Source organism: Meleagris gallopavo, chromosome 2, assembly GCF_905368555.1.
Source record: "Meleagris gallopavo chromosome 2, MGAL_WU_HG_1.1, whole genome shotgun sequence".
NCBI lineage: Eukaryota > Metazoa > Chordata > Aves > Galliformes > Phasianidae > Meleagris > Meleagris gallopavo.
In genome coordinates this window covers 76,717,380-76,789,298 of record NC_139405.1, presented here as the reverse complement: position 1 = coordinate 76,789,298, position 71,919 = coordinate 76,717,380, and the positions used below count along the sequence as shown (strand labels likewise).

The 71,919-nt window shown below is 39.0% G+C and overlaps 2 protein-coding genes and 1 long non-coding RNA gene across 4 annotated transcripts; 2 read left to right on the top strand and 1 right to left on the bottom strand.

Moving 5' to 3' along the window:
• The first annotated feature begins 41,598 nt into the window (after positions 1–41,598).
• RIPPLY2 (ripply transcriptional repressor 2) lies at positions 41,599–43,631 on the top strand. Its single transcript, XM_010707662.4, has 3 exons — positions 41,599–41,766; positions 41,845–41,909; positions 43,338–43,631. Exons 1-3 carry the CDS (start codon positions 41,599–41,601, stop codon positions 43,501–43,503), a joined length of 399 nt encoding a protein of 132 aa, XP_010705964.1. The 3' UTR covers positions 43,504–43,631.
• LOC146545043 (uncharacterized) lies at positions 41,761–44,034 on the bottom strand. The gene is made up of 3 exons (XR_014881495.1): positions 43,774–44,034; positions 43,372–43,467; positions 41,761–42,170 (listed from the first exon to the last, which is right to left on the bottom strand). It is a non-coding gene; the product is annotated as an uncharacterized LOC146545043 (long non-coding RNA).
• On the top strand, positions 44,009–71,556 carry CYB5R4 (cytochrome b5 reductase 4). Of its 2 annotated transcripts, none has more exons than XM_085217697.1 (16): positions 44,009–44,162; positions 44,596–44,749; positions 46,259–46,359; positions 48,413–48,497; positions 52,072–52,113; positions 56,509–56,563; positions 58,104–58,161; positions 58,261–58,354; positions 58,951–58,983; positions 59,641–59,763; positions 63,006–63,146; positions 63,276–63,428; positions 63,883–64,033; positions 68,565–68,651; positions 70,037–70,201; positions 70,940–71,556. In XM_085217697.1, the coding sequence occupies exons 1-16, from the start codon at positions 44,088–44,090 to the stop codon at positions 70,992–70,994; spliced, it is 1,572 nt and encodes a 523-aa protein (XP_085073823.1). In that variant the 5' UTR covers positions 44,009–44,087; the 3' UTR covers positions 70,995–71,556. The 2 variants fall into 2 exon arrangements, with proteins under 2 accessions (XP_085073823.1, XP_085073824.1); XM_085217698.1 differs by lacking the exon at positions 44,009–44,162 and adding an exon at positions 47,467–47,581 and having other exon boundaries at positions 44,601–44,749.
• Positions 71,557–71,919: the final 363 nt, after the last annotated feature.

The window sequence follows — 71,919 nt, the reverse complement described above, 5'->3', positions numbered from 1 at the left end:
GTGTATTTACAGCATGTTTTTATTTTACTTGTTGTCCAGTATCTGTAGCAGCTGATGGACAGAAAGTGATTCTTTAGTCAAGGAACTACTAAGGAGGTAACTGCAAGCTCTGCTGGGTAATGTGCACTGTCTTTGGGAGCTTTTATGCACCATAGGAGCAGGTCTTAACCAGTAAGAACCAGACGTACTATAGAAAGAACCACAAGAAGACTTTGCTGAGGTTCAGCAAAACACATTTTTGTTGCGGACAGTGGTCATGTAGTAACATCTGAACCTCAGGACTAAGCTTTAGACCACATGCTGTGTACCCCATCTGCTGCTGCTCTGTATACACACAGCTGTAAGTGCAACAACAGTGAAGTACTGTCAGTCTGCTGATAAATTTTTCAAGTTGTAATTTCAGTGACACATTAATTCAGCAGAGGTTCAATAGATGCCAGACTTGTCATATAAAAGTAACATTTTCAACCCAGAGGGTAGAATAAATTTTAAGGAAAAAAAAAAAAAGCACATATTAGATTAAAAGTTGTAATACTTTTTGACCAAACTCTACCTCCGTTCACTCAAAAAAAGAAAAAAAAGGAAAAAAAAAAAGGAAAAAAATAAAAGCCAAGGTAGGCAAATAGACATTTGAATGTATGATAAAATGTATATGTACAGATATGTACTTTATAGTAAATTTCTCATGCCTTTCTAACAATACTTAATCTTTTAGAATTTTTAATGCATATGGTTTTCAGCACACATAGTTTAAAGCTCAGTAAGACCAAACTCCTCACCTACTCTTCTGATATGGTAGCACGTCTGGTCTTCCAAGCCTGAGGTTGTTTTTTAACCTTATCACCATAGGAGCCTCCATAGGAGGACACTTTCGATGGTATTGGCCTCTGGTGGCAACCCGAGGAACATTTTTGTAGTGGGATGTGATCAGTCGGCTCCTCCTGGACTTCATGCTGTGTACAGCTAATGGTCTTGCACAGTGTTGACTGCATCACAATCATATAAAAGACTAAGCCCTTCTGATTTTGGATTGCACAGTAAACTGGGATTGTTACCAACACTTTAATACAGTCAAGTGCATATATCTAGAAGCAAATCCTGTAAGATTACTTGTTGGAAAGCTTTTACTCTGAAAGGGATTAGAGGTCATAGCAGGCAAGCAACATATTTGAACTTCCAGTGTGATGCCATGTGGATAGACCTGATGAGATGTATGGTTTTATAATCAGATCCACCAACAGCAGCAGGGTGTGATTTTCATCTGTTTGTATGGCATGGATGACACCAGTAATACAAGACTGCTTAAATTCTTATTTCCATATTCTCTGAAATTATTTTTCGTAAAATGTACTAGAGTGTTAGTAGGCTCTTGCTGTCCTCTTCACCTGACTCCTCATGATAGACATTGTCCAGGGCTACAAGCTTCTCCATAAATTGAAATTATATAAGCCATTTGTCAAAAAGGGAAGTAGAAAAAAACAAACCATGTCTTTCGTCAGGAGCATTTGTAAAAGGTAGAGGTTATTTACTGGTATTCTTTTCTGCCTCAGTGTAGATATGTGCAATCCTACCACTGTATATCCTACCTCAGGGTTTTGCAATCTCCAGCCCTGTAATGAGCAGTGACAAATATTAAGTTCACTTGCCCATTCCTTAGTTCACTGTGCACTCTGATAATGACCTCTTACTTGGAAAAACTTCATATTCCTGTGCAGAAGGAGAAAAGACCACTCTTGTCTGCACAAACATCATGCTGGTAATTACTGGGCATGAGTGTTGCCCAGTGTAGCCCTGATGGTTTTCCTCCAGCAGTTCACACTATGGAGCCATGCTTGCTTGCTTTCAAGGTATTCCCCATTTCTTTTCTGATTATGGAGTGATTTTCTTGTTTCATCAAAACCGCTTGTCCTTAGAAATCCAGAAAACCATTTCTTAACTTCTTGAAAATCAGGACTATGAAAACAGTCATGGATTTGACACTGAGTAGACAGGTGAATGCCTTTTATTCTTAATGGTAGGAGCATTTCCTCATAGTCTATACTGTTAGGCTATCACAAGAAAGCATAATTGCCACAGTACATGCAGGTTCGGGCTATAGTTAATAAAATAAAATATTATTTAAAGAAAATACATCAAAGTTAATTTCTCCTTGAGTTTAGCTGGGCTAAGCACAATTTTGACAGCTCAAAATATACAAAAATATACAGGATATATCAGCGAGTGCTTAAACGTCATCCTTAACTAAGAAAAGAGGTGTTTATCCTGCTACTGTAGAGTACTCTAGGAGCACTTACAAAAATGCCATTAAATAATGATCCAAGGAATGAGATGACTGGCTGAGAGCTGGAGTTGTTCAGCCTGGAGAACAGAAGGCTCCAGAGAGACTTGAGAGTGACCTATCAGTATCTAAATCTAATGCTGTAAGAAAGAAGGGGGAAGACTCTATAGCATGGTCTGTTGTGGTAGGACAAGGAAAAATGATTTCAAACTAAAACACAGGAGATTTAGATTAGATAGAATGAAATTTTTTTCAATAAAGGTGATGAGACACTGAAACAGATTACCTAGAGAGGTTGTGGAAGCCCCATTACTGGAAACATTCAAGTTCAGGCTGGACGGGACCTGATCACTCTGATCTAGCTGTAGGTGTTTTTTTGCAGGGCAGTTGGACTAGATGGCCTTTAACTGTTCCTTTAAGGGTCTGTTCCAACTCAAGAAGTTCTATGATGATTCTGTCATTCTATGAAAACAATTAATTGTTAATTACTTTGTGCTTAGAAAAAAAAAGCCAAACACTTCCTGATGCCATGTTGAGTTCAACCTATGAGAAGAAAGAAGCAAACTTCACTGATATTTTTCAATCTCTGTTTAGCTAACTGATGAGATGGACTATCATCTAGAAGTACTGAGTGCCAGATGTTTTCTTGAAAGTGATGGTACTCAAGTATTTTGCAGCCTTGAGAAGTGTGTTTTTCATTTTTTTATTTTTAAGGTCAAAAGGTTGACAGGAGCAAGTTATTGACATTGCCTCATGTTGGAAATGATATATGTGAGAGTTAATATCGAGCAAAGTTTGGAGTGAAGCAGGGAATTTGAGACAAGAACCAGAAAATGTGATGCTCTTAAGCGTGTACATTTATAAATAGTATGTGTGGTTTCATCAATAAATTCTGCTTCCAATGGGTAGAATGGCAAAAATGATCTTTAGGAGGATCCCTCTAGTGATGGGAAATGTCTTGATTATCATATACTACCAGAATGAGGCTTTGTGAAAGATGTTATACTTGGGCCTGTAGGAGGAAAGGGGTAAAAACTGTTAGAAATATTTTCTTGAAGAAGAGGAGCAGCTCCTAGAGACAAACATGGATCAAGACCAAAATGTAATCACATAATATTGCCTGAATGACCACATTGACTGGCCAATTACTTGTATCTCTGGGTAGATACTTAATTGAGTGCCTATGTGGAAGACTTCAGTCTAAAATAATCCAGATCTAGCCTGAGTCTCATTTTCATGTGTTGCTAATAGGAAAATTATGGCCATTATGGAATAATATCAACTGTTGATATTTCTGCTTCACAATGTCCTTTGCTTTTGCCTTCATTTCCATTGTGTCCTCCATTCAAAGAACTCCGAGTATTTTACAAATGCTAATTTAACCTCCCAACTGCACTGCATGGAAGGTAAGCATTATTAGCCCCAGGGACTGCCTTCTCTTTATGCCGAGGAAGTGCTTACCACATTGCTTGCACTATTAGAGACCTCACATAATAAGGTGTTTGTGAAGCTACAGACCCAAGGACCTAAGCCAATAAAAGGTTATCTTTTTTCAATGTGAAACAATTCTGCCAGCTTAAAAACAGGAAGGAAAATGCAGATTTATTTATTTATTTATTTGTTTATTTTAAGTAAAAAGCAGAAAGGATGTCGTTGAGAAATCATATGTAACATTATGCTCCTTTCTTGTGTGTGTGTGAGGTGTGCAAACGTGGTTAATAAGCATATGAACAGCTGTGTGTGGCTTTCAGCCATGTAAATAGCAGTTAAGAAGTCTTACTGCTGTAAATTGCAGTAGAGAATGTGGAATTTTATCCTTTTGCATCTTTTTTCACTTTACAGTGTCAGACTTGGCAGATCAGGGCAAAGCACACAATATTTGTGGATGTTTCATCTGGCTGAATTTGAGAGGGACTGCTGTAGAAGGAATCTAACCCACTGCATTATGCTAACAAATTCATGTTTATATGTCCTTTAAATAATTAATGATATGCATTTATGTCTCTTTAATAAGTATTCTTAGGAATAAACAGCCTTTTCCATATAGTATGCAGACCTGCAGGCTTTGCTTTTTAATTACACTGAATTTCACTGGGATTATAAACCTATCTAATAAATGCTCATCAAAAGGACGGAATGTAGTAGGTGCACATACTGCTTCCCGGTGACTATTCTTCTATGCCTCAACATGCTTAGTAAAGGGCATCCCTGACTTTTTTGAGTTTGTTGGAAGCAGCACACAAAAGGAAAGAAAAGAGAACTTGTTGATGGGGATATACAGTAGATATTAGCTGCTTGTTTGCTGTAAGCTAAAGGAATATGTATCGGGAATAAGTGCCCTGAGTTTGTTATCGTTAGGAATGGAGATTGACTCTACCTCTGCAATAGCAACATACTTTAATATTCTTGATTAATGGTGGCCTTAATGGCGTCACAAATGATAGAAACCCAGCCTGATTAACTTAGTCTTCTGAGCTTTCTTTTCTACTAGGAAAAAAACATTTTTCAGTAAAGAAAACACCCCATTTTCTTAAACCTGGAATGTATGCATTTTTTAATACGTTACTAGTATTATCATCATTAAATAAATTAAATTTTTGCTAGGGGTGAAGTGCTCTTTATCTCTCAGGACTGACATTGGAGAGTTCACTGAATCCATCATGAAAGTTTGATATCCAGAATGTTTGGTAGTTATTCTGATCTCTGATAATGACTTTGGAATAGATGTAATGAAGTGGAATAGCTCATTTAGATTTCATCTTGTCAACATCATTATTAATTTAGAACACCCATTTTTGAAGATTAAAAGTAGCTGTTCATGATCTGCATTGGCAAACAAAGAACTAAGCAGAACAGTGGGGCTGGATTTCCTGTCTGCTGCCTCCCTCTTATGCCACTCCTGTCACATAAAGAATCTGGAAACATACCAAGATCAACCCACAACTATTTCGATTGGCACAAAAAGCAATACAGGTTTGACACACTGTCTCTTGATGGCCTTTGGGTAGGAAGGATGGCTGATGTCAACCATGAATGGCGCTAATGGGGACACTGCAGCTCCTCATCATGGTTTTTCTAATCTGTATTAGGCGTGAAAAATAATTTAGTGATCATTGCAATGCATCATATAGCCCACAGCTCAGCAGTATTGCTGAAGCTAGGCCTAAATTATGTGGTAAGCCTTTATTTAAAATGCCAGAGCAGTCTGCTGAGTTAATTCGAACTGTTAGAGTCTACCATAGTGCTTAAACTGTTTTGATGATCATATGGGACAACATAAGAATGCCCCTGCGTGCTCTGGTTTTTAGTGTGTTTGTTATTCATTGCAGTCAGACATGCTTGAAATGTTATTAAACTACTTTAAAAAAAAAAAAAATCTCTGAAGGAAAAAAAAAAAGAAATTTGTTGCTGTATCACTATGCCTTTCAAAACCCAGAACCAGAACTCTTCAAGCATAACTTTCTACTTTGCACTGGCGCACAAGACTGTGGGGGTTGTTGCTGTTTATGCAAGTAAATCAGACTCGGGGTTTTGTCTGTGTACTACTTGCATACTTACAATTCTCTGCAGTAGTTCCTGGGAGGGGTAATGTCTGATCACCTTTTCTTATGGTTCAGCTATGTTTTGGTCCAGTATTCCTACAAAGAGTTTTCATAGAGATACTTCATGAGAGCATGGAAAGTAAGAAGAAGATATATAAAAGCATGGAACATAAAATGTTTGGCAGATTTTCTGTGTGTATTTGATGCAGGTTTAAAATAAAACTCAAGATCGTGCAAACTTCCTTTTTAATCAGAGATCTGAATGACAGGAAGTCTAAAACCCAGTACAAAGTTCATAAAAATGCCTTGATCCTTCTGAGATCGGGTGGGGTTAAGGAAGACAAAAATCTTCATGAGATCTCATGGCGCATTCTCTTTATGATGCCAAATGCCATAAAAATGCAGGAATCCAAAGAACCCAGATACAAAGATGTTTTTATTATAGTTATGTCATTCACGTTGCTGCAGAGGTTTATCTGAATACTGAGAACTTTCTCTTTTCACAAGTGTGGAAGTCAGGACTAATAACAAACTCTATCAAACTCAACACTTAAAACTATGACAAAATAAAAATTATCTCTGACATTCCCAGAGCTGCCTTTAAGTTTTGCACTGAAGTTTGCTGACTTAGGGCAATTGGATGAGGTGGATTCCTTACCACTGATGACCACTTTTTGTCTATATACTTGATTTTGGCTCATGTTCAATCCACAGCATCAAGGAACTTCTTTTGGCATCTTAGGGGAAAGTTAAATAGCTGAGATAACAATTCAAGTGCATACAAAACTTCTCTTTTTTTCTTTTTTTTTTTTTTTAAGCAAATATAGCTAAGCATTTCTTCTCCATGTAACACCCACAGCAAGTAAAAAATCAGATAATATAGTCAGACAATATTTTTGGGTGGCTTAGGCCATTATATCACTCTTCTCCCAGAAGGGCAGTACTAAATTACAAAAAGAGAAAATCAAACAGAATGTTCATAAAGCAGCAATAAAAACTTGCGCCGAACCTGCTTCAAGCACCTGCTCAAAAGACAAATAAAAAAACCCAGCTACTTTTTATGAAGTGATCTCAAAAAGGTACAGTGACTCATACTCAGCTTGAAATTTGTTGAGGATACTTTAGGGATAGTTTCCTGAGAGGAGGTTACATCAACAAGGAAACTCTCATATTGTTTTTAGCAGCGTCTAACTTGTAATATGTCCTTAGAAAAGAATGTGACATATTCTTGGAAGAATAATCACTGGGGGAAAATGGGTAAAAGATTAAAAGAAGTTAGACACCTGTAACTAGGGAAACATAAGATCATTGCAGATTCCATCATCAAATGAGTGATGTCTTTCCCTTGGGCTGTTTCTACGTTTTATAAACTTCTTCAAAGTTTACAGGTCTATAAATTAAATTCAGAGATCTATCTGAGCTATTTATCTACTTGTTAGCCAAGAAGTGGCACTTCTGAGGTACGATTCATCTTACTGTAAAACAGATATCTTTATAAAGATCAGATGATCCTGTTTATTCCTCTCCCTTGACAATAGAGGAAAACCAGTTGCTGAGCTCTCGCAGTTATCTGTGGTGAGGACGTCTAAATTGACCTAAGATGACGCTTGGTCCTGGTTTCATCAGTGTAATTAAATCCTCATGTCCTTTACTTCCCCACTGACACCACTGTTAGCTTGGAATGAGTGATGCTCACAGAGGTGGTGGAATAGGGTCTGTGCAGCCCTGAACAGAGAGCTTTTGGGGTACTTTAGTGTTATCAGCTCTAAAAAGATCATAACAGATGGGAAAACTTGCAGTGTCTCTGTGCACTTCCACCAGGGATTGCAAGAGCGTAACCAGTTCCTAATAGCTCACTGTTTCAGAGGCTGCTGAAGTGCAAGATTGACACCTGGTTTTCAGCAGTAACAAAGGCCTTGGGCTGTAGCAGAAGTCACAGAGCAAGGCAATGGCTCACCTGCTGAAAATACTTGAGACCATTCTCTTCCCAGTCCTTTTTTAAAAGGAAAAGAGATTTTAGAGGTGGTGGAGGAATTAAAGCTCTCCACAAATCCCAAGTAAGTGGGCTTTAATATTCACTCTTGAAAGTGAGTGGGAGAGGGGGGAAGGAGAAGTAGAAGGACATTCCCTATTTTGCAGAAGCAGATGGAGGAGGATCAGTACATCTGCTCCTGCAGCGGGCTGCAGTAGTGGCCACTTCCCTGGAATAGACCATCAGGAATAGGTTTCTGACCTATTTGTGCCATGTCCTTTTATCTCCCGCTACTTGCATGACCCAGTAATAGCAGAGCAGAGGGAATTGCTGTGATTTACTCAGCTGCCTGCATACATGTTTGGGGGCATCCTCTCACTGCTCAAGCATCCCATACTACTGCATGAGACTGGTGAATAATTTCACCTTTATGATACCATCCTGTTCTCTAAGGAAGGAGTCTACAGTATTACATGTTTCACTAGGAAGACAGCACTGAGTTCTTCATCCAGTGTAAGTCACCACAACACTATGGAGGTTTATTTTGCCCAAGGAGAAGAAGCTGCCAATAACATTTAAACCAATTTTATGCCGATGTCCCAGCTCAGTGATATTTAGCCCCAGTGGCAGCTCTTGGTGCCTTTTAGCTGCTGGGGATGTCAGAAGAGAATCTAGTGACAGACTGTGTGTCTGTCTGTGTGTATTAAACAGTCTCCACCAAGGGCTGCCCCACTGGTTTGCATCAATCTGAACACCACATGAGAGGTACATGGAAGGAGTATATGGGAATTATGTGACAGTGGCTGCACAGTAGCCCTCAGTGCTTTTGCTAAGCTCCTGCAAATTTGCAAAAAAAAAAGAAAAAAGAAAAAAAAAAACAATAAAACCCTTCTGTGAAGAAGGATAAAATTTAATTTGCCTGTATATAATCACCAGAGAAGATGCAGGTGTTGATGTGTCTGCAGTGAAGTCTCTCATTGTGGAGGGAGACCCACTGCCTGGGTGAGCAAAGAGAACAAGCTGCTCCTCGATGTGAAGAAAAGATTTAGAATTTGAACCACAAGTCCCCTGAATGTCCTTAGATTCCCTTTTCCCAGTTTCTGAACTTATAAGAAGGTGGAAGACGTAGATCATTGCAATATATGCTGCTCAAATATCTTGCATCAGATAACTAATGTGTAATCTTTCAGAACTGAAGACAAACTTCATTTCATTTAATGATTCTCTTTACAACTCAGTGCCTTCTATGACTTCAAGATGCATTTGATTGTTGACTGATACATTTTTTTAGTTAGTTCTTTTAATTTATAAAAGTAATACTTTCACTTCTGGGAAGTAAAATTTGATAATTATTCTAGCTTCTGACACATACATATATATATTTTTTACCTATTGGCAGATGGGTATGTACTTCATTCCAGATTGCTGTGTCATATTTTGGTAAGAAGAAAAACTGATATTTGATCACCAGCTAGCCAGTACTCTTGCCGTAGGATTTGAAGTCACATTTAGATTTTATACTAATTCTATTACCAAGAAAACAATAATGGAAAAATTCACCACTGCAAACCCTGAACTCAGCCCAATTTGTGCACACACTGGAGATGCTCATCTTTCTTTCTTTCTTTCTTTTTAATTAAATTCCGTAAGACCAAGAAACAGAGTTACACATGATGTTGGTTTTGTGTTTTTTTCTTGCTCGGTTGTGATGGCGTTGCTCAGCACTTACCAAGCAATGCTTGTTTGGTAAGTTCTACATAGTTGTCCCTCCAGGTTTGTTCCTTTAAAATCCAACCCATTCTGCCATTGTTAGGACTGAAGATTGAAAATGTTAATAAATCAATGCAGTTTTTGAATTAAGGGTATACCTATTTAAAGATATTAAAATAAACATAATTAAATTCAGCGGGCTAGCAGTCAGTAAAGGCTAAGTCCAATTTGCCTTACTTATGCAAGCTATTACATTGCAATGAGATTAGTCACCTACCATCAGTAGGAGTTGGTTCTGTAACAAATCTTCAAACATGCACACAAAAAAAATGAGTTAATACTGAAATAATAATTTTAGCTTGCTCTTGTTCCTTTTTAACATTACAGAGGTTTTCTAGTAGTGACAGTTTTGACCTTGCCTCTCTCGCTATATGAGAGATGAAGTCAGACGGAATGTTTTTCTCAGAACTTAATATTCTCATCAGTTTTACTTGAAGCCAGGGTGAGAACAAAAACAAAAACAAAAACAAAACAAAACAAAAAGATAAAAAAACAATAAATTTGAGGAAAGATGGTAAAAGAAAGCACTGCATTGAATCCGGATGGCTCCCAGCTGTCTTAATTGAACAAAGGGAAAGTATCCAAATACACCTTCTGTATTGGCTGGCTGCCTTCAAAGTTCTCTCAAGCTAGAAAAAAAAAGTCCTTCCTCTCAAAATTAAAACACATACTTAAAACAACAATAACAAATATTAAAATCTGTTGTATGAAGTTAGACCAGAAATGTTATAAAACATGTTATTTCACTCCAAGCCAACATCATAGTTAAGCTATACTATGTGCCTGTTTTGGTGTTGGAATAGATAGTAATGTTCCAGTTTTCATCATCACATAATTTCTCATAGGGATAAGAGGCTGATTTTTTAAAGCAAAAAATCCTGTTCTTGTCAGTTAAATCAGCAAAAGTACTGGAGCGATTCCTGGTGACGTGGAAGTCAGTCTGCAAAGTCTGGCCCCAAGTGAGAAGCGAGGCTGTGGGAACCTGGAAGCAATCACAGAGAGCCAACTGACAGCGTCAGAAGGATTGACTGCAGTTCGCATTGTTTTACCATCCAGAGAGAAGGTCAGATGGAAATACAACACTCCACCAAGACACACCATTGCCTCGAAACGCGGCCCCGTGGTCTGTCACGGCTTCAGCTCTGCTCTGCCTGCTTTCCCAGCAGCAGTGTGAGGGAGATGCCGCAAGGAACAGCTGTTAGTAATACAATTCCCACATTGGCACTGCCAGCTGCTGTCATCTCTGGGAGAAGGATGGGGTTTCTGCATCCCTATACTTTTGGGGAATTGTCCCTGGTGATGGGGAGAGCCTTCAGGTAAGGTAAACAGTAGCATTCAGGATTTAGTAAGCAGAAGTCAGTAGTAAAAGAATGCTAATGTTTTTAGACAGCAGTTCAACGTCTTAGAGATTAGGGAGTGCCAAAATTAGCAGAATAACGTGCATGCAGCTCAGCTGGGAGTGCAGTTGGTGATGCCACGCCTGATGGCACAGCCACGTCTCCGCAGCACTCCTACCCACTTTGCCTGGAGGACAGGCAGGCTTCGCCTCACAGCAAGCTCATCACATATTCCATGTTCAGTACTCTCAAGCCTTACACATTATTAGTACAGTTATTCAAATCCTCTATTGAATTATTAATCTCCTCATGAGATTTACTGTGATGATCTCTTTGCAATATTGTCACTGCTTACCAACATCAATTACTGTATCCCTACAGCTCTGTTTTGAGGTTACTATTCCATCAATTTTATACACAGGGACCTGAGACAGAGAGAACTGAAGAAGAGTGGTTAAACCAAGAACTAAGTATTGCCTGAATAGGATGCCCAATTTTAGATGCTTAGAGCCTGACCTTTTTTTCATATGTTCAAATTGCAGCAATTTTAAGAGCAGCTGTGAATGCTCAGCCCTGTTCTAATTTAGACCTAGATGTCTCCCGTTGGGCCACAAGAAAATGAAAAATGACAGAGGCAGGGACAGACTCAGTCTCTCCAGGGCAGCATTCAATTGCCTGCGGTCCCCTGCCTCATTCACTACACATTTTGTAACTTCTGGAGTGAAGCTGGAGTCACACTGACAATAGCTCCACTGGCTACATGACACTGAAACACACCAATTACATGACCACATGTTTCGTTTTTCCACAGTTAGTTATTTCCACTTGTTCAGTGCGCAAAAAGAAGTACTTCTATAAAAACATCATATTACATAGAAACCTTCATTCTAACATTTCCTTCTATCTTCTTCACTGTCTTCTACCACATGCTGCCTGAGCCCCCTCTAGTGCATTGATGCACTACGACCCCAGGGACGCCTCCGGGCACAATAATGAATATTTCTTAATAAGATGCGTGATCTTTTTTTTTTTTTTTTAAGTTATGTTCTAGAGAAGAACAGTGTTCTGGTGAGAGCCCAAGGCAAAGAAATAGGACTTTTTTTTTCTAGAATTGGTTCTGCCATAGACCTTAGTGACCTCGGGCACTCTCTATCCTTTCTGTCATTCCTTTTCATCATCTCAAGTCTGGGACTAGTACAACATCTGCTTCAGGGCATCTTTGTGGAGCTCGACTCATTGAGCTCCGTAGAGTGTCAGAACCTCAGGTGGAATGTGGTATGAAAGTGTGAAGTATTATGCAATCCTCTGTCTAAACAAGGGAGGTATGTTCGAGGAAGGAGGAAAGGACTGCAGCAGATGAGAAACTAAGCATGAGAACAGTAACCAACGTGGTATGCTTGGATGGAGTTGTAACAAGTGTGGGAAGGTAAGGCTGAAGGTGAATCTGATGAGATGATATTGAAATATCACTCATAGACCCTTGTAAAGAGATCTAGATGACATAGGAGAATAAAATATATATATATAAAACAGCATATTAAAGACAGAAATGATAATTTATGGCAAAAGGACAAAAATTGTAATAGTTGCTTGGGGTAGTTAAAGTACTGGATTTAAAAAAAAAAATTATTGGAGTGAATCAACACCTTCCCGGAGAAATATGATAAGTCTTTTTAATATGGGAAGGAAAAATTATATCAAAAATCGGAGCCTGGAATTTCAAACTGGGCAAGATTAATAGGATAAAAGATAGAATTTTTTTTTTAGTGGGATGGTAAATGATCATGGGAACATATTGCTGCCAAGGATATTGGTGGGTTTTCTCTCCCTTTGCATTCACAGCCATCTGGAGGAGAGGCAGTAGTCTAACATAGCACCAGTGTCAGCAATACACAGGACTATCTAATGATCCCTTTGGGGCTGACACTTAAGGAACTAAAGTTCAGGGGTGATCTGCCATTGATTTCAATGAAGGCAGGATTTTATCTTCTATTCCCAAGGCTTTAATAATGGAAAAGATATTAATTACCTATGCTCAAAGGAATGGAAGCAGAGTAATATGCAATCCATGAAGTAAAGCTGCCAAAGAAAGCAGCAATGAAGTAAATTGAAAACATTTCTCTTTTTAGTATGAGTGTTCTCTGCATTTCAGCTGCACAGTCTCTTAAAGCACATCTGCGTGGTCAGTTCTAATATTAGAGCACTTCTGGGACGTAACCCCGGGTACAGCCTGAACCAGGGCTGCACCTCAGGCTTCGGAATGCAGCAGATGAGAAGGGAAATCCTAATGATCCAAATTTTTTCTGAAATAAATGATGCAATTGTGGTAACCGAAGGTGGGTGAAGTCATCAGAGATGGGGCAAATTGAAGGTCATTTGTGTTCCCAGTGAAGGGAAGCACGATTAGCAGCAGTGGATAATTCTGGGCTTCAGAGATGACTGCATCTCTGTCAATGAGCCAAGTAAAAAGATAGATTCTTCTGCTTCAGCGGGGTTGTCTATTGCTTCAACTTCAGAAACTGGCTTGTTTGTAAAGCTGCATTTGGATGCCTTGCCAGAAGTGAAGCTGTTGGCTATGTGCTAGTTTCTTTTAATAAAGACATATTCAAATGTACAAATCTGTGAATGTTCCTTTCCTACAGTACATTCTGCACACAAAAGACTGATGAGTTATTTATCTCATCCGTGTTAAAGAAAAGTTCAAACGTTTGCTATGATAGTTAATATTCTGGGTTTAAAAGTCAAGTGCAGTAAATCCTCTGATTAAACTACAGTTACTGAAAGAATACTTTTCATTTTCTTGTTTTCATTTATGTTTGCATTTTGAGGCAACTGATCATGAAATGCGATCAGTCCAGCCAAGGCACAAACATGGTGCAAAAAAACAAACTGAAATCAGTGTGCACCCACAAGCAAAACCACAGATATACATTTGATCAGAAAATCCATGAAGTAAAGCATTCTCTAACGGTATTTTAACATCAAGTATTTCCAATCTTTTTGATAGCAAATAGGTGCAATAAAGCCATTAGAATAATAACAATAACAATTTTATGTTTTGGTTGTATGAAAACAACAAGTTTTCCTGTAAGTATGGAGATAAAAAACACATATGCATGACTAGGTTCCAGATTATTCAACTCTGTGTGGCATATGCTATTCTTATTCAGAAAATCCCTTACATCCCAAAGTGAGTTTGTAACAGATCCCAGAACAAATGGGAGTACCCCTCTATCTTAATACAGAGTTTGGACCCAATGATCTTTATAGGGAGACAGAAGCTTCTACGGGATGGTCTATCATCTAAGTTTGGCTTCTGTTCAGGGGTCTGTCTAATGCAGCTGAGCAGAGTGAGAGCTTAAGACAAGACAGACATTTGAAAAGCTTTCTTTCCTCCTTCTATAACTCTCTTGTGAGAAAAAGGCCAAAATAAGTGTAGGCTTCATTAAAAGCAATACTGTGAAAGTGCTGAAGTTATTATACTACTGTACGGCCTACTGAGTCTATATGGCGGTACAGATCCCAAGTTGGACATCTTCATTCAAAACAGACAGGCAAATTGTTAACTCTTTTAGACTATTTCTGCCATGAATTCTGATCTAAAGGATTCACTTAGTCTCAATGTCTCCTCATCTCCTTATTCAGAACAAAAACAATTTTCCATCCCATTGAAATAATTGTACATTTCAGTGCACACAATTAGAGTCCTGTCATCTGGAGCAGACGAAACCCATCGTTTCAGGATCCAAGTTTATGAGGTTGACCATGATGTTTACTGCCCTTAAAGTAATTGTGCTTGTGAAGCTTCAAACATTATTTCTTTGACTATCACTGATTAGCTTGATTTTCTAAAATCAGAGGCATCTTAAACAGTTTTTATAGATCATAATCAAACCAAAGACAATGCCAGTTACACTGTACCAACACAATCTCTTCAGAAAAAAATACAGTTTGCTCTTTGCTTTTTCTTTTCCCTCTTTTTTTTTTTTTTTCTTTTTTTTTTTCTTTTCTGTCAGGTTGGAAGAAATTGAGAGCATAATAGAGAGGTCTGTCTAGCCCACCTTTACTTCTGCCTCCAGCTTAAACTGGGAAATAAGAGTAAAAGCTCTCGTTGGAAATTGCTATGATTATTGAAGTAATAGGAGATAGTTTTACTTCCACTGACAAAAGTCAGACAAACTTGAAAGTGTCATATTCAGTCCTGTTCCCTGTACTTTCTATATTACAGAAGATACCAAAATTCTGAATGACTGTAATGTTTCATCTACTCATCCTGAGAAGAAAAGGCCCCAGTAGCACAATATTTTTGTCATTTGACAGCTCAATCACATTAAACACTCTTTTTCAGTGATCTTGTTCTCATTTTTAATATATTCACAGTCAGCTTTATTTCCTGTTAAATATTCTTTTAAATTTTGTATGCTGAAGATACAAATCTCTCCTTTTTTTTTTTTTTTTTTTTTACTCCCCATGTTCATACATTGCTTTCTATTATTTATATGTCTCAAATAGCTTAGACAATAGGCACTGATCCATTACATTTGGTTCCTACAGATGCTGGAATTCTTGGTAGCAGTGTCTTTCTAGATACTATTGCTATTTTCTAAACTCCAACAAAGTAATATATAGCCAACTAGTTAAGTAAATGTCACAAATAATGAATGGATTCCAAATTCTGAGCCTCCAAATTCCTATCATTAAAATTATAACTCTTATAATATGTCTATGGCAATGTTATTGTCAGTGTGAGATAGCTGATCCTAGTCAAATTATGGGAATGCACTTATGCACACCTTCATCACTTTAGTATTGCACAAGAAATCTCCCTGAAGTTGTCAGGAGATGCACAGCATGAGTAAACATCGGATGACTGGGACTAAAGATATGGATCTCTAGGCATTTTTATTGTTTGTTCAGATATCCACTTAGAATATCTTTAAAATATTCCTTTAAACTTAAAAAACACAACTTAAATTGACTACCTGGCATTGCAACTGCTCATAATGTCAGCAGAAATGTTCAGCAGAGTATTATGACTACTTGGAGGAAATTCTGAAGTCTGTTTTACACAGAGACCACACCAGATGGCTTCGTGCTGTCAGTAGCTCTGAAAAGATAACAATACAGTCAGTGGGATTCAGGTCCAGATCAGCACATGGGAATGCGAGAGTCTACCATTGCCCAAGTGCTGGCATGTAAAGCCTTTTGTACATCTATAATATCCAAATATCTAAAGCGCAGATGTCAAGAGGGTGGAGCCAAGCTCTTTTCAGTGTGGTTCAGTGACAGAACAAGGGGCAGTGGGCACAAACTGGAACATGGGATTTTCCTCTGAACACAAGGAAAACCTTCTTTACTGTGAGGGTGAAGGAGCACAGAACGGGCTGCCCAGAGAGGGTGTGGAGTCTCCTTCTCTGGAAATATTTGAAACCCATGTGGATGCTTACCTGTGTAACAATGTTGGGAATCTGCTTTTGCAGGGGATTGGACTAGCTGATCCACAGAAGTCCTTCCAGCTCAGTGACTATGATTTTCAGTGACTTCTTGCATATCCAGTCAGGTCTCCAGCTCCTGCTGCAGAAAGGTTTGGGTCTCCTGCAAATCCTGCATGTGAGGATGTGTCAGACACAAGAGGATGTCTCTAACGGCACACAGTGCCTACTGGTGGACTCTGCATCCCAATTCTGCTGTCTCTCCATGGATTCTCAAATGTAGACCTAGACATGCAGACACCTACATGCAGGTGTTTGCATCCTTCCCCATATGACATCTAGGAGATCCTCATCTCAAGAGGCTCGTTATCCAAAATTGGTCCTAGCCCTGACATGCCGTAAGTTTCTCCAGCAATATTTTCTGAGACTTCACAGCTGTCCACAGACATGGGATCAGACGCTGAGAGTAAGCTGGAAAGGGGGAGAGGGAAGACATAGAGGTCTACCTCATAAAGCTCTACTTCAGGACCAGAGGTTCTCCAGGCTGAGATGAGTTTGTGTGCATGCCCATGCCACCTTCTGCAGATGAGCATCTATATCATTCATGTAGAAAAACAAATGATGCATTTTCACCCTTCAGCACCACATTTCCTTTTCTCTGTTAAAGTTTCCTAATTCCACACCCCAATTTAATAATTACTGTGCTTTGGCTATGAAAGCAAATTTGAAAAACTACTGATAGCTGCTAGGAGCTCACTCGCAGTGTCCAAGTGCTGGAAAAGATATAGGTGATTATCACAGATGCAGAGATTATATATAGATAGATGGATATAGACATAGATAGAGATATAGAGATAGGTGATTATCACAGATACATTTATAAATATATCGAATATCAGCGTAGATGCTGATTTCATTAAAAGGCACTGCATGTTTGCTTCCCTCAAATGATCCTAGTACATGTGAATGAGTTTCAGTGTCTGGCCATAGATGGCACCAAACAACCACGAGCAGAGATTCCTGCTACTAGAGCTGTCTGCCTGAGGATGCTGACTAGCAGCTCCAGCAAACCCGCCATCAAGTGCTAGAAATGTTACAGACCCTTCCAAGATATGATTCTGCATATCTCCAAAAAATCAGTCTTTCTGACCTTCACAACTATTTTTTAACTCCTCACAATCAATAATTACTGATTATTTCTATTATTACCACTAATGTAATAATAATGATAGCAATAATAATAATAATATAGTTCTGAAAATAATAATCATATGGAAGCAGAAAGAAAAGCCCTGCTGTGGTCACGAATGTACTATGTTGATACTTTGAAAGAGCACTGGAAGGGACCATGGCTGCTCTGAAGAACTAGCACTCTAAATAGATTGTTGCATGGGACTGATTTGGAATTCACAGTGCCTAATTTTTGCTTTTACAAGCCATTATGTAAAGCCATCCATTCATAAACCTATGAAGCTCCATCTTAAATTCTAATCAGTGTTTTTTATTCCCACAGCAGCTGTTGGATTGGTGTTTTACTCCTATGCCTCTCTGAAGATTAGAAAGATTTTAATTTCCAGCCTAGACTCACCCGTAGATGTACATTCCCCTACAAATACTCTCCCTGCCTGTTATTTCATGCTCAACAGGCCCATTAGACTTTTGAGGAACAGTGTGTGCTCTTTCAGCCTTCATCTCCCTGGAGATGTGCCCAGAGCTGCTCCCCTCTTGGCCCCCCATACTATGCCCAGCTGCCCTCAGGTCTGAAACGTCATTGCCTGGGCAAATGGAGACAGCAGCTCACCATCACCACACCTTATAGTTCCTTTTGGAGGGCTTATTAAGTTCTTTGCAAAAGTCCAGTCAGACCTCTCTCCTATCTGAAAGAAGTCGTATAATCTGAAAATAGGAAGCTGAGATCAAGCAAGATGAAATAACAACCTGTTGTAGTTACACTGTAGGTTTGTTTGCAGTTCACACTCAGAGTTGCACGATTTGTCCCCATCAGAACTTCTAATGTTCAGTCCAACTTTATTACTCTTTTTGTACACTTAAATACACACATTGAAGTGAAAACCTGTGTATCTTGGGTTAAGGACAGGGGTTGGCAAGTTGGCATATTTCTAATTTTATAATTTCCATCTCTCAGGTGCAGCATTTTATCTGAGAGGACTCCTTTTAATACATTTCATTTCCATTTCATTTCCCTCAATGAATACTGAGTGATACTAAGTGAGTGATTGCCTCTCTAATAAGGAAGGGAAAAGTACCACATGGATATAGAAATAAAATTAATTTTGTAAACACAAATTCATACTCTTAAGACCTTCTTCATTGCAAGTATCTCATTAAACATAGATTATAAGCTCCCAAAATAGAATATTGTCTTGTGTATTCTGTACCACACTTTAGCTATGAAATTAGTAGTAATTATATAGAGACTTTTGCCTTAGAAGAGATTGAACACAGAAAATGCAGAATTAGAATATAAGAACAGCTCAGTCAGCTCAATCCAATAATTAATAAAGGATCTTCATCATATGAAAAAGTAGAGGGACAGGGGAGATATAAATGGTTACTTTACATATGCAGCTTCTACTTCATGTTGTTTTATTCTGCTTCTCTCGACACCACAGTAAGCTGCACTTTGAAATGTCGTGTCTTGTTAAATAGGGCAGTGTTGATATCTCGTAGTGCTTAGACATTTCAGATCCTTGACATCAGTTTCCTTTTGATTGTGCAGTCGTGGCAACACGAATGTAGTCCCAGGCCTTCTGACTAACACTGGCATTTATTTAAGCAGATGCATAAGTTATATGTAAGATAGATAAACTGATATGCAAGTTCAGATATCACAGTTTCCTCTTTCACTTAGCACAAAGTAAAAAGTCCTGGGCATCCCTCTTCCGGTGCCTTTGCTACTGTTATAAATGGTTACTGCAATGTATTACTGCAAATGCCAGCATATATACTACTATTTTCTCCTTAAAAGTACATTTCCCCATTACTGTTAGCTATTTTCAACCAACCACAGGAAAACAGAGAGGAGAGACATGAAAAATAGACTGGCCACTACTCTTACCCACATCTGTTGGAATTAAATAGCCTTTTAATAGCTGCTTGATATTAGGAAGAAATTCTTTACTGTGAGGGTGGTGAGACACTGGAACCGGTTGCCCTGTGAGGTTGCAGATGCCCCCTTCCTGGAAGCATTTAAGGAGCTGGGTGGGACTTTGAGCAATCTGGTCTAGAGGGAGGTGTCCGTGCCTATAGCAGGGGGTTGGAACTGTGTGATCTTCAAGGTCCCTTCCCACCCAAACCATTTTATGATTCTATGATTTGCGTTCCTTCTTTCTTTGTTTAATAATGCAGTAGCAATTTTATTTTATAGCTCTCTCAGCTTCATCTGTTCTTCCATTCCTTTTAGCCATTCAATTATTTGGTCTGTTTTAAAAAAAAAAAATATTTTATTGCATTAACAATGGAATTTATTTTCTGCCTTCTTCTGAGGAATGGAACCCAAACCAGAGCATGGATAAATTCATCTGCCTTCCTGCAGATCTCAGCATATCAAATATAAATCTGATGCTTTTTAGTTAAACAAATGATACCAGTTTTCCAAAACAGCACCACTGGGGGTGGGCTCATATGAATATATACATATCCAAGTAGAAAGTTCCCAAGGTCCCCAGCTGCCTGGACTCATTGAAGATGAACCCATTCAGTACCAGAGGGATTTGGAGCATGTACTAGTGGTGGCATGAAGGGTGTTACATTTTTCCTGACCTTGAAGCTTTCAAGCATGAGATTTGATTATAATCATTGTCCTATTGCAGAGTTGCATAATTTATGAGCATTAAGAACACAGCAGTGAGGTTTTTTTTTTTTTCTGTATAGGAGGCTCCAGCGTATGTGGAGGGAGGGCCCCAGATTTCAAACATGCACACACACATATGCATGCACACTGAGATTGCCATGCTGTACCCACAGGTGAGATGGGGACATAACTCAAATGAACAGCCTCTACTTCTTTCCTGGGTAAAGGATCATCTTCCTCCTCTTGTTTCCCTTTCCCATTTCCTTCTTTTCTTCCTTTCCAACATTTTTGATCACACTGGAAATGAACAGAACTAACCCTTTCCCTCCTTAGTAACTAAATGTTTCATCTGTAGATGTTAGAACCATTTCTTTGTTCTAACATTGTGACCATGTACATAACTGACACAGAGCATACCAATTCTTCGCATGTTTTATTGATTCAATCTTCTGAGATTCAAAATTTCTCTGGCAAATACTCTATGAATCATTCTGTGAATCATCCACATAAACAGTGAATAGCCTGGGACCAGAAAAGTGCACTGAAGCAGAAGCAGCCCAGCTGAGAAAACCCACCCAAGCAGGCACCCCACTGGGGACTTCTGTCCTTATCTACCTCAGGAGCTGTTGGTCAGTGCCTGCATTTCCCACCCACCTTCTTTATTTCACCAGTTAAAAGCTTTCAGATATCAATAGCACAGATACACATTCACTGTGCAAGCCCAAGTAGACTTCACTGACACATTTTGTCCACTGCCCAAATCATCACTGAGTCAAAGACAATGAAATAAGACCTCATAAGACCTCACTTGTATGGAACCAATGGTGAGGAGAAACGTCAAGAGGAGGGTCAGGTTGGGTATTGAGAAAATCTTCTTCAACACAGGGCAGTGAGCGTGGAACAGGCTCTGCAGGGCAGTGTGCATGGCCCCAAGCTGTTGGAGCTCAAAAAGTGTCTGGACAACACTCTCAGATAGAGGGTCTGGTTTTTGGGTAGTCATTTTTGGGAGCCAGAGTTGGACTTGATCCTTGTGGGTCCCTGCCAACATGGGATATTCTATGAACTGTGACATTTATTAACAATTTTTTAACCTCTACCTCTTTGCTGTTATGGTGTTATAGAAACCATTCCAATGTTTTGCCTATTGGGCTACCTTTCATATATATCATAGAATCACAGAATCACCAAGGTTGGATAAGACCTACAAGTTCATCCAGTCCAACCGTCCACATATCACCAATATTTCCCATTAAACCATGTGCCTCAACACAATGTCTAAATATTTCTTGAACACCTCCAGGGCCAGTGACTCTACCAGCTCCCTGGGCAGCCTATTTCAGAGCCTGACCACTCTCGCAGAGAAGTAATATTTCCTAATGTCCAACCTGAATCTCCCCTGGTGCAACTTGAGATCATTCCCTCTAGTCCTATCACTAGTTACACAAGAATTTATATACGTGATATATATATGTGTATGTATGTATGTATGCATGTATGTGTGTATTCCCCTCTTAACATTAATTTGAATTATTTTAATGTATTGAAATAGCAATGTAAGTAATTACAAGATCTTTTGACATATCTCATTTCTATCCTTCAGTGTGAAACCTCCAGACTCATATACTTGAAACAGTCTAATTAGTCAATACCACTTTTCATTCTCTTGCATTACTTTTACGAAAAAAAAAGAAAAAAAAAAAGAAGTTTTATGTCAGCTGAAAATTTGTTGTCATTTGTTTTTTATATGTCTTCTTTTTTTCTTACCTTGTGGAACTTGTGCTTCTGTATCTTCTAAGCTTTTTGCTTTGCATCCTGATCAGATGCAGTATGATTCACCTGCTTCCTGAACAGATGCAGGTGATTTTCTAAGCACCGAGAGCTGGGGAGGAAGCAGCTCTGCTATTTTAATGCTGTAGCCACTGTTTAACAACACACTGTGCCTTTCTTTCTTCTCTTCTCTGCAGCATTCTGCTCCCCAGTGCTTCATTCCGATCATTAGGGTGTATTTAAGCCCTACAAAATTTAGAAGATTGCAGAACATTTACTGTGTGTCTGAGCAGTGATTGCATTACTGGCCTCATTTTCTCCCACAGCTATTACTTATGATACCTACACCAGGCTATCCCCAAGAGATCCAAATTGGTATCGATGTTATTAATGGCTGTGGTTGAAAACTCTGCCTCTCTGTTGTGGAGAAGTGTTCTGCTCACAGACTGCACCAAATATTAATTATCATTTTTAATGTATAGAATCTAAAACTGCATAAAAGAAAGGATTATTTAAATGATTTGCCTTCAGCACGTAGCACACTTCCTACAGCAAGCTGCAGTCCAGCACTGGAGTGGATTTTGGGGAGAAATCTCCCATGGCCACACAGTAAGGGTGCTGCCCTGCACTGCTCATTGTCCATGTTCCCTTCGGTGAAGGCAACGTCACAATCTGCTGTCCGTTCTTATGTACCATGTGCAGGAACCTAAGCAATAGGTGCTTTAGCTGAAATATTAAATTCTAAGAGCTTTCTGCTGTCAGTTGGTTTTGTGAAACACATCTGATGCTTTAGCCGAGTTGACCCCAGCAGCTAAGCAGGCAAGTATGATCATGTCCAGCCAAAAGAAACTGATACGCTTGCAGATATTTAGATACTACGTTATATTATTGGATTTAAATTACTTTTTAACTTAACATGCTTTTGTGTGAGTTTACTTCATTTTTACACCATGTTACAGTATTCACCTGTAATATTTTCATCCTGCTAAGTGATTTCACATTGTGAAGGAAGTTAGATAATACTAATAGGAAGTATTAAACATGAACCCCTCCCACTTTTATAATAGTGGATGAAGAGCAATATAATCACAAACACATAAGTAGGGTGAATTCTTTTTCCTGAAGCACCATCTCAGCCCTTCAAGGAACTGCCAGACCTGGGGAGCCTCATTTCATACACTAAGAGCAGCTCCTACTTCTCCCTATTGCTTCTCCTCCAGCTGTGCATCACTTTATCAGAGTATCAATGACAAATGATATCAAAACAAGCAAATGACACAACTGAGCTTCACTCTGTTTTTCATACGTGGTAATTACAGGTTTCTTAAGCAAGCAGTGATTCCGCAAATGCAACGCATATCTGGGAAGGTATTTGCTTTGTGTGGGAACTCATCCACTCGTCATGTGAGGGGACAATGAAAATGCCAAATGAAATATCTTGCTTTCTGAGAAGAGAAGGGGTATTTTCCCAGCTTCTGTTAAGAATCATAAAATAACTAAGGTTGGAAAAGACCTCTATGATCATCTAGTCCATCCACCCATCATCACCATGCCCACTAACCACATCCCTCAGTGCCACATCCACACGGTTCTTGAGCACCTCCAGGGACAATGACTCTACCACCTCCCTGGGCATTCTGTGCCACTGCCACACCACTCTTTCTGAGAATAAATTTTTCCTAATATCCAACCTGAATCTTCTCTGGTGCAACATAAGGACACTACCTCTCAATGTAAATGCAATTAGCTTTCGAAACCGCCACTTCCTTTCTTCAGTGGGCAGCGTGGAGAATGTTGACACTTATTGTGATCAAATAGAGTCACAGAAGATAGCAAGTGACAGGGAGGTTTTGCTGTCAGATCCCTCCAACAGCACATGAGATACCCACAGCCTGTTCTGGAACCCCCAGTGGACATAAATTGGAACCCCTGAAGATGCCTGGGATGGGGTGTCAGCAACATCTGAAATGGAAGGATGCTGCTTTCTTTGGGCTGATGGGAACATGGCAAGACTGATATCTTTTTAATGATTTTTTCCCATGTGGGAATTATAGCTCTAATGTGGTATAGCTAATTTAAAGGACTGGGTTTTACTTAAAAGATACAAGACTATAACTCAGAAGTTATGTCTTCAGTGATGGCTGGTTCTGAATGAATGATTTGGTGGGAAGTAATTCAAAAAAGAAAAAAGAAAGAAGGAAAGGAAAAAAGAAGTGAATCTCTAAGGTAACTAAGGTAGTAAAGCAGGAAAAGAGAAGAAACATTAAAAAACAGAGCATGCTAAACTGAAATATTATTCCTAAAAAAATTTTTAATCAAGTACCATCTGCATGAGAACATGCTGCGGAGGTATTTTGGTGGCTTTCTGCATGACTGAGAAGTTAAAAAGATGGCTCTGATTTGCAACATTACAGAGCCACAGCTTTTGTTTTGTTGGACCCTGAGAGTTATGGTCCCAACCAATGTTAACTGAGGGAGGTTTCACCACAGCTACATTCTTTTCTTCCACCATAATGTTAGTTACAGGGTTTTGATTTTTCAGACTCCTTACGTCTCCTACTTCATATCGTAATGTAGATCCATAACGCATCCAATTGTACTTGTACAGCCAGCAAAAAAGAACACTGATACTTTAGTGCCTGTGACAAAAATAAGGTGATTGAACACCTTGGGATAAATGCCTGTCAGGGACATCCCAAATCACATTTCTCAGGGTATTGCTTTCTTTATTTTGTGCTCTTAGATCTAGCTGAAAGAAAACAGCCTTTGTTTCTTAAGACTTTGTTTCCTTCCACTATTTCTTTCCCCTGCTAAGCCACAGATTGTAATCCTGTTTGTCATCACAAGCTGTGTGGGAATTATGATATGATGCTGTTCTCACTGATGGCCAAACTCGTTTTGATGTAGGAACACAGGCAACCACATTGTGCAATCTCTTTCCTCAGTTTATGTGATACGGAGTTGACCCTAAGGTATCAAATGGGATAGAGTAAAACACTCAGTTTTCAAATACAGAAAAGAAAGAAAACACAATGTTCTAGATGTAAGAAATATAATCTTAAATTGGTCTGCTTCTGTCAGAGACTTTCAGAAAGTGTCAGCATCCATTACTTACTGAAAAACCCTTTATTCACAGGGCTTATGGTGTTTGAATGTTTTCTGCTCTCCAGACTTGGGGAAAGTTGGAGACTGCAAATCAAAATTTGGTCCCGGGCTTCTTCCTGCATAAAGATGTGTACACTGTCCTGTGGAAGGAGATGGTCCAAGGTGGAACGGGAGATGTGCTGGCACTGCTCATCCCAGTGTGGCTCATGGCAGTGCAAGGGAACCTGGAATCTCAGGGGTGCCCAGGGGTAGCCTTGGTATAATCTCCTCTCATGTCAGATTAACTCTGGTTTTGATATTCCTTCATCATGAAGAATTCTTGATAATATTCAGTCCCAACCACTGTTTCCTTCTACTGCTCTTTTGTCTGATCAGTATTAGCAAAGGCAGTGAAATTGGGCTCCTGAATGTTCGCATCTAATCTTGATCCATTAAAGATTTGGAAAGAAAGTGTCGTGGTTTTTTGTGGTCTGTCATCAGTATTCCACATCATAATGTAACTACTGAATTTTTCTTATAGATACAGAACATCTCTATCACAAAGGAGAGGTTTTAAGAGAAAAAAAAATTGCAGGGTACCATCAGGTGCAATAAAGTGATTGGCAGATTCCCCACTATGTTTTTATGCACCTAGAACAAGGAATTTACTTTCAATCTATTTTTATTTTATATTACGGAAATACACAACCTAAAAATAACACTATACAAAATCTCCATGTCTTATGAGAGAGCATGAAGCTCATCCTCTAAAAGACCCTCACCTTAGGGCTCCCCACGGATGCTGCCTAATACAAAGGCTGGCAGTCACTGTACCAGCAAGTAATCCTGCCTGAAACTTTGTTTACTTCTGTGCAGATGAATACAGCCAGCTCTGCTCAGCGAATTGCAAAGGTTATCAAAAACTTTGAGAAGTTTATAGCAAAGAACAGAAAATGAAAGATTTCATGCTAGCAACAGAGATACTGGGGGGAGAGATATAGGCAGCACATTCTCATCTTCTTTTCCATTCTGATCTCTGGAGAAAAGACAGGTCATCTTGTTATTAGATAAATGCCATCAGTCAGAGCTTGAAATTGGGCAGAAAGAAACAGAATATGTGGAAGGTGAGGGAGCAGGAAAATTAGGTAGAATCAGTGCTGAAAGCTACCTCATGGCAGAGTTGGCAAGGGAAGTTCTCAAGGAGGAAAAAGGAAAGCATTGGAAATACTTCTGTGGAAGGAAGTCTTTGAGGCAAAGAGAAAAGAGGCATATATACAAACTACAAAGTACATTTCAACCAAATTCGTGGATGAGGTCCTTGAGAATAGCATGCCTTTCTTCCTCTCAGGATAGCCACACCAGTCAACATAAATCACACTCGCCTCCTGACGAGGACAACAGGCGGAGGTCCTGTGTGAACAGGCAGTGGATGCCTTCTGACCATGTCCTCTCCTGCCAGCCCTTCACCTCTACTCCTTCTCTGGCCACACCTCCCCAGGTTTTTCTTTTCCTTACACCCTTTCCCCATCTGGTGTAGCTGATGCTGATGAGAGGGTTTGCAGTCCCACCACCCTCTTGTTTACCTCTGCGGATTTGGAAGATGGGGAGATGCTTTTCTCTATCTTACGGACAGTGAGTACTGAAATGCTATCCTGAATAGCAGAAGGTCTGTTCTTAATTAGAGACCTTCCTCTTCCTCAGCACGACAGCCTGATGCTTCCCAATTAGTCTATATGCTGGGAAGACTGAAGGCATAAGTTTCAATTCTTCTAGCTCAAGATAACAGCCTGATAGATACCTCCTGGGCCAGAGTTCAGCTGAGATCTCTCAGCTGCTTTCTAAGCAACCCCTTCTACCTGACAAAAAAAAAATTCAGATAAAAGGGACTGGTCTCATGGCAGTATATGGTCCACTGTACAAAATCTCTAAAGTTAGCCCTCCAAACAAAGTACTTTATTTTTGTGCTCAGCTCAATGCACACAACTCCACAAACATAAATAGGAAGTTCCTGTGCATATTACATCTGAAGCATTTCTGACTGTAGTATAGTTTTGGCTTTTAGGAAGGCTGGAAGGGCGTGAAAATGTGAAAGGAACTGATCCTGATCATAGTGATAAGGACAACCAAGTAACAAAGGCGTGTTTGGTGTTTAGCTCAGGTTCCCTGAGACAACAGCCTGATGATGGAAAAGAACAAAAGAAAAGTGATGGATGAGAGTAGGACTCATAAGAGGAAACAAAACATAGCTGCAAACAAAGAAATGAAGTAATAGCAAGCTTACAAAGCATGCAGTGCCTTCCTGAAGAACCTACATGGCATACTGTTCACATAGATGAAGAAGGCTTGTTGGTGTATATAGGTATATTTGTAAACGAGATGCAGTCTGCAATCAGTGAAAGGGTAAGGACTAAATGAACTTGACTAAAAGAATCATTAATTGGGCCAACGAATCTTTGGGCACACAAAGAACTTCAAATATTTATTTAAACAATATCTCTATGCTATATTTCAAAGGGTAAATAGTCATGGGTGCAAGCATTTCCCTGTTTTCAGATTTTGCAACACAAAAAAATGTCTTTTAACATTAACATTAACATTTAAGCCTTTAATAAAAGCCTTTTAACAAACAACAAGCATAAAAACTCAATGACTGGAACTATCTTTGTCCTTGTTGCATTCAGTTTGAATGAAATAGAAATAATAAAGAGTATCAAGGCAAGTAACCAAGCTTAGGCTTCATGTTTTCCAGTGCAAATGAATAAAGATGCTTTGGTTTCCTCTTACAGACAATTTAGAAACCTCTTCAGATTTCTCTTTCTACATCATAATAAAAAGCTATTAATAAACAAGTAAATATAGTCATAAAACAAATATATATATAAAGATTTTTATTTTTTATTCATTATATTCTTTCTCTGCCAAGTTTAACTATGGTTTTATTCAAAAGTGAAATAAGATTAAAACAGAACTACTGGCAGAACTACTGCTTGCCCCAAACACAGATAATCACATAGCACTTCTATACTGTCACGGACACTTCATGATGGTTCTTCTGTGCTCCCACCTGCCAACATCAAATAACATTCAGCAATGAAAAACAAACCAAACAAACAATCCAATAACAACAAGTAGAAAATGAATTCTGAGTATAGCGTTATGTGGCCCTTTGGATAGGTAGAAAGGTCTATGGGGAGAAAGTAACGAAGGGATTTGCCTGGTACAGAGATGTGCCCTTACAGCTAGCTGAAACTTCTGGGAAACACCAGAATGCCAGTGTTGGCTCTTACTGATCCACACACAAGCCCATGTGTAACCATGCACAAGCTTCTGCAAATGTTCCTTTTAGCTATTTGCATAAAATATAGGTGCAAAGTTGGACAAAAGTATCTCTGGCCAATCCGGACTGTGTAGGGTGATGCTGTTGAAACTATCTGATCTACCCCACGTCACTGAAGAATACCCACAGATTTAATTTATAGTTACTTTTAGGGGGGGAAGAATTCTAGAATGATGATTTAGAGGCTTCCCAGCGCATTTCCTTCCCTTCCTCATACCAAATAAATCACTTTACGTATCCATGCAAAAGACTCCACTGGTAGGAAGCAGAACAGCAGAGCAAAATTATCTTCCCAAGTGAGAAGTGTGATTAACACTTGTTAGAAAACCTTTCAGGACCATTTGCAGAAATAGCTTAGGTTGCGTTGTTTGTGTTAGCGCTCTGAACCATTCCCAGCCTGAGACCAGATCTCCGTGTTTGCTCAAGCATGAGGGGAAGTGTTAATGTTTACTGAGCCAGAATGCTGTTGCTTAAGGAGCTTAATTAAGTTTATCATTCCTGGCTTATGGTGCCCCAGGACGAGGCACAGAATGCACTGAGCCAGCGGAAGAAGGCAGATAAGCACTGTCATGTTTTCTGAGTAATGACTGTGAAAAGAGAAAGCATTTGTCAGACAACTTTTGCTGTTTATGTTTTTCTTACCAAATTCTTACTGTAACGGAAGAATGTAAAAGTGGAAATAATGGACTTGTGCACTGAAAGGCATATATTGCATCTGAGTTAAAGACAGGGAACTGCTGTTCTTCATGCAATTAAGAATCACTTGATATTCATGTTGTCTTCCACTTACAAATCAATGCCCCTAGGATACGATAACTTAGCTGGAACTGTTCATCCTGGAATTAACACTTCCACAATCCAGTTTGATAATCAAAGGTTAGTAACTGATTGGTAGCACTAGAGAAAATCACCTCCTGGTTTTCCTTCCAGCTCCTTTGTGCCTTTGGTCAGAACATGAGGGCAGAGCCAAGCAGGCCAAGGCACCAGACCAGCCCTCTGTGGGCTCAGAGAAGGGCTCCTGGCAGCAGAGAAAGCACCACTCCTCGCTCTGATTTCCCCAGTCAGACAAATACCCAAGTGATCCTTTTTAATACTCTCTGACATATCTGCCTTATCTCTGTCTGATCCTTTCAAATATCTCTATGCTTTGGTCTCTATGGCACCCTGTGGCAGTGAATTTCTCAGTTTAATTATATCTTGTATGGAAAAGCATCTTCTGTTAATTTTAAATCTGCCTTGTGGCAATTTTATACGATGTTCCTAGAGATCAAATTATGAGAAATAGTTGTTTATTCTCTGTATCACTAACAATTTACAGATACCTAGTAGAATTATAGAATTCTGTATGTCACTCTTTCTTCTAAATTGCAGAGTGCTGTAATGCTTACTCCCCTCATCTAGATGCTGTTTCTGTACTCTCAACATAAACAATGCCTTCCTATGCCTTTTCTAACTATACTGCATCCACTTTCATGACAATGGAACAATCTTCCATGTAATGCTAACACAGTTTCACCATAAGCTCACAAGGTTGATGGTATAATGATGGCTTTTGTTTAATTTTGATTTCTGCACCTTAATAAGTGGTTGACACCTTAAACAATGCCCCACACTTCGGTGAAGTGTCACTTCCATCTCTATAAGCCATGCATACTTCCTCAAATCTAAATCATTTGCCTCTACTTTATTCTTTTATGATTCCTACAATTTGACTTTGATTGGCTTCTTCATTTGTAAGCAGCTTCCTTCTTGAACTCAGATGTGCTGTAGTTATTTTCTCCAAGTGTTTGAATGTTGGTGTCTTTTCCATCTTTGCAGACGTGCTGGATGTGAATACCATAGGCTCTCCACCGCAGTTTTTCCTCCAGAGTCATACGTGGAAATAGCTTCTGCAAACTGCTCAGGTCTACATCTGGAGTGGCTTTGTCTCTTGTGGGATATCTGACTGGTTGGGCCAAGAAGTACTCACTTATAGATGCCTCATCCCTGGAGAAGCTCAAGGCCGGGTTGGATGGGGCTTTGGGCAGCCTGAGCTGGTGGGGGGGCAGCCCTGCCCGTGGCAGGGTGTGGACCTGGGTGGGCTTTGAGGTCCCTTCCAATCTAAGCCATTCTCTGATTCCGTGATTTGAATCCATTCTCATATGCCCAGTTTTATTTGCAATATATGCACTAATATTTGTTGACTCCTATCTGAACTTTGTCATTTTCTCTCACATATACAGAGTGTTTCTGCTGTTATCCTGTAGATCATGAGTCACTCCAGCTTGTGTGCTCCCCAGCACCTGTCATCTTTTCCTCAATCCTTCCTTTAAAATCTCTCCTATGCTTTTTTTTTTAACCTCAAGTGCTAGCAGACTCATCCTGCTCCATTTTTCATCCATTCTGTGTTTGCCTTTACCTTGTTTGCAGGAATATTTGATTATGAAAACAAAGGCTCTTAAACTTAATACTGGGAATGTTCAGGGAAAAGAAATCTTAAGTGATGAATATGAGTATGTGCAATGTCTTCATGGAAAGATCAGTTATAGAAGTCCAACTCAGGAAGAGAACAGTGATGTGTGCTAAGTCTGTCCACCTCACAGACGCAGTAAGATTTCAGTCAGGAGGAAGTGCAAAATTTTTTTGTGCATAACTTATGAAAAAATAGAGACATGATTTTAAGCAAACAAACAAACAATCAGGTATTTCTCAGGCTGTAGGCCTATTGCCAAAATAAGGAAACATGCACGTGCATGCACAGAACTGAATCTTTTTAAGTAACAATTTACTGAAAATTCTGTTCCTGGCTCCACTGTTCAGTGAGTTGCACTATTAAGTGGAGATAATTTCTCATGTCTGAGCAATGAAGCCATCTCTCTCACCATCAATGTGTGTGCATATGAACCACAGAGGCAAAGGATGATGAGGGATACAGGAACAAACCATGCATCCTCTTCCTCCTTGGTCTCTGTCTAGAAAGGTCACACCAGCATTACCTTCAGCTCTGATAGCCATACAGGTTTATATTGCTACTTGCGAGAATCTCATATCTATACAAACCCCGTGACAGTAACAAGGCTGGTCCTCCTCTGCTCCTTCTCTGTCATCAACCACTACACAAGCCCACCACAAGCAACTAGAGAGGTGATGGAGGCTCTAGCCATTTTCTGCATCATAGAACCTTAGAATCACAGAATGTCTTAGCTTGGGAGGGACCTCAGAGACAACCCAATTCCAACCCCCTGCCATGGGCAGGGCTGCTCCCCACCAGCTCAGGCTGCCCAAGGCCCCACCCAGTCTGAACTTGAGTGCCTCCAGGGATCGGGCACCCACAGCTCTCTGGGTACCTGTGCCAGCACTTCACTGTCCTCTGAGTAAAGAATTTCCTCCTAACACCTAACCTAATTTTCCCTTCTTTTGATTTAAAACCATTCCCCCCGTCCTATCACTGTTAGACAGTGTAAGAAGTCCATCTTCCTTCTTACTTATAAGCTCCCTTCAAGTAATAAGAACTCAGTGAGGTCTCCCTGGAGCAACCTCTTCTCCATTCTAGTGCTGAGGTAAATCAGAGCAGCTGTTTTGGCAGAATGTTCCTAGAGTTCCCCTTCTCCCCGCACTGCACCACAGGCACCTGCTGTGAGAAGGAGGATGAAGCCTGGTCAAGCCAATAGTCCCCAGGATTATTGCCTCCACCAAATACATTTGGAATTCTCCAGAAGATTAAAATTGTTAATATTCTGTTAGTATTTGTGACATGATGAATGAAAGCAAGGAATCGAAGACTGTGTGGAACTCCCTGTACGTGCATCCAGAACTCCCTGGGTATTTTATATATAAATGTTGATTACAATTATACTGCTAGAACATCATTATCTGCCAAAAAGTCTGTCTTGCACCTGCTCTCCTACCATGAGAAGAGAGCAGTGAGTGAGAACAGAGACAGCAGCAGGAAAGGAAAAAAGAAATAACAACTAACACTTCAGAAAATTCTCAATCAGTTTTCTTCAAATAAATTATTTCTTGGCCTCAGTGTGGGGAAAAACAGGCATGACTCTTCTCTGCTTCTCTACCTATGGATACAAACATTGTTGTGAAATGCATCTCAGCTCCTCAGCTCTCTGAAGAAGTTCAGGGGGAGGATATGACCTCAGAAGCTGCTGTCTTCTCTGTACAGATTGGGCAGTGCCAACCATGAGCTCTTTCCCTCCTGCTCATAGGAATGCATTTATTGGTGGTAGGGCAGCAGCTGGAAGCTGACATGACTCCTCTGGAGCTCAGAAGTATATCACTGCAGGTTTCAGAGGAAGCCAGGGCAGGCTTAAATACTGCATTTCCTTTTGAGGTCATAAAATCCCTTATAAATGGTCAGCATGGTGTCAATAAGCAAGAGATTTTTTTCTGATAAAAGCAGAAAAAGCACCAGGAAATGAAGCCTCCACCTACACTGCAGTAATTACATAGCCATAGTTGTCAGTTGTGGCTAATATAGATTAAAAAATCAAAGAAAACAACTGTTTCAATTATGAGCTTGACAACATATATGTAAGAGTTGCTTTAACCCAGTTCACTTAATATTTGTGTAAATTAGCCCAGCGCTTCCTATTCATGTCATCTGACTCCTCTCTTAGGGAATCAGTGAATACATAAAACAGATGTCAAATATACGTGCTTAAATGTATTTAAACTATGTCAGACAAACAGCTGTTTAATTGGTAGGCATTTCAAACCATATTTTATTTCAGAGTATTTGCCTGATGCCAATGTCATATACAATATGAGTGATTTCTTGCAGCGCTGACATAATGAATGCCCAAGGTAATCATTTCAATGAGGAGATCCACAGTTTGGCTGGAAAATATTCTGAAAATCCTTTGCACATTATTTTTTTCTTCTTAATAAGAACATCGTTTAAAATATCTATATATACTAGTCAGAAACTTAGGTACTCAGAGACATCTGACAAGGTTTGTATTTTTAATGCATAGGTTTTTAAGTAGGTCATATTTATTCAGGTAGAAGTGCACTTAAAATGTATTGTGTATATGTGCATATATGGATATGTGTGTATATACACTCTTTCAGGTTAAGTAGAAGTAACTGGTGAGACTTTAGGATGTCTAGTACAGATGCAAAGTATTTCAACATGAAAAAAGATGGATACAAGCTGTTATTTGGGGTGAAGAACTAGGTTAAGAAGACAGCAGATAAAAGTAATGGGAAAAATTCAGACTTCTTTTACTTATGCAGAGAGATACTTGGCTGACTAACAGAATGATGATTGCTGGGAGTCTTCTGTTCCACTGAGCAAAGCCACCCCAGTAACTTGGCAAGAGGGATCTGCAGAATTCTTACAGAGCACTCATGAAAAAAGTCCGACAGGAGAAAATTTAAAAGGTGAGATAAGAAAATTTACAATAACGTGATATCACACTGGTTTGCAATTCTATATTTTGTATTATGAATGGTGGAATGTACAAGAATGCAGTGTGTGATAACAGACCGTGACTGCATTTCAGAGAGGAAACAAATCAATAAAGCGTTGAGCAGAGGAAGCTGATAAAAACATGGAGTATGCAGCTTTAAAAATTCTTCCATAATGATTTGCAGGTTCTTTAAAGATGACAAGTTTATGCCTACCAGAAAATATTTGCTATCATCTACTTTGCAGTAATCTGAATGTATGTGTTCCTATCAACAACAAGCATTGCACCTCATAGTTTATCACTGGATATCAAGTATATTGAATATTGTGATGTGTTTTATCTTGAATATGTTAATATCTCAAATATTAAGTCAGGGCATATAAACACATGCTCAGAAGCTTTTAAGAGAATTTGAAAAGGAGATCTTACACAAAATCTCCAGATGGGATAAAATATAGACACGTGTTCACACTCCCAAGCAATTATGTGCCAAAAAAATATTATTAAGACTGTGACAGGAAGTACCAGAAAGTTAGAAAAATGCCAGAATCATGGGTGCCTGCACAACTTAAATTCAGTTCACATGTGTAGTGTATATGCACCATTGCTGTTTCAATGGCATCAACATATTCTGTTTCTCATAAGTCCCCTTCCTCTCAGTGCCCAGAAGAGGTGATGGCAGTTTGTTGAATTACTGTTCAATATATTGTTTGCTCTCTGTGCAGTCTGCAAACTCAGACATTTTTCTTGCACAGCAAAAACTTACAGACAGGATTTCAGAATGCTGCCCTGATGAATTTCCCTATGAGTCTTCTGCATGCTAGTAACTCTACTGGCTGTATGAACTAATGAACAGGCTTCCCCAGAGCTTTTAGGGACTGTGCAGCGTATTCCTAGCATTCCCATTTTTTACACAGGCAACTAAGGACACACACTTGTGTGGGGGGGAAAGGCTCTTTAAGTCTCTCTGGCCAGTTTGAGATAGTTATGATCTTGTTTTACATAGCTTTGCATAGCACTGTATTTCAGGCATGATTCTTATTCAGTCCAGCAGCAGTCTTGAGCCTCACACCCATTGTGTCCAAGCTATTTAGGACACAAAAATTACAAGAAGAAATTTGCACTTACAAACCCCCAAGGGACCTGCACTGAAGCATTTCTACAAATCACATTGCAGACTCACATCTCAGACACAAAAATACATCATTAGGATTTATATTTCCTAGTCTGAGGCATCTAAAAGATATTTGCAAGCTCATCTAGTCACTTCCAATCTAATCATTTTTTTTAGAATCAGTAGAGAGACAGAATTGGTGCCAGAGAACTCATCAGCTTGCCTGCCCTGTACATTTTAAGCACCCTCGACATCTCCTCTCAGGATGAAATACATTTAACACTGAAGGCAGCCTAAATAAATCATCGTCTTAAGCTTGGATGACCAGATCTCAAACACTGAACTTAGATGAGACATGATTAACAAGTGAACCGCTAATAACTTTTTCTCATTGAAAGTTTCAGGATTTTTGAATAATTGACTTTGCATCAGATAATGCTATACAGTGGGAGCACACTGGGTACAAAAAGCAGTTGGTAGTTACATTAGTAACTGTTAGTGGTATGAACTTGCAGCCTCCCTAGAAGGTAAGCAGACCTTGCCCACGGGTTTCACAGGCTTTGCCATGGCAGGGATCTCTTCTGCCCTTCCTTCCTCCTTTTTTTCCCATTTGTGCCCACCTGGGACTTGGATCCAGCCTCCCTACTCAAGAATGGCCTATCCCCAGGCTACTCTCTTCAACATCTACTGGAGTTGATTCCTCCAAGATGCCTTCCCCTGGCCTTCAGCTGCTTGGTCAGCGAACTGCAATGTCCCTCATGAACTCAAGACTATCAAGCCTATTGCTCCAGGGTCTGATTCTCCATCTGCAAGTGGGACTGAGGTTGGTGTGACATTTTTTTTTCTTGCCAATAGGAATGAAGAAAAGACAGCCTGCAGACCCTGTTGTGTAGTTATGGTCCTGGCTTCCAGTCTCAGTTCCCCTTCATCTTCTTTCCAATCTTTATTCTTCCACTGAGTTAACTAAAACTCTCTGCTGCCTCCCCTTTACATCATTTCTAATGCTGGTTACAAGCAAATCCCAGCCTTGTCCTCACCTCTCAGTTACTATCTACCACCAAAGCACTTGCCCGCTTCTCTCCTCTCTCCTCCTCCCCTTCCTGCCACCCTCATCTTGCTGCAGCCTGTGTTTGGGTTATGTAAAGGAAGAGAGCAAAAGAAAAGAAAGAAGCTCTGAATCTGGATAACTCATCCCAAAATGTACCCAGTCTACAGCAACACAAAGCTGAGGCTGCAAGGAGAGTCCCGGTCAGTTCTGGGTGGGACAAGACCCAGCCAGATGTAATTCCTCAAATGAATTTATTAATTAAATTCTTCAAAGTATTCTCAGTGGGCAATTAGGACTATCATTTTGTAGACTTGGAAGTTGGCCAAATTTCCATGGATTTTCAGACAAAATTCAGAATGCAATGGCAACCTTCATAGTCGGAAGTAATAATTGTTTAACTAACACCTCCAAAAAAGGCACTAGATGTTTTGAATGTTGGAAGATGGTGTTTCTACCATTTCTCCCTCATTCTTGGGAATGGCTCAATGGTTTGAGCTGTCTTATTTTGATTGCAGTTTTCCCTCAGACTAAGCCTGAACAAACCTAGTGTGTAAAAACATGGTCCAAATATGACTTGAAAAGCTAGAAGGAATGGAAAATGTGATTTTCAAGGGATCTGACAGACAGTCTTAAAAGTGATACCAGCATTTATTCTTCACTACCTCTGCTGTTTATGCACATCGTAACTGGAATGGGCAGGCTACTGCCAGCCCACACAGAGAGCCCTATATTTCCTGTGCTCAGTTATGATGGTAAGCAAGCAATTAAAAAATATAGAATTCTGCCATAATGGGATTTGCAGTCTCATGAGACTACTTGCCAGAAGCCATCCTGATGGAGAAGAGCCATGGGTCTATGTCACGACTCATCTCCAGGCACCTATGTGAAGACTCTGTTACCCACAGAGCAGCACAGCACACTGCATACCCCTCAGGGCTGGCACTGCTATCTTTAGGACTCATGTTGCCTGTCTCAGGTGCTTGTTTCTCCAAGGCATGGCTGTTTCATTCATTCCTCCCTGTCGGAGGTTAAACGCTGACTTATCTCCATCCAAAATGTAGTGGCATGCATCCTGTTTGAGGGCTGATGCTGTGCTGATACCTTAGAGATACGGAGGAAATTGAAAAACAACTTCTCTGTTTTTATGAATATCTCTGTAGCCAGGGAGGCAACAAATCTGAAGAAACACTGAATTGAACGGTGCATTGTGAGAGGAGAGATGACACAGCTAGGGACTGTATTACCAGCCAGAGGAGTCAAACCAGGACGTGCAATGATTATCTAATTTCTTCTTTTCTGTCAATAGCTGTTGGGCCAGACCGACTGTATTTCATTTGGCTGCCTCTCATTTCTCTTTAGAGGTGAGAGGACAATCCTGCTGCTGCCACACTGCAGCACAGAGAGCTCCAACTGCAGCAAGCACTGTGGCATTGTGCTGCATTGTTCTGAGCGTGCCAGACACTTCTGCAGAGCCACAGCATATGCAATGTATCAGTGTCTCATTAACTCCCATTATATAAAAAGAAATGGCAAGACTGGTGTCAGCACTGAGGCCTTCATTTCTTATCTGTATGGAATGTGAAGTGCTCAGAACTCGACAGCAAATGATATTCATCCTTTAAAAAAGTTCCCTCCACTCAGTAGCCAAACTCATTACACATTCTTAGCCCCTTAGTGCGTCACTTTCCCATATGGATACGTTATCCTTTGCCATTTGCTAGCATGAGCATGGCAGTGGAGTGCAGTGGGGCAGGGAAAGGAGGGAACCAATCTGCTGTGTGGGTCACACCTTGCCACATGCATGTGGGGGGCCTCCAGTAGGTGCATGTGTGCTACAAACGTAAACATGTTCCCTTCTCCCCAGCAGATACCACTGACCACCCCAACATTCTCACATGTGCACACTCCCACAAGCAAACCTTTCAGTCCAGCCACACAGAGGAAGGGGAAGAACCATTTTCTCCATGAAATGAAATAAAGGCACCTAATTCTATTGCATCCCAGTCCAAATCCAGAGAGATGGGAAGAAGGGGGATGGATGTCTCCACTTGAAACAGGAGTTTGAGTTGGCTGCCTCCAACTAACAATGGTGAGAACAGAGAGGCTGGTAAAACCTTCAGTTCTTTATAAACTAATGCTTTACTTTCAAGTTACAGTAGAAAAAAATTTATCAGCTAATAGATCAAATGTAAATAAATGGCATATACATATATGCTATACATCTGCATGCAAACAATAAGTATGCATTTTATTTTCAACATTCAGTTCCGAAGTTTTGTCAGAATGGGAAATATGACGAAGCCAGGTTATCAAACACTCAGGATCAAATGTTGTCTGCTCATCACAGCTTCCTCGGCCCAGTCTCAGTAAGCCGGGGTTTGATCTCTCCCTTCTCACTCAGCAAATTTCTAAGCAGATTTTCTCTACATATGAACTCAAGCAATGCATGTCCACGATTTACTAATAAATGAGAGTTCTCTCTGCCTTCAGAGAGGCTGACACAAAGCCAGCTGAGCGTTCTCTGTCCAGATATTTCCATGTCCAAGTGTGATTAGCACTGTCTTGTCAAATGTAGCTCTAAGCCGTTTGTGAACACCTTCTTTGTTTGTAGTAGCACTCTCAAACCTGCACAGGCCTCTGTGTTTGCTCTTCTGTCTATCCTATTAACAGCACATTAAATTTCAAGATGTCGTGCTGCAGAGCACCACAAAAGTGCTTATTAATCAATTTAAAGCAAACCAAGATAATTACTTTTGCTCTGGATAGATAGTCCTTGGTATACCAACCACAACATACATATTCTGAGAAAGCTAAACTTTATATTGAATTCTTCTGCTGTAAATTCAGAATTACCATGCAAGACTTCTTTATACCACATTTGAAATTGTAATCAGCTGTAATTATACCATGATACCTATAATAATTAAACTGTGGCTAAACACAGTTGAACCCTGTGAGTTTTCCTGCTTTGAAAGCACTAATTAAAAAATATCCATGACCTGGAGAGGTATTTTCAAGAAGCTGAGAACTGATGAGGTGCCTGGCTATTTTTATTACTGCATAAGAGAGTAAATAAAATCATACAACATCATTTTTTCCTGTTTGATTCCACTATAATATTTACAGCCCAGTGTATCATTTCTCGACTCCCAGGTTTGCTTTACTACAATCAATTTAGTTATGCATGTGCAATCAAGAAAAACCATCAGTTCAGCACTCGTACTTCTTTTAAAAGTTGAAATACAATAAAGTAAGAAGTAAGACACAGAAATGAGAACACTATTTTAATTGGGAGAAGCAGGAATGCATGGGGGAACTTCCTGTAGCAGACTGAATGTTGAATTCACATCTATGCTTTCTGATGCTATATAGTATAAATATGTCAAGACCCATATTTCAAGGTCAGTTGGAATTTGGCAAAACGTTATGTTCTCTTTTTTTGTGGTGTCAGTGATAGCAAGTTACTATTGCAAATTCAAACATTTGTATTTCTGTTAATAAACAGGAGACTGCATTACTAACCTGTAAGGCCAAGGAGTCACGTAGAGTGAAAATATGCAGGGAGAAACAGCTGTTAGCCATTATTTTCTCCTTATCCTCTCAGCACCTCTGTGTCAGTTTGTTTTTAATGGGTAAATCACACTTTCTTCATGGGACATTTTCTCATTTGGGACAGATACTTAAGAGAATTCTGCAACAATTAACGGCCATTGGCCAAAGATATTTTCTCGTAGTTTATCTTTCTGCACACATTTATACTTTGTGCTTTATCAAACAAATAATTCTGATATGAAGTTGCTAGTCCTTTGCTGGTACTAATATGATGATGCTTCTGCATTTCTTCTTTAACAATGGACTCAGCCTCTATTCTTCTCTTCTTGTACAGAAAGAGAGAAATAACAACTACAGAAATGACTCTCACATAATTTAGGCAAGAGAAGAATCTGCCATCAGACAGCTTTTAAACATCTGTTCTACACTTTACCACATTTGACAAAGTTTCACAGAAGCTGTTTGCAAACTGAAGAAAAATAGATACAATCTTGGTTATGATCAAACTTACAGTTTGTGCTACGCAGTGCTAGCTGCTTTGCTGTCATCTCAATTTCTGCAAATGGTAAATTGAATATTTACCAGCAATCTGAACCGTTTGCTCGCTTTGGTTTTAATCATTCCAATTCTAGGCCACAGCGAAAATGAGATCATAGAATGGTTTGAGTTGGAAGGGAACTTTAAGATCATCTAGTTCCAATCCCCTGCTATAGGCAGGGACACCTCCCTCCAGACCAGGTTGCTCACAGCCCCATCCAGCCTGGCCTTGAATGCTTCCAAGGAGAGGGCATCTACAACCTTGCTGGGCAACCTGTTCTAGTGTCTCACCACCCTCACAGTAAAGAATTTCTTCCTAATATCTGGTCTAAATCTACCCTCTTCCAGTTTAAAACCATTTCTCCTCATCCTGTCACTATCTGCACTCATAAAATGTCCCTTCCTAGCTTTCCTATAGTCCCCCTTCAAGGACTGGAAGGCCACTATAAGGTCTCCTCAGTGCCTTCTCATCTCCAAGCTGAAGAGCCTGAGCTCTCTCAACCTGTCCTCATAGGGGAGGTGCTCCAGCCCTTTGATCATCTTCATGGCCCTCCTCTGGACTGGCTCCAACAGCTCCACGTCCTGCTTATGTTGAGGGCCCGCATGGACAGTCACACAGTGCAGCAAAATAATTCCATAAATTTTATTCTTTTTTAACATTTGGTTTAATTCTAATATCCTACTAAGTTTAACTTTTCGTTGTGAAATGCATTTTCCCTTAATTACATCTAAAGTCGTAATCATTACCATGGATCTTCCATGGCCAGTAAATGAACTGGGTCTGGAGCTCTCCTTTCAAATCAAGTGAAGATTGATCCCCCCACTCTGCCCACCTCCTCAGGGCTGTCACTGCTTACTGCCTCTTACATACGACCCCTACTGCTGCTCACATGAATCAGTGATTGCAGTTTCATAAAGGAAAAAAAGAGAAAACAAAAATAGAAAGGAGCTCCCTCTGTGCTGAGGCATGCAGTATGAGTTTGGCAGAAAACTGTGCACAAAGAACAGCTGATGCTGGCAGTGGGATAAAGCACCAGCAGCATGTGAAAAAGAGTAAAAGAAGGCACTTTTCCTCGGTAAGAAAGTGCTATCAAAAAGCCGCTATGCTAGTGAAACCGTATCTCAACAGGCGGAAAACGTTACAGGAGTGTATCAGCGAGACTATGTCAGGGATGTATCAGGGAAATAAAGACCCCCTGCCAGTGTCACAGTCTCCAGCACCTCGAGGCGGAACTCTCCTCTCCGTGCCCGAACTCCATACGCAGGCGTCGCCCGGGGACCAGCGAACTCGTCGCGACAGCAGAAGTCCGCTCCTGCGGAGTCGCTGCCGGGCCTCCCCGGTGCCCCCCTCCCCGCCCGGTGACCCCCGCCCCGCTTCCAGCCACGCGTCCGCCGCGGCGCTCTTCGCACCGAGCTGCCGCATCTCTTCCCGAGGCCATTTGGGCCATGCACGCGTCCGCGCTCCGTGTTGACACAGCGCGCATTCCCGCGGAGCCTTTTTGTTGACGGCGCTGGCAAATGAGCCGGGGGAGGTGGGCTCCGCCGCCGCCGGCCCTGCGGTGTATAAAAGCCGCCGGGCCCTGGGTGCGATGAGGTATGGTTGCGGTGTAGTATGGAGGTTGGAGCGCTGCGCTGTGGCTGCCAGCTCTCAGTGGCGCTGCCCCCACGGGGCTGCCCCCGCGTCCAGCACGATTCCGCGCCCTTCGCTTCTCCCTCCTCTTCTTCCTCGCCACGCCGCTCAGCGTCCTTCTGGAGGCCGTGGGCGCCCGGCCCCTCCGCGGTGAGTGGGGCGACGTGGGGCGGTGGGGCTGCGGGCTGTGCGCCGTGCGCGGGGTGACCTCTGCTCTCTCGTCCCCAGGCGCGCAGCCCCAGCGGGCTGGCCGAGGCCTCCGGAAAGCCGGCTCAGTATGCGCACCCCGTGAGGTAAGTGGGGAGGGGGACTTGGGCAGCTCACACATTGACTTTTTATTTACGAATTGTGGTGGCAGCAGGATTTGCTGAAGCAGCTCGGGGCTCGCTGCTGTGCCCAAGGTTAAAGGGAGCAGAGGACGGTCTCTGTGGTGTCTTCCTAGTGCAGTACAGCCATGGGAGCAAGTAGCAGAAGCAGGGTGTGAGCGCTGCCAGCTCCTGTAACCGCTGCTGGAATTAATGGTGAAGGCAGCGGTGCTATTTGCATTGTCAGATCTGAGAGAGAAATGAAACGGCTCCTGTTGAATCTGCGGGAAAATCTGTATTTGGAAGCGCTAGTTGCAAGGTGCTGAATCTTACTGCACAAGGTGTTCTAGGTAAGATGCAGCTTTCTCCCTAACCTAGGCTCTGCTCTGACAAATGCAGGTCAAATAACGTAAGCCATTGCACTGGCTCAGTGCCCTGATGCTGTGCCTATGCATGAGTGAATGCTGCAGGGAGCGCTGGGAGTGAGATGTTACAGAGCAAGTGTGCTTTGTGCTGCAAAGGAGGCAGTGTTCTATTAAACCACTGCCTAGAAAGCATTTTTGTACTTGCTAGAAAACCCTCATTCTAATTCTGTTCCTTAATGCAATTCTGTTATGAGCAGTCTGTAATAAGCACTGAATTTGCATTGTGCTAGTCTCTTTGCGCCTGGGATTTCTGTTGTTTCTTGCAGCTACTTCCAAAGCAAGAGGTAAGCAAGAGGATGTTAATTGAAAAGGAGCAGAAACAGTTGTGATGTTATTGCAATATATATAATATATACTAGCTGATAGCTCTTGCTACACCATATTGTCAGCAATTTTCATCTTGATTCCTAGATACAACACAGACTACTTTGAAATCTAGACCAAGTTAGCATCTTCTGTAAGAAGTCAGTGGAGGATTCTGTTTACAAAGACAAAACTTTGCTGGAGTATCAAAGCTTGATTCTCTGAGGCTGTCATTGTTCCTTTCACATTGAGACTTGTCTCAGACCATATTAACATCACCCAAAATCTCTAATAAAACCACTGATTTAACCCAGGTACTTTGAGAATGCTATCTCACACCCACTGTATCCCCGAAGAACTGTTTCACTTAGAGTAGTGTTATTTAGGTTAGGTCCAAAAGAATACTGATAATGAGGTACCAGAGTGATAAGCTTCAGGTATGGATCCTGGAGTTTAGAGCAGTATTGCTGCAACACTGCATGTAAAGCATTATTTTTTCTCTCTTTAGGTGGAAACACAGAATCCAGAGAATATATTTCTACTTATATGTGGAAATTAGTTTATCATTTGCCATGTGAGGGGAATGCTGTTGGAAGTTTGTCTAGCAGAATATCACTGTTCCTTAACTGTTAGCCTTCAAGTAGCATGTATAATAACAATAAGGAAACTTACTCTGTGCTTGTTTCAGATTGTTTTGGCCCAAATCAAGGTGCTACGATTACCTGTATCAGGAAGCTGAGGCACTTCTGAAAAACTTTCCTGTTCAAGCTACGATTTCTTTTTATGAAGACTCAGACAGTGAGGAGGACGAAGGTGAACTGGAGCAAGATGCAAGAACAGAATCACATTGTTGATGGCAAGAAAGGCCAATCGAAACTACTTCTATTAAGCTTAATATAAAAAATGTATTATAGTATTTTTAAAGATAAATTTATATGTATGTAAGTTATTCTTAATAAAACTGGAATGTTTTGTAATTTTATCCAAGCCTTTGTTCTAGTCCTGTCTCACTTCTGGGCAGGGAAAGTATTGATGATTAATATTTTTATTTATTTAGTCTGAGGTCATTTATTTTGCAGACTGTAAACATCAGTTTTAGGAACAGCCCCTCTTAATGGGCTTACCTGGCAAGGCAGCAGGGGGCTGCAGGGGAGCGCTGTGAGCAGAGCCCAGCGCTGCCCCGTGTCGGAGCACAGCTCCGCTGCTCTGAAGAAGACCCGCCACAACTGAGCCCTGAGCGACGCTGGGAAAGGGAAGCGGGATATGTGACAACAGCCCTGCATCCCGCGGGAAGGCCGTATGGAATCAACTGGAGGAAGGCCGACACTCCGTGGGAGGCACCCGCCCCTGTGACGAGCTGCGCCCGCCCATCGGGCCGCGCCTGCGCGCTGTGCCGGAGCGCTCCGCCCGCCCGCCGGGTGCAGGCCGGGCCGGCAGGATGCTGAACGTGCCGCCGCAGGCCTTCCCCGCGCCCGGCTCCCAACAGCGGGCGGCCGCGGGCGGCCGCACCAAGGTAGGGCCCGCGCAGCCCCTCGGGGTCGGGGCTCTCTCGCAGCTGGCCCTGCGGCCGTCAAGGCGCGGCCCTGCGGGGCTGGCGGCGATCCGCGGCCGGCCGGGTTCGGGGCTGGGCCGGGGCTGCGTAGTTACCTTACAACCGCTCTTGTCCTTTTAGCGGGGCTCACAGCGCTTCTTGTGCGGCCTTTCCGTATCGTCTCGATTTTCTTCAGTCTTTATGATAAATGTTTGAGAATCCTTTTGGCTGGGTTGCAAAATAGGAAGCCTCCTTAAGCAGCTTTATTGCTAGGTAGGGCTCCCAGAAGATCATGAAGAGTATGGGTTATTTCTTGTTTTGCCCCAGTCTTCCTTGGGAGCTTAGAAAAACATTTTGAATGGTTCTTTTTCCCCTTAGAGTTTAATAAATGTTTGTACATTTTGTTATTTTCCAGGTTCCTTTAAAACCAGGAAGGAGTCTTATGGATTGGATTCGATTAACTAAAAGTGGAAAGGACCTGACTGGTTTAAAAGGGAGGCTGGTCGAAGTGAGCGAAGATGAGCTTGCTAAGCACAACAAGAAGGAAGACTGCTGGATATGTATAAGAGGTTGGTTACTGCCATGTTGCTTTTGCATTTGTTGCCTGGCCTCTGTTCTGTACTTGAAACATACCAAAACAACAAACTACCACCCCCCAAAAATCCTCACCCCAAAACAGTGTATTGTGTTGTCTATGTTTAGACCAGGTTGATGTAGCAGTGTTGATGTAGTAGGACACAGCTTTGTCCAAGTTGGCAGTTTTATGTAACAACGTGATTCTTTGCTTTCAGACTTTGATCAGGCAGTCTTTAAAGTTGATGTACCTGACACTTATGTGAAAATTGTAAAATGGAAGAATGCGATTGATTCTTCTGACAACATCTTAGCAAGAATAAGACATTAAAAATGCTGACAGGGAGTTAAAGAACACGTAGTAGGTGGAAATCCGAATGTTTTGTTGACATTCAGGAGTTCTGAACTGTTTTAATTTTCCCTCGTGCATTTTCTTATGTGCAGTAACTAATCGTGTACTCAAGATGGAGTAGTGGTTACATCCCTCAGAACATCAAGTCAGTAGAGTGTGCAAAAAAACCTTTCCAGTCCTGGAGAGTTGTTCTTACCAATTAAGATTGTCCCAGGAATACGTCTCCCCTCACCTAATGCTGAATGCCTTCATTTCTGGAGTACTGTAAACTTTTAAAAAGCACACAGTGTTTTTAACAGGCACGGTTTCACTTTAGTAACTTCTTGTTTAGAAAATGTTTAATTTTTTGAAATATTTTGCTATGTAGACCTGCAGTAGTCCCATAAGAAGAAATATCTGTGGTTACATCTATTTATTGCTGCATTCTTCAAACTCTGATTACTCTGACTATATTTCAGTAATTGGTCTTCATGATTCCAGACCTATAAAGCATTCTTTTAAAAATCTCACTAAAAACATGGAGTAGTGCTTCTATAAAATGAATGCTGAATCCTTTTATTAACACAAATTTGTCATCAGTGTTATCAGCCTCTAATGAGCTCAGAGTGCATTCAGTTTTTTGTACTGCTGAATCTACAGAGGGAACATTTTGTTGATGATGGTGGTAGCCTTTATTTTCGGAAGACAGTTTCTTCCCGAAAACTGTCATTTTACTTCATAGGTGATGAATGACAGAGAAACAACTGTAACAGCACTTCAGCAGTAACTTAATTCAAAGGATTACCAAAAACAATTCCCTGCACTAACTAGCTCAATTCTGTAACTGGCCTCTGGCTCTCATACACATTAACTAGACTATGACACCTTCATCTTCAGGTGTTTATTTCGTTAGAGTCTTAAACCTGCAGGATTTTTCCAGATGCCAGTCCTTCAGTGCCACAAAACTTATCCTACTGAACAACTCTGTGTGATATGTTTCATATCAGGTTCCGTATGGTTGTGTGACTTCTATTTCTGATTCTGGAAAATCATATTGCTTGCTATTTCACTGTGCAATAGGTACTAATCTTTCCACTGTTTCTGGAGATAGTTGAATAGTTGCAGTGGTTGTAAAAAATGCTACTCACATGATTTTACATTCCATTTTCTGCAGGACTCGTATATAATGTCACACCGTACATGGAATATCATCCCGGTGGTGAGGATGAACTAATGAAAGCGGCTGGATCTGATGGTACAGATCTTTTTGACCAGGTGAGAACAACTGGCTGTGAATGACACTTCCTCACTAAAAGGTATTTTGAAAAAAAAAAAAAAAAGTGTATTTCCTGATTATTTTAGGTCATCCCAGTGGAAATGATTTGAACCATTTGAGATCTAAGCGTAGGCAATAGTTTACTGTTCAGAATTGCACTAATGTGCTGAAAGAGAAACATCATTTAAATTTTGCGTTAAAAGTCAATAATGAAAGTGTTGCTTTATCTTGAGGCTTTGCTTCAATTTGACCATTTTAACAAATTGATTGGTTCTTAGCAGAAAAAGCTATTAAACTTCAGATTCCTACCTCCTAAATAAATTACCATGTTGACTAATTGCTGTCAGTTGAAAACCATTTTCTTCTCAGAGAGCATTCATTATTTTTACAAATACTTGTAGTGTTTGTCTGTCTGTTAACTTAGTTACTGCATTATCAGTGAACAAAGTACTGAGGAAAAGGTTTTGGGACTGCTATTAACTCATTGTGAACAAATCAGAAGATGACAACTTCTCTTCTTTGTTCACCATTTCTTTAAGGCTGAAAAGAAGGTCTGCAGACTTCCTGTAAGACCTGATTTTGTAGGAGGTGATTCACTGAGTTGGTCTTTTTGAAAGCAGGCATTTTTCCCATCTCCTTGGCTCACAGGGTTTTCTTGGGAAACTGGGGAAGAGCAAAAAGGGAACTTCCTCTGTTTCTGAAATAATTCTGTTATTTCTTTACAGTTCTTACATCACAGTATGTTACGTCTTAACTTGCAAAACGTATTTAAGAATAAATGTAAATAAAGGAGAGTTGTGATGCGCTTTGTTTTGTTGTTTTTGGTTAATCTCCTGACAAATGAAGTGTCTGAGCACAGGATTTGGGTATATTTCTCTGTTGGTCACAGATCTGCTTGGGTTTAAAGAAATTTGCATTTTCACTCTTGAAAATTTGTGCTGTGTCAAGTTGTGGCCTGAAAGTCTGTAGCTAAATCACTGTCAAGTATGGTGTGATGTACTCAGAAATGGGAATCCTGGCAGCAAAGATATTTCCAGAAGCCCGAAGAAGTGTATCTGAACTTTGTAACATACTTGGTACATTTTTGTTTGTCTGTTTTGTCACAGGAGTGGAAAACCACCTCCAGGTTTTTGTTTCTGGCTGATGTCTTTCCAGTTCTGGAGGCATTTCTGTTGCCTGTGCATTCTATATCTGTTAGATACTGATGTATTTAAGAGTTTGGTAGGTTGCTGGTGTTTTTAAACTTCTAAAAAACATAACTCTCACTCAAAATTTTTCTTTTCTTTCCACTACCTGTGTAAAATGCAGCTCCAACTTGTGGATGGAACTTCCTTATCTCGTTTGCTTAGCTCATGCAGTTGAAAGTTTTTATTTTTAAATCTCTTTGTATCATTCAAATTTGTCACGCTGCACTCCTTTACCTTTTCTCTTCCTGAGGTGTTATTCTGAATGCCCTATCAGAGTTGGTTTTTCTGCCATCTATTCCCTGTGGAAGTTCTTCAGTTCTGGTCTGTAAACTACTGCTCTTTCATCACTTTATTTGGCTTTTTAAATAGATTATTTCCCAATAATTCAATGATTGTCAGACACAAACAAATGCTCCAACTTCATAGGAGATGTCGATGTGTCTATTCTGCTCTGTTTTGTTTCCTTCATCAGTCCTTTTCCCTATATTTGTATCTAAACAAGATTAATTTCCTTTGTGGTAAGGACAAATTCTATTATGTTGTAAACACAATAAAAACACTGTTCTGAAACCTTCTGTCATTAAAGGTGGTGATGTTCAGGTACTGCAAAACATAAAATGGATAAATTAAGCTACTGTCACATACTCAGGGTCTGTGTGTGTGTGTGTGTGTGTGTGTGTGTGTGTTTAAATACTTGTTGCCTGTGAAAGAAGTAAAAATACATACAGAAAAATGTGATCAGTTGGTGTCTTAAGAACAAAACACTAAGAAATGAATTATATTAGCTGTTATGCAGAAATGGTGTTTGTATCTTACAACACAGTAAAAGTTACAAAAGTTGTGAAAACCAATTTTGTTAATATAGGTTCATCGTTGGGTCAATTATGAATCGATGCTGAAGGAATGTCTTGTTGGGAGAATGGCTTTCAAGCCTATTGCTGCTCCAAAAGGTGAGGGCTTTTAAAATGAAATAATTTCTGATAATGCTTTATTCCAAAGTTGTCTGGAAGTTGCAAGAAATCATTGTATTTACAAGTAGTGTCTGTATTTTGATACAGAGGGGAAGGCTGTTGCCTATACGTAGTCTTTTGGTAGTATATACCTGAAGAAGAAACTGTTTTACAAGTGAATATAAATAATGTGCTGCTATGTTTTTCTTCTGCTGTAAATCATCAGAAAAGGGTTATATATTTGTAGAAATAGGTACATATTTTTTTCCCAAGGATTGCTCTTTTTTCAGGCCCCGGCAGGCAAACTCTCCTGAACAGCCCTCTGGTGTGATTTAGAGCATCTTAAAATAAGTCTTTTTTTTTCACTATGATGATTTCAGCCCCAGACATAGGTCTTGAAAGTTGCATTTGAAATGAGATCTGTGAACACAGTTTATGGACACAGTTACTGTTTTTAGAAAACTCCTTACTGGGTCTGCTAAAGTTTGAATTTATTTGGAGAAAATGTTGCTGATTCAGCAGCCTCATCAGAGCCAGGACAGCGAGAGAAAGTAGCATATTGTCTTAAAATGCTGGCAATGGTTTCTGAGACTTTATCTTCAGTATTTGTTTCGGTTTGCAGGCCACAGTGAAAAACACCAGTATCTTGCAACCAGATACTATTACTGAATAGTGACCCTTAGCAAAACTACTGTGAAAGCATGACAGAATTAATACTTGCAACTGTTTTTCTCACCTTCTGTGGTATCCTGTAGGTCACAATTTCAGGCATCTCTTGCTGCTCTTCAACTTCTGACAAGGGAACATGGCATATTTGCTTAGCACTTAGATCACTTTGTCATTAAGTTGAATTTGTTCTGTACTCAAAGGGTGATAGGATTTTACATCTCTATGTTGCTAGGGAGCTAATTTCATTGTACAGTTTTTAAGCTGAGTGCTGCAATGCAAGGAGATACCTTGACAGCATAACAGCTTCGTGGAGTTGAGTTGTTATGGATATGTTACTGCTACTTTGTCATCTGAATCACAAACATAAAAAAGTAAACCTGACTTTTACTGATTTTGTTAGTGTCACTTTTCTGCAACTGGAGGAATTCTCATGGCAATGAATCGTTAAAAAAATAAACATATCTTTACTCCTGACTGCTATAATGGTCCATTTTCTGGTGTTTATTTTTTCTCTGCTTTCTTCTGTAGTAGGACTGCTCTTATCTGTTTTGCACTAATAAAACTTGCAGGGTGAAGGTTACACGCTGTATGAAAGTGGTTTGGTTGCCTTTGTCTCTTTTGGCCATTTCAGGCTTGAAAATTATTAATTAAAGAATAAAGTTGATTAGACCATGTTTACTGAAATTCTTGGTATCAAAATTCTCAAGACTTTTCTGTGATTCATATTGGGTTATACATCCTTTGCTTCTGAATAGTGAATTATCAAGCATATAAGTGATTAGTCAATAGTCAGGCAGCAATACTTCTTGTCTTTTCTCTTTCCAGAAGACTGCCTTTGACAAAGTTCGGATCTGGAAAAAAAAAAAAAGAAGAATAAAGTGCAGATTCAGTATGAATGGTACAGAGAAGGGACTTTGAATTACACTATTAATTGCTTTCTTTTCATGGCAGAGGGTGAGCTTTTGACAGCGGGGCAAGCATTGGTATGTGCTGTTTGGTACTCAGTAGTGTGCAGTGTAGGTTTGTTGGGGCATTACTGGTAGGTTTGTGATTTTCAGTTTTGTTTCCCGTGTTCTGGAGTATTTTGGAAGATAGCATGGTCATTTATTCACTGAACTTATAAGGATAGCAAAGCTTGACCTTGCATGCTTTCTAAGAAGAGTCTTTTAAAGGTGCTGGTGATAGTTTTGCCAACTTGTCTTCTGGGAATGCTGTTTGATGGGTAGGGTTGTGACTATCAAGAGATTCTACAGAAGGGATACTGCAGTGTTACAGTGCAGTAGCTACAACAATACTCAGGCATGTAAAAGATTATTTCAGAATCTCCCTTTCCCTGCAGTTTTCTCAACAAACCTGTACAACATTAAGCTTTTTTTTGCCATTATTGATTTGCCTTCAGGGTACTCAGCTGTAACATCTGTGCTAATGTGTACTTTGTTGGCTGTAGCTATTGACACTGATGATGTTTCTCATAGATACATCAGTGTCTGTTACCACTGAAGTTATGTACAGACATAACTTGGGAGTTGGAATGCATGCACTTATTTGTACTGTGTCGCTGATATTATGCTGAAAGAGGTATAGTATGATCCGGGGAAAAGAGAGGAAGGGTTGTGTCTTGGAAATACTTTTAAACAAGTGTCCTCGAATCCGCAGTGCCAATTTCAGTGCTGTGTATTGAAGTGAAAAGAGAGTGTATTTTTGAACTGAAACAATTATTTTTTAATGACAAATGAGACTTTGTGACTGATTTGCCTATCCTAGCAGATGGCTTGAAGTAGTGTATAGCAGAATATACAGAGAAACACATTTTAAAAGAAAAGTTTGGGAGGAACTGTGCCGTTCATCCTGGAGTGTTTTCACCTCAGTGTAGAAGTCTGTGATGAGGGCAATTCTTGTTCAGCTTTGAAGTCCTTTTACAGTACCGTGTACTTGGTGGATTGTTCCAGAAGCCTTTCTTTCATTGCCATCATGCTGACGTTTTTCCTCTATTCTTGACTGCTGTGATGGAGAGAACAGAGGGAGGGGTTCAGAAGCCCATAATAAAGGGAGAAACGCTCATCTTTTTTTGCTTTCATGAAAGGGAGCAGGAAGAATAAATTAGATTCTTCTGCTTTCCCATGACCTGTCTCTTAATAAAGTTGAATGCAGAAGGGGTCTTTGCACCAGTATATTTTGTGATGTGTATAAAGGTGAAAGGGATTTGAGTACTTCCAGGGGACTAGAAGAAAGGTATATGATCAAGAGATGCAATGACTTTGTCCTTGAGTTGAGCACTACGTATATGAGTTGACACTGTGCGTTTATCTACTTAGGATTTTTCTGCTTTTTTTGTTGTTGTTTTGTTTTATTGTTATTTGGAGTTAACTGCAGCATACTGGAGATTTAATGAGAAGTTCAGATGTTAACTTGTCAAATAAAACTACTTGAAAGAAGAAACTTAAAAGAAGGTTTTCTTTTTCCTGTGTTTTTGGCAGATGGTTTTGGTAGTGGTAGGTCAGATTTGGTGTTTATTGTATGTTATCTTCAAACACTGCCTTTCCAAGTCTGACAGACTTAGCTTTTTGGCTGTGAAGCTTACTGTTGCACAAGGAAATCTGTGCTGTTTGTTTTTAAGAGTCAGATAAGTTCTGATTTCCTACCCTTTAGCTGTGCAACTTCTCACATTTTGTATTATAGGTTGTTTGTTTTTTTTTTTAAATTATTATTACACATAATCTTTTGGAGTAGTATCTGTGCTACTACATTTAATTGTGACTTCTTGTTACCCAAAGCATCCTGGTCGATCTGTTATTGGTGTGGTTTGTTTGGAGAGCTTTACTTTGGATCGTTTCTTTAATATGATGTATGCAAGTACTGTACTGCAAGCTCTCACTGTCATGCTTCTTTTTCTTAATGCTTGTAGACATTTCTTCTGCTCTACCTGAAGAGAAAAAACAGCTGAATGGTAAGTATTCTTCTGGAGCAAGGTGGGAAGTGAATCTTAAACTTACCTGAATATTTTTTAATGCACGGTACTTATCCAGCTTCTGTCTTTACGTTTGAATCTGATTTTGAGACAGTGGTGATCTTGGGGAACTCCAAAAGGCAAAATCCTAATCAGACACTGCCAATTCAGTGATTTAAAGCATTAGAAGATGGCAGCACAGTAGTGGGGAAAAAGGAAGTATGAGATGGACAAACTTTCTACTAGAGAAGGTAGCAGCAAATATTCTGTTCTGTGATACAGGAGGTTGACATTAGTCCTTGCAGAGATAGGGAAGCAGTCAAGCTTTGTACAAGCCTCTGGTGAGCCCTCCTCGAGTATCAGGAGTAGCTTTGATTGAAAGTGTGCAAGAACTCTGTATTTGATTTTGGTCTTTTTAGGAAAAATTAGTGTGATTAGTAGTGATTAGTCATCTTAGTATACTAAGAGGCTTCCTAGCAGAATATGGTTTATAAAGTCCAATCAGTTGAGGTGAGCTGGGAGTTTCCTGGTAAAGGAAGTAAAATGAACACCTATGAAGGGAAATAATGCAGTTCGATCTGGAGGCTGACTTTTAAGCATGAAAGAATACAAACTGATATCTTGTTTTCTTCTGTTCTTACTGTCCTTCTTGCCATCTTGTGTTCTGTGAACATTGTATCTCATACTTGATTTGCAAAAGGCAGTTTGCTTTGCAGTATGCGGTAGCATTGAAGTACACAAAAATACCTTTGAGTTAAACGTATATATAAAAGTAAGAAAAACTGATTATTATTATTTTTTTTGTTCCTGTTCCCCTATATATCCTTTTTCAATGTTTTTTTCCAAACTTTGTGACAGGGTCTGCAGCCTGACTTCATCAACAAACGTACTGGAATATATTCATCCCGCTTTGAAAGGCGGGAAGAACTGGAACACAAACTCAACTTTATTATGTTAGAATTATATCACTAGGTAGCAGTTATTAGTCACTAAATACACCACAAGTATTTTGGTTCAAGTAGTAAATTAAATATACCATCTATTTTGGTGTTCATCTCTTCTTGGTTAAGAAGGATCATGAAATAACTTTTCTTGTCTAGGATAGGCGACTCCTCAGGAGACAGGAAATAATTCTGATTGTACTTTCCAGTGAAGCTGCCAAAGTGCTGATGCTTGTTTCTTGCATTCAGTTTACCTGTTTGATATGGCTTCTTCCGAAACAGGAAAGATTTTTGCACTGACTTTTAACTGTTGTGGATGTACTTCTACCTTGTAAGACGTCTTTCTTACTCTGTTGTTGTCTCGCTTTGTAGCTCTCGTAAATTTAAGTCAAAATTAGTCTAGAAATAAGCAGCACTGTCTGAAAGTTAGAAAGAGAAACCTGTGTGGGCTCTGATTTTTTTTTTTTTCTTATCTAGGAAGTTGTTGGTATGGTGAAGACGTTTTGTTGTATTGATCCAAAAAGTATAAATAATAATTGTATTGTGTAGTGTGCTCATAGCTATTACCTTAATTGCATCCTTGAGTTTTTGTGACAATCAACAGCCTGTAGTGTAAGAGACAATGAAAGCTGAAGTTTCCAGGATATATTGTTCATTTTAAGTCTTAAAGGCAGATATGTTCCTGGGCATCTCTTCATGTTTGAGTTTCAAACAAAATTTCAACACAGTTATTTCCAAAGCATACTTGTAAACTTCATATTTGTTTGAAAGCAAGTAAGTATCAAAGACATACTTTAATAATGAGCTTTCCAACCTTATACATTCAAGCTAAACCAAATTTCTTATGTACTCAAACTATGAAGATGCATATTTCCGTAATATTAAAAGTAAAATAAATGACTTGGGCAGTTCCACCATCTGAAAATAATTTGGTGTTTGAGTATAAGCACATCAAATGGCATGGAAAAGAGTGATGGGAGGAGAGCTTGAGTTAGGACTTCAAGTACAGAAAACTAAATCTTGTGGTTCAAAAGCTGAGATTCTTTAGTGTAAGTAATGTATGCATTCCTATTTTTCTTAGTAATACTTAAAGTTTATAAATATGGATTAAGCTTATTCTGGGTCTTCAGAGAACAAAGAAAATAACAGATACAGAAAGTTTTCACAGAATCTTAAAATAGTTTAGGTTGGAACATACATCTGGAGCTTGTTTTGTCCAGTCTTCTGCTCATGTCAAGGTGAGCTTGGATGTGAGATCAAACTGCTATGAGCAACATCACCATCATAGAAAGAGAAGAGTTTGTGGTGGTGGTATTGGTGTTTGTATGTGTTTGTTTTTTATATTAGTGTAAGGAGATTTTTTTCTGTCTGTGCTATCGTCTATTGCCTTCATCTGTTCCACTCTGAGAAGAGTTCTGCTGTCTTTTCCATACTTCCTTCCTCCCCTTTTTGTTAGGTAGTTGAAGGTTGCATTAAAACTTCCCCCATAGTCCTTTCTTCTGCAGATGGAGCAGGCCCAGTTCCCTCAGTGTACTTTCAAGCATTCTTTGCTCCAGCTGCTGACCGACTTGGTAGCTGTTTATTGCACTTGCTCGTGTCAATCTTTGCCTTGCACTGGAGAGCCAAAACAGAGCCAGTACTGCAGATGTAGTCTCACAAATGCTAAATAGAGGGGAAGAACTGCTTTCCTCAAGCTGATAAGCTGTGTTTTTTGCTCGGGTTGCATTTGGCTTCTGTCATCACAGTGTTGTAATGTAGTATGTGCCCTAACTTGCCCAGGTTTGCTTACTATGTCCCAAGGAAGTTTTCTGCAAAACTGCTTTTTATCCAGACAGGCTCCTCGGCCCGTTCTGCTATGAAATCATGCATTTACTTTTGAGTTTCATGTGGTTTTTGTCAGCCTATTTCTTTAGCCTGACAAGTCCCTTTAAATGGTATCCATAACTTTTAGTGTTTCAGCTTCTTCCCTTCGTTTGTTACTGTCTGCAGCAGGAATGCCAGCTGTAATTAGTCAGCAGTTGCACTTTGTAGTGTTGATCACACCTTTTGCACCTGGTAGTCCTGCTAATTTTCTGTTCAGATTTGAACTTGTCACACTCATCTCTCTGGTGTGGCTATGAGGATAACCCAAGAGACTATCAATCAGCAGTCTTGCTATCTGATCTCCCAGGAGATTTTGCCAACCAGTTCCCTGAACAAGCTGAAGCTGTAGTTCTGCTCACCATCTTGCTTGTTTCTCTCAGTAACTGAAACTCCTTCATTTCATAGCTGCCATCAGCCTTTGGATTCACTACCAGTTCTTCTTTATGACCATCATGCACAGCAAAGCACTAACCTTAATTGATTCATTCATCACCTGAATGATTTTCTTTTTTTATTGTAGTGTGACTTCTTATTTTCAAATAACATTTTACAGCACTTCAGAGCAATTAACAAATAACTTAGTTTGCTAGAATGTTCTTATTCTGGCAGCTGTATATTTCTGTTGCCTCACAAAAGCAAATAGCGTGTATGATCACAAAGTTCTCTTATCTATAGAGGGCAGCCCAAGCATACATTATATGTCTTTGTTATGACTTAACACCAGTAAGCCCCATTCCTCATATGAATGATCTGTAGTCTTGGCAGATTGGTTTAGACCAGAATAGTGCTCTTTGTTTTATGTACTTTTTACATAGTGAAGTCATGTAATTCCCAAATTTAAACTTCTATTCAAACTCCCAAACTGAATTGGCACCTTGAAGATAATAAGCTTGTGAATTCTCACCTACCTAAATCGTTATTATGTGTTTCCTTTTCTAATTTGCAAGGTTTGTCTTTGAATGGACTTGGAATCCTTTTCACTTGTCCAGCATTTACCAGCTTAGAGCTCTGCCTAACCATTGTCTGGTGAAATTGCTGCTATTCATGCAGTGTTACAAAATTGTATCTCAGTCAGTGCAGCTTCTTCCATTGTGTTTCTACACAGCTTCCTTCTATTGAAATTGAGAAAGGATTGCAATTGCTTTAATCTGTTATCTCTGTTTCATATTTTCCAAATTCCTAGCAGAGCACAAAGTAGAGAGATGTCAGCTGAAGTCAAAGCTGAACAAATAGTTCCGTTGAATTGATTAATATGTTTTATCCCTGCTTCACTGTCACAAAGTATGAAAGGACAAGTTAATACCTGATGAGCCAGAGCAGCTTACACATACCAGGAAACTCGCATGCAGGGATTCTGTGGGATGTGGAACTCTTAATTTCTGCAACAGAGAGATTCATGTTCTCCAGCCTGCTTTCTTGGGCTGAATGCTGAATAAAACCAAAATAAAGGACATGAATACTTTCCTGTGGAAAGAAAACCGCCATATATTGGGAAAGGATATTTAGCATATAAAACTGAAAAAAGTCTTAGTATGATTTTTATTAAATGAGCATCACAGCACGTGTTTTAACAACTCTCTGCCCTTTGTAGGTATGCTCTCTGAGAGGAAAGTACTGGGTGCTTCTGCTAGAGATAAAACTCCAAGGTAAACTTTTGGTTTTCATTTCGTTGAACATTCTATTTAATAACTCTTTGTGGTACTTCGTAAATACAGACGATTTTTTCCATATTGAGATCTTGATGTTTCAGCTGAATGAGTATCTCATTACCAACACAAGTAGGAAAGCTGAGGTTCAGATTTAAATAGCTTGCCAAAGGTCTTATTGACCTTACGGGCAAAAGATGAAGTATATTTCTTGGCTTCTAACACTTTTACTGCTGTGCATTGTATACAACTGTATGGTTTATTTTCACTGGCTCCTCAGCCTTTTGCTTCTTGAGAAAACTCCTGGGAAGTGATTCCAAGTGGGCTGATTTTTATTTTTACTTGAGTTACTTGTCGGTAATAATTGGCATGCCTTGGAGAGGTACCTCATTTCAGACTGGAATGTTTTAAGATGTGATAGAGCTATTCAGGTTTCTGCAGTTTGAAAATGTAAAACAAAGCAGACCTTAAAAACACAATGAAGTACCTGAAGTCACTGAGGTATCTTTCTTCTCCATGAGTCCTTGAATCTCTGAGGTTTATTTTCTGATTTTTGCATAATGTGACTACATAAAGTTTGGGCTAGTTATGTGCAACCACATTCATAATCCCCATTTTGCAACTGGAACATGGCTTATCTTCTGGGGTTGTTCCTCAGTCCTTGCTTCCTTTTTCCTCATGTGTGTCTGGCATGCCCAGGTGTCAAATGGAAAGGTGCTGGCTAACAAGAATGTGTCTTGGAGCATCCCTTCTTTCTTCTCCAAGAGTTCAAACACTAAACAGAAGTGGTTAGGACTTGGGGAAGAGAGAAGACAGTAGTATTGTACACACCAGGAATACGTAGAATTGTTGACTTTCACTTACTGAGATTGCAGACTTCATGATGCTGGAGTTATGTCAGAACTACAGATGTACACTTGAGAGCCAAGCGTAAGATACAGTCAGATGTATACTTTTCTGCCTTGGATAGGTAGGTTACCATGCTGAAGAGGTCTTGAAAACCCTGGCAAGTGTATGGTAATGGAAAGCAATGAGAAATATACAGTATGCCCTTCAAATGCTTACCTTACCCTGTAGTTATTACAAGATTTGGGTAGCTTGGGAATCATGAGAATGTAAAGCCTAAATCTGGGCAAATGAAGGAAACTGTGGTTTTGTGGTATAAAGGTAGAACCTGTAACTCTTGGAAGCTGCTCTGACAATTTAATAACTTTGCTTGGAGCCAAGGACTTCAACCATCTTTCTTGGAAGGTTCATATACTGCAAAGAGGATGCATATGCTTTGTAACTAAAACCACTGCATAGAACTTTAACTGCTATGCACTACTAGGATGAATAATTAGACTGCATTTATTTTGATCTTCTTTTCAAAATTATAATTGCTGGGCTTACCTCTTGAAAACATAGTAAATAATGTGTTTGGCTGGTATCTTTGTGAAAGAAGTTCTGCTTGAAAACTGCTGATTAAATATATTTTGGTATGCTGAACAAAAGTTTATATATATATATTTTTTTTTCTTCCTGTACTTCTGTTTTACAGTTATGACTGGTTTCAAACAGATGATTTGATCACTGTTGTCATATATACTAAGCAGAAGGTAAATTATTTTATGAAAGAGATAATTACAGGATCTTGTGATCCAGCTTGAATTCTTGGAGAACTTCATTAAAATGCTCTTTTTTCTTGTCTGTGAAAGGGTATGAATGCAGAGTTGGTGATAGTGGACTGTCAACACAAAAGATTAAGGGGAGAGATCATACTGGATGACCATTCGTATCTTGTAGAAGTTGGTAGGTACTGTAATTTTACAGCTGAAAATACTTAATTTTTATTTTACTTTATTAAAACCTTCACATCAGGTCGTATATGTTTTGTATATACCATTTAAATTTTATTCCTCTGTATTGAAAATGATTACATTATCAACTTCTATCTTCATCTGGTCAGTATGTATATATTTTTTTATTCTGTTTCTTATTTGATGTCCTAAACAACACGGAATAAAGTGTAATAAGAAGCTGATGTAAAAGTTATGCAAATTTCTCTATTTCAGGTGAATGTTATAGATCACTTACTAAAAAGCCTTTATTCAAAAAGAGCAGGTGGAATGATTTTGATGAATACAAGTTGATAATTATATCATGCGTCACTGTTTTAAAAAAAAAAAAAGAGAAAATGATGCCTTTCTTAACGTGTTATGTATGAGCTTGCAGAAGGCACTGAGACTAATATGAAGCAAAAGTGAAATTTCAGAGCCAAGTAAAGATGCATAGAGTTGTAGGCACGTTATTTCACACAGTATTTCTTGCTCTAAGCTGTACAAATATATAAAGACTAGAATGTAATACGATTTTTGCTTAAACTAATTTATTTCTCTTTATTTCAGACTTGGATCATGAAGTTCAAGATGACTTTGTTGGTAAGTTGTCTCTTGTAACTTTTCTACGTTCCCATGTTAGAAGAAATACAGAACTTTCATTCAATTTTCTGATCCATCAGGTACTTTACAGCTTTTCATACCGTCAGGTTCTGACACAGTCAACCGAATCAAACCATACAATTAAATTCTTTTTTTCATTTTGACACTTAAACTTTAAAAAAAAAAAAATAATAATAATGTTGATGTGCTCTGATCCTTTGGAGTATCACTAAAATAATTAGAAGGGAGCTGTGTTGTGTGTGTATATATAAACCATTCTATGTTTTGAATGGGATTTTCATAAACTTATTTATTCATTCAAATGGCCATTTGAAAAAAAGGGAAGTATGTAAGTAATAGTAATAGTAAACAATTAACTATTTCCAGTAAATAAGGACTCGAACTTCGTGTTCTTTCTGACCAGAAGGACTGTGAATCTTTTCACAACGTATTTATTAGATTTATTAAATATTATACATCAATTATACGTATTCTAAAGGCCCTGTAAAGCATTAGAGATAACAGGAAGTATCATAATATAATGCATTAATCCTGTGCTTCATGACTAGTCCTTCTTGACTTTAATAGGAGAGTAAAATCATATTGTTGTACAAAGTGTAACTAAAAGTAACACTAGGAAACAATTTTCTTTTGTAGTAAATATTGCTGAAAAAGTTGGGAAGGTAGAGATTATTTTAAAGAAAAAGGATCATATTCAATGGAAAGTGCTGGGATTGCCTTTGGAGAGTCATAATACACTTATCAGGCGCACGGAAAGAGGTAAATATAGCCACATTAGCAGTTCTTCTAAGACTTTTTAGGGCATGTTAAACATGTTTTGTCCCAGGATTTTTCTTTTCTGTGACTATACTTCATTTTTTTTTTTTTTTTTTTAAGAATGTTTTCTGGTGTTGTTGAAAACTGTTCAGATACTCTCCTTGAACAGATTAACAGTAGAAATGTTTTTGTTGTTTCTTTCTTCCTGGTTTCATTTTCTTGTTTTGTCTTCCAGTAGAATTGGAGGTCTTTGAGTCTTGCAGAAAGATTGGGAGAATGTAATAGGGGAAGTTGAAAACTGCTTGAGAGTTGTTGCATCTCATGGCTGCCTGTGTGCTTGATATCCCTTCTATCTGTATGAAAACTTCGGTAGACCTTTGCCTTGTGGCAAGGGATGTAGGAGTAACAAAGTGAAGAAATAAAAACCCCTACATCCTGCTGTTACTACGGATGCATCCCTATTCAATGCTGTAACACTGTTCCAGCACTCTGTACCTTTGTAACTTGAGCTATGCGTAAATGAGGCACTCAAAGCCAGCTCTAAATAAGCTGCTGCATCTGCAGGGGGTGGTAGATGTTACATATGAATTCATTTTGTGGTGAGGGAATAGTATGAACTTGTGGCAACACTCAAGTGCATTACCTTGATCACTGTGATTGTTTTTTTTTCCAGCTAAACTAGAAATTTCCATACAATAACATAATATATTATAAAGATGTTTCTGATGTTACTGCTACTGTCTCAGTTCTCAGAAGCACTCTTGACCCTCTGCCTATTTATGCTCAAAAGCTGACTAAATTTAGACTGCCTTATGTGTGAGAGCAAAGCTAAGAACTGATTAAACATTGTTCACTCTTACTGGCTCGTAGTTATGGTAATTAGACCATGAAAGTTGAGAGATTGTGCTCCAAAAAGGAAGATCATGTGTATAAAAGCACATCTCTTTAGCTACATTTAGGTTGTTTTGCTTATGCAAGTTTCAGAACCTGTTCAGTCAGAGCTTGCTGAGTTGAGGTTCTTCAGTTCCTCAATTACTAAGGTGGGGAAATATAGTAAATACATTGATATATCTGGCTTTTTAAACCATGGTCCAGAATTTTTTATTCAGCGATTTATTAATTGGGAAATCAAATTGAACATACTACAAGGGTTATGAAGGAGGAATGTTCAGCTAAATGTCTTTCCTTTATTCTGAGCTCTCTGCTTTCAGCATGGCAATAATATCTACACATAGGAGGCTTCTGTTTGCGTAGTGTAGACTTAATTAGCCTCACTCAGTTTTGCTTAGAATTGTGCCTCCTGCCTCTAAATTGCCTAGGTTTCAATTTTGCTCCCATAGAGCAAATGCTGTTTGAGTATGAGAAATCCTTATCTCTTGTACTAAGAGCACAGAAATAGTAATTAACAACTCAGTTGTTTTTCCTGTTTGCTGGATGTGAAATTGGTTTGGTGTGCAAAACAACCTTTTATGAAGTACAACAAATATTGTGGAAGTAAAATGATCATGACTTCCAGCCTGGTAAAGTAATACTGACCTCATAAAGTGAGTTGATGCATTTTTATATGTGAGGTTAAGCAAGTCTTTAAAGAAAATATTACATTTTCTTCAACAAACTGCAGAAAGCAATAATATGAAGTGTGTTGCAAACACAGCAGCTCTCCTTAACACTATTTACAGTTTAGTATAGTGTATTTTGCATTATTATTATTGAATAGTAATATTATTAAGATTGGACAGTTGTGATTTGACTGTTTACCTGTGACAATGCTAGAAGCATTTTTAATACAGTCAACTAGAAGAGTAATCCCTTCAGAAAGGTAGCATGAATGTGTATGCTACTGGCCAGGGTGATGTCCTGTAGATACATGGCTTCTTATGCTAATCCAGTGTGTAGCTGTGAGACAACTGAGAAAGATCCCTGAGAACTTTTAAAAGAGTAGAGGAAGGACGTACTGGTTGTGCAAGTAGCTGTGCTTACATGGTGTATCAGTTGTAATAAGATGGAAAAAAAAAAAAAGCATTTTTGCTGCAGATGGAGTAACTTTACCCCTGTTTCGTTGAGGAGCAAAATTACTCAAATTTTCCCATGGCTGAGAAGAGCAGGTAGAACAACTGATACAAGGTATTGTAACTTGTGTACCTGCACCGAGCTCTGTGGACCAGCACCTCTTCTAGCAGGCAGGTAGGCAACAGCAGGAGCAGTACCAGTGCTAAAGGAGAGCCTTGAGAGCTGCTTTGCTTCCAAGAGCTGAGCTGTCTAGTTAAAGCTATTTTATAGCTTTACATCTGGCATTTTTATGCTGCACTATCTGTGCAGCTATCACAGATGCATTGCCTTGAGTTGTGTTTGTTTTTCACTTTTAGTTAGTTAGTTTTATTTTATGTCAGGTGTAAGCATTTAAATGTTGATGTTGTGTCCTTAAAAAAAAAAATGTGCAAAGCTCTTTGCTGTTGAATGCTGATAGGCCAGTATGCCTATATTATTGTCTATCTAAGGTGAAAAAACTGCACATGAACGTGGACACTTCCATTCTTAAAATGTCATCAGTGTAAGCTCCTGCTGTAACTTATTTGATGTTTTAAACAATGGGGTAGAAATTCCTGTGAGCATCTACAAGGTGTTGTGGTATAGTGTAGCAGTATCAGTGCTGTAACTATAGGTGGACTGTGCTAGGATAGTAGTTGATGGAAGAGTGCCAAAGCATACATTTTAACCAATATATACCATCTTTCTGCAAGAGCTGTAAGTATTATTCCCTGTGGACAACCCTATCAGAAATGTTTGCAATGTCAGTAGCAGTGAAACAGCAAGAGTGCAGGGTGATCAGCTGAATAAATACCCAGAGTGCTGGGTGGGTTTAGGCAGTGTGGGGCTCTGCCTCACTTACTTTTCATTTCCATTACCCAAGCTGTTTTAATGTACAGATGTGTACTCATGCTAAAGTTCTGTGGTGACTTTAGAACAGGTACAATGTGGTACAGATGGTTCTGCTTTCTGGAAGAACAACTGGATTGATTTTCTGCTTCTCCATAGTCATTGCTAACTAATAACACAGATTCAGTCTGGTAGGAGCCTAAAGCAAGGCTAAAAAATTAGCTCCAAATTAGAAAAATAATTTTAATGATACAAAAGCATCTATTTGTAGTATTTTTAGAAAGTATTTTTACTGATTTTGTTGGTTTTATTGTTTTTTTTCTTTCTTATTAGAAGATATGTAAGTAACAGGCAATTGATTCTTTTAGGATTGTTCTACAGGAAATGCAAGTTGGTTTCTAAGACAGAAGTTACCCATGACACCAAGCTCTTCTGCTTTATGCTGCCTAAGAGCACTCATCTCCAGGTTCCCATTGGACAACACGTTTACCTCAAACAAATCATTGCAGGTAAGAAAAACTGAAAATATGACCATAGATATCTTAACACATATCTTTATTTTGAGCCTCTGCTGTTTGCAGATAATTTACTGTATACAATTTTCCTATTCTTTCAGCTATCTTTTGTCTTTTCTTTAGGGACAGAAGTAGTAAAACCGTATACACCTTTATTGCCTTTTTTGCCACTGGATTTCAAAGAACCGTTTTGCCAGGATGGTGTGCATATATATTTAATGATCAAAATTTATTCCTGTGGATTGTTTACACAGGCACTTGACCACCTACAAATAGGTAAATATGTGGTTTAGGATGTTTTGTTTAGTTTTGCAGAGGTTGGCTTTATCTTTGCACATATGTCAGCTGTATCAAGCAGTTAATTACTTGTATTTGATTGTGTATATAAATATATTAGTTGCTTGTTTTGTATTTATATACTCTTAAATAAAAATGACTATTTTTTTAATAAAGACAAGGAAATCTGTTTTATTAGACTCAAGTTACGCTTCTTTTTGTGTTTCAGATGTAAGGCAGATTTTTAATAGTAACTTCACAAATCTGTGTAGTCATAGCATAAAGGCAAGGCATTCTGTTAGCATAAATGATCCATGTGTGATTTATACTGTACCCTTCTGAAATGAATCCTAACACTACAAAGATAAAGGGAGTATAAAAGGAACTTTTAAAAATCAGATTATTAGTTTGTTTTCATCTCGTTAAGGATTACTATTCTATTTTGATTTTAAAGGTGATGATATTTCTGTCAGCAATCCTGAAGGTAACTTCAAGAAGTCACAAGTTGAAGCTCTAGAAGACCTCTTTTTATTGGCAGCAGGCACGGGCTTCACACCAATGGTTAAGCTGCTGAATTTTGCTCTGACTAAGGTTGACTGTCTCCGGTATGTACACTAATTATGATTTAACCTCAAGCTGAAGTGATCCATAGGAAGAATAAGATGAAGTATGATGGGCTGTCCTCAGTATTAATAAAATGATTTCAAAACCAAAGGGCATGAAAGCATTTTTCTTCAGTTTATTTTAGAGATACTGATGCAGAGCACCTTTTCTTTTTGTAATGTCTCTGCTCAAGTTTTCTCACTTTTTCTTTTACCATTTAGTTTTCTACGTGCCACTTAATTACATTTTGCTAATGTAACTGTATGTATTATAATCTTCCTTCTATTTTCAGCAGGCAGCTAATTTCATTTGCCTTGAACTGTGTCACTGCAGACATATAAATATCACATCAGTTTTTGAGTAGTTATGGTATTTGTTTTACTGTTTGTAATTTGGAGCTTCTCTTAGCTTTTTGGGTTCCTGGGCATAGTTATCTCAGTCCTCTTCACAGTAAAGAGTAAACTGTGGTTTGATGTGAGACATAAGTGCTTTTCATTGGAGTTCAACTGTTTCTTCAGTATCTCTTAGAAGAATCTTTTCTTCTTGAGAAGAATGTGACTAGGAGCTCAAATTAAAATAACTCCAGATATGGTCCATTGTTTTTATTGTTTTGTTGTTGTTTTGCTTTTGAGTTTGACCATGCCGCTGTCTTAAAAGACGGGTTTCAATTCCATCAGGCAGAGCACATGATTCTTGCTTGCCTTGGGTCTGTTCTCTTGTAAAAGGCGACGTGGATCCCTAAAAGAATGTTTTGTCATGTGTATCTTTTATTTAATCTGTAATGTAAACTAGAAGTGATTAAAAAGTCTCAGAGACTTCAGGTAAACTTAATAACATGGTAGCTCAACTTCAAAAGGAAATGAAAGGATGACTGGAGTGCATCTTCTGAAAGAGATACGAGGTATTTTTGTATTGCCTTCAGTAACGGTTTGCTTCCGGCATCGTGCTTAGTGGAATTTCTTAATAGATTCTTTTTGTCAATGTGGACTGTTGTGATTTATGTGAGCACGTAAATAGAAAACATGCCTGACCTTCATGCCACCTCTTCATTTTCTTAAGAGGTGTTGCAGAGGATAGTTTTACGGATTTGACACTTCTTTCCTGTATCTTTAAATTTATCTTTAAATTCAGACTTTTACAAGGGTTATTAATTTGTGTTACTGGGTTTTATTGAATATAAGCACAGGATGTTTTGGCTCATGATGTCTTCATAAAGCACATTTTGAAAGAGGATAAAGGATTTAAATTGAAGGCTAGTCTTTGTAATAAAGATAAAAAGGGTTACATGTATACTTCAATAATCTGTTTCTAGAAAAGAATCTAAAGTGTATGTCATTCTTGTACTGCATGTTGTCTGGCACAAAAGATGCTGTTTTGTGAGGACACAACGTATGTACTGTTTGAGGGTAAGGCTTTTCCAAAGGATCTTGTATTGTCACATGCAAATAGCACAGGACAGTCTGGCACTGTGAAATGAATTTATTATCTGGCAAAATATTTGGGAAACATTATTAAGTGAATTTGACTTTTTTTTTCCTTCTTGAGTGGAAAACTTATATGTGTAAGGTAAATATAATATGAAAGTAAGACCAATAGTAAAAGATGCTTGTCTTAATATGTTGCCCATAAGCAGAATAAACACAGTAGGTAATGTGTGTGAAAGACTACTGCTGCACAGTTGGTGCTTGTGTCTACTGTGTCCTTGAAAGATGGCCAGAAGTGTTCATTTTAACTCTCTTTGGCATGGTTTCTTATGGGAACTCAGTACTAGCAGTTCAGGTTGCAGTAGCATATATTTTCTTATTAATTAAAATAAATGATTTATTTTTTTTCTACTTGCCATAGAGGCTCATGAGGTAGAATAGCTAGAATATCTTGATTCAGTACAGGTACTAAGCTTTGTGTGTCTGACTGCTGTAGGTGTCTGTTTGATGGCCTTATTTTTGCTATTTACCCTCAACTTTTTTTTCCCAACTTTTATTTTAAAGCAAATGTCGCAGAAGTCTTTCACATGTGTATACATGTATTTATGTAGTATTTGTATACTTTGTGTATATGATATATATGAATATATGAATGTTATTTTCTTTATGTTACTGTGCAAAGTAACAGTTGCCATAGATGTGGTTCACATACACTGGAACACAAATTGCAGAAAGAATGCTGAATGATTTTATGCTCACATCACCTGCTGAAGCAGCTTTTGTCTAGTTCTAGACAGGTGCTGACTGAGACTCTGAGCTAGTACTGCTAACACTGGACAACCTGCAGCTTCCCAACATGGTGTTTTCCTTGACATCATTACCTTGGATCGTTGGATTTCCATTCATTCTGCCTAGCTTGTCTTCTCATTTTATTTTTTTTAGGTCTGTTATTTCCTATCTACAGTGAACGTGGAATGCAATTTATTCTCTTCCTGTCTGCAATATCCTTTTGTATATGAAGCCATAACAATTTTAGTTCAGTCTTGTTTCATATCTTACTGGCCAGATTGCATTAGGACACAGTATTCCTCTCAGAAGAATATTTTTTTCCTATTTAAGATGAGATTTTTATTCCTTTTTACTTGTGGCGTATTGCTACAATCAGATGGATGCATTTCATAAAGAAGGCTGAGGCATAGAGGCACTCAGCAGAGGGCTAACACTTCTCTAGAACAGTCTGTTCTTCATTCTCTCTGATAGCTGTCTTGTTTTGTTTTTAGGTTTTCATTCCTAAATTACCACATTAATTTTATATTCATTCTTAATACAATGTTCCGCTTTTGTCAGCAGTCTTTTCTGTTTTAGAAGCTGGTTTTACAACATTCTCTACTTCTTCTTCCTCTGTGTTCATGTAAGGATCATTTTTGTTCCTCTGTCTGTGCACCCTTCTTTAAGACCTTTCATAGCAATTTACAGAGTTTGTTGTTATCATCTCCAGAAGTTTGCGGTATGTTTGACTCTCCCATCAACTTTTATAATGACAGTTCCTCATTCTTTTTCTGATCTAAAGTTCCATCACTGTTCTCTCAAATATGTCTTCTCTAGCAATAGGGATCATATCTAAATCTCTACATCTTCCATTTAGCTGCCTTCTCCCTCTTTTGTAGCAGTACTCTTTACCAATTAATTCCAAGTTTTGGGGGTATTTATTTTCTTTATAACATGTTTTGAGCAGCACTGCACCAGGTAAATGTATATACAATGAGTATGGAATATCAGTAAGAGTGTCCAGAGTTATTTCTTGCACATCCCAGTTCCTACCTTTGTACCCAAGGAATAAATTCTATGGCTTTCCCATATGTGTTTTTGTTGACTCTTTTCCTCACCTGAGCAGTGCTTGATGCGGTGGAGCATCACCCCAGCTCTGACAGCATTACATTCTTGAAGTAAGCTTTACTTTCTGTGTCATCAGGGCCCTGGGAACCTGGGTAAAGAACCCTGGTCTTTGGGTTAATTTTAGGATTTAAAGATTCATCATGGCTGATTTGGGAAGGCTTTCCAGAGCTTGTATACTGCTAGTTATTTTGAGTTGTACTGCATCTGAAACTTCTCTCGGTAGTGCTGTTGATGATTGGTATTATACATAATTGTGATACCTCGGTGCTGAAGTTTTGACAGTTGAAAATGAATGTGTTCTCTCTTAAGTAGACGATCTCTTGTCTTTGGCATCTGCTATAGCTTTTAGGAGATTTCTGGTATCTTGAATTGTGACCAAACTGCAAAAGAGAAAAAAGGTTAGAAGACAGAAAAACATGATGTCTTCAGGGAGAACATTGCAGTTAAGGAGCAGCTGGAGTCCATGAACTCCTCTCCACAGAAGTCCTAGCATATGTGACATGAATGAAAGATGGCTGTGAAAGCTAAACAAGTGGAGGAGAGGGGAACTAATAGCTTCAGTGCAGCTTCATGTAAACATAACGCGTCTGTTGCTGGTCTCTTAGAAGCAAAGTTTTCTCCATATAGGAAAGTGTTGGGCACTGAATCAATGAATGGAGCTGAGGTTCACAGCTGTAGTATTGCATGAATTAGGTTTCTTTACTCCTATATGTTAGGATTCTATCTTCAGGAAGTTAGTATTGACACAAGCTTCTTGAAATTCCACTTACATATGCCAGCTTGCAGAGATGTAACACAGAAAAGATTGATAGAGTTCATTAATGGTGTATTAACTGCAGCATTAGTGCTCAAACAATATTAAGAAACCACTAGATAAATCTTAACAAGCAAATATACTGTATTGTCAGTCAGGCCTTCGTAACTGTAAGAGACTTTATTTTTCTAAAAACAGTGATTCCTGAAGGATAGATTGCAACCATAGGCAAGGTTAGGGGCATTTAGAAGAGGGACACAACTCCAACAGATTTAAAGTACATCCAGAAAGATTTAGTGGATTAGTAGCAAAAAGATTTCAGAAGAGAATGGAAGACTGTGGGTTTTTGTTTGTTTGTTTTAATGTAAAAAGCTTCTGTATAATCCACTAAGTTCTGATTCATTAATGTGTTTCAAACACAGAAACAACCTGCAGTTAAATTGTTTGTTTATTTTTAAGGACAGTGAAGCTGATCTTCTTCAACAAAAAAAACGATGACATACTTTGGAGAAACCAGCTAGAGCAATTAGCTCTTAAAGATGAAAGGTATTTACAACTCTTGTGAAGAACAATTTGTATCATCCCAGTGTATGGCAGAACACACCTGGAGGCATACAGTAACTGAACAGCTATGGCACAAGGGCACATCCTGCTTCTGGAAACTCTTATTTAGAACTTAACGAGACACAGGAGGTGGAAGGTGATTTGGTTATACAGGTCACAGATGCATATCAGCAGGGTAAATCATTATGTTTTGGAAAGCTAAGAGTTTGGTGTGTTTGAGATCTTTGTTGGAGATGGAATGTTAGATGTAATAATAGCTAAGCTAAGACTGTCAGAGAAGCTTTTTGAAGATGAAGAAAATCAGCCTTAGTGATAGGACATATAGATATGCAAAGAGAGAGAAATAATAGATTAGGATAGTGTACCCAATGAACAACACTCTGAATTTACTGAGGAGTCATGAAAAGTCTTTTTAGTGTCACTTTGTGGCCAAAACTCTTAGATTGAAATTCAGAGTTCAGATTAGGCCCTAATTAAATTTTTACTTACTGTTTATTCACTGTTATTTTTCTCAGTTACAATCTAATTATGGGTTAAAACACAGTAGTGCAGGTGTAATGTTAACTTCATTTAGCAGGTCATATTTATGTCAGGAGACATAGGAATGTCAGGTTGCCTTTTAATTTCAGTACCCTTTTAGCACTAGTTAAATTACTAATGCCTGGATTTTTGGTGAAACAAGTATGTTTCATTTATGCTTATGTAATTCTTAATTGAAATTGTGCGAACAAATTAATTTCATCTGTTCCTTCATAGCACTGATGTGAAAAATCAATATTATTTCATAACATAGTGATGTCTGGCACCTTCGAAGCTTTGTTGTCTAGACTTTGTGCAAATTTACAGCAAAATCCCTTTTTCCCTTTCAGTAGCAGCCTCAGATACACAAGTGCTTGTTTTTCACTCGATAACTACTGTTAGTGGGTTTTAGAAACAAGTTAGAACACTCTCTCATTAATTAACTTGTGCTGATATTTTCAAAGATTTGGCTAAACATTCTTATTTCCCTGCTTGTGGATTGAGCTATGCCAACATTTGGATAAGTCAGTCATGGAAAAATAAAATCTGTGCTTTAGTATCTTGATTGGTACCTGCTGTGTTTTATTTCTTTATTGTAAGGTGAAATACACAGCTCCTGTTCTTAACATTTAAAGATTGCATTAAATAATTGAACACCCAACTTTGGAGGCTGTTTGATTGACTTGGTGCTAGGAACAGCTAAATGTCTGTAAGAATTAACATAGTACAGTAGGAATAGAGCAGAACAAAAAAAAACAATCATAGCAGATGGCAGTATCTCAGTAGTGTTTTATATTGCTGTTTTCTAATAAAATACAATATTTCTGGAATATTCTTCTGCTTTCCAGGTTTGAGGTTCAATTCATTCTTTCAGAGCCAGCAGAAGACTGGGTGGGTAAACGGGGGAAGATTTCTTCAGCTCTTCTCTCTGAGTGTATGAAAAGAAGTAAAAAAGACTCCAAGGTGCTTATCTGCATCTGCGGTCCAACGCCTTTTACACAACAGGGACTACAGTGAGTATTTTAAGTAATGAGTTTGAGAATGAGGAATCTGTGAAGTTTGATCAGCCTTGCCAGCTATATTGTTTCTGAAAGTCTTTCAAAAATGGCTTTATTTTGTGCTTTTCAACAAAGCTTTTAATTAAAGATTAAATGCAGTATGCGAGTTTCATGAGCTTTAGTAACTTACCAGAACTTTCTAAGAGCATCTCTCTAACTTTCTTTCCAAATCCTGCTTTAAATTCACTACTCAGAGGAAAAAATGATATAATTGGAAATAAGCTTACTGTGTAGGTGTTAGCTGGACAAATTAAGTTAGTAAAAGTAAAAAATCAAAGGTGCTGTTCCATCACAAGCAGTTCTCTGAATTATTATTAATGTATTTATTTACATCTGTACCAAATACTTGCATTGTATGGCTTATGTTTAAAGATAAAAGGTTGTCTTTCCTGTGACATTGTTGAGGACAGCTGCACAGATCTAATGGAGGGTGGAATTGCCCAATAACTATTATCTTTTAATAAAGCAGAGATGCAAGAAATGATAGCTCTATTTATTTTTAGGAATTGTGTTGGTATCCTAACATGTCATATATGGTTATGAAGTGTTTCCTAAATGCGTTTAGTAAGGTAAATGAAGGAAAACTTTGGTGTGCATGTTTTAATATAAACAAAGTAGAGGTGCTGAAGTTGTGTCTGTGCTGAATTTTGGATTCCAAATATTGATGTTACAAATTTGATTTCTGACTTTCAGATATCTGAAGGATCTTGGATACTCTCAAGAAGAGATGCACGCTTTTACTGCATAAAACTGTATGAAGATATCAGTCTGTTCAATACAATCTTATTTATTGACCTTCATGCATTTAAATAAGTGAGAAGCGATTTTGTAAGACTTGAAATTTCACACTTGATACCAAACTATTTCTTGAAAGACATACATCTTTGGAAGAAAAAATTTTATACTGTGTTTTATCTTGTTTTTGTAAATATTTTTTTCTAATACTTAAGTCATTGTGTGTATTAATTTATTGTAGAGGGAAGCAGAAGTGTATGATATGTGTTATGTAAGGTATCTCTTGTTTTGGTTCATGAAAGTTATTTTTGTTGCAAGCACTGATTTAGGTTTTGAACTGAAAGTCTTATTTCTTATTGTTATATCTCTGAAGAGCAATACTGTCTGAATTTAAACCTTGTACTGTAACTCAGGTAACTAGTCTGAAAAATGTTCTTTTTCATCTGAAGTCTCTGTTTGACTTGCAAGCAATCCAGTTATGTCTTTCGGCTTTGTAAAGAAAGAATAAAAGTACCTTTGGTAAAATATAAAAAATTACCTTGGATAATAATAATAAAAGATTTTATATTACTTAATGTCTTTTTGTAGGTTTTTTTTTCTGTATTTTCAATTTATAACGTGTTACAGAAGGGCTTCCAGAAGCTTAGGATGCCAAATGAGAACTCATAACAAAGGCAGTGTCTTGGTCTGCCACAAAAATGTCTATATGAAATCACTGACTTGTACAACCCTCCTCATTAGCTGTCCTGAGTGTAAAAGCATGACAGCTTATGGCCTGCAGATACCATGGTAAGGACCATATAAGTACCTACAAATATTTGACAAATTGTAGTATCATAAATGTATTAGAATCTGTAGTCTTTTTTTTCTATGAGTAAAAATACGTCTTTATGAGGCTGTAATTTGCTGTCAGATAGTTTGGAGGGGAAAAAAAAAAT

Bases quoted from the DNA above. Each gene is read 5' to 3' on its own strand.
- RIPPLY2 (XM_010707662.4), top strand. From the start codon at position 41,599: ATGGAGGTTGGAGCGCTGCGCTGTGGCTGCCAGCTCTCAGTGGCGCTG. The intron at 41,767-41,844 runs GTGAGTGGGGCG...TCTCGTCCCCAG, and splicing joins GGGCGCCCGGCCCCTCCGCG to GCGCGCAGCCCCAGCGGGCT. The intron at 41,910-43,337 runs GTAAGTGGGGAG...TGCTTGTTTCAG, and splicing joins CAGTATGCGCACCCCGTGAG to ATTGTTTTGGCCCAAATCAA.
- CYB5R4 (XM_085217697.1), top strand. From the start codon at position 44,088: ATGCTGAACGTGCCGCCGCAGGCCTTCCCCGCGCCCGGCTCCCAACAG. The intron at 58,355-58,950 runs GTAGGTACTGTA...TCTTTATTTCAG, and splicing joins TTCGTATCTTGTAGAAGTTG to ACTTGGATCATGAAGTTCAA. The intron at 70,202-70,939 runs GTGAGTATTTTA...TCTGACTTTCAG, and splicing joins TTTACACAACAGGGACTACA to ATATCTGAAGGATCTTGGAT.